At 41.7% G+C, this 72,089-nt stretch overlaps 2 protein-coding genes across 11 annotated transcripts in view; one reads left to right on the top strand and one right to left on the bottom strand.

The window, feature by feature from the left end:
* The window catches only part of pard3ab (par-3 family cell polarity regulator alpha, b), a 334,540-nt gene extending 320,818 nt beyond the window's left edge, over positions 1 to 13,722 (bottom strand). For all 8 annotated transcript variants that reach the window (XM_028593795.1, XM_028593803.1, XM_028593796.1 and 5 more), the window contains exon 1: positions 13,363 to 13,722. In XM_028593795.1, the coding sequence (XP_028449596.1) occupies positions 13,363 to 13,482 (120 nt within the window). In that variant the 5' untranslated portion in view covers positions 13,483 to 13,722. The remainder of the gene's footprint in view (positions 1 to 13,362) is intronic.
* Positions 13,723 to 38,379: 24,657 nt separating this feature from the next.
* On the top strand, positions 38,380 to 69,215 carry crema (cAMP responsive element modulator a). Of its 3 annotated transcripts, none has more exons than XM_028593292.1 (8): positions 38,380 to 38,533; positions 40,467 to 40,568; positions 41,905 to 42,036; positions 54,040 to 54,128; positions 54,251 to 54,396; positions 56,189 to 56,356; positions 66,376 to 66,535; positions 67,446 to 69,215. In XM_028593292.1, the coding sequence occupies exons 2-8, from the start codon at positions 40,473 to 40,475 to the stop codon at positions 67,585 to 67,587; spliced, it is 933 nt and encodes a 310-aa protein (XP_028449093.1). In that variant the 5' UTR covers positions 38,380 to 38,533; positions 40,467 to 40,472; the 3' UTR covers positions 67,588 to 69,215. The 3 variants fall into 3 exon arrangements, with proteins under 3 accessions (XP_028449093.1, XP_028449092.1, XP_028449094.1); XM_028593291.1 differs by lacking the exon at positions 38,380 to 38,533 and adding an exon at positions 38,563 to 38,776; XM_028593293.1 differs by lacking the exons at positions 38,380 to 38,533; positions 40,467 to 40,568; positions 41,905 to 42,036; ... (1 more) ...; positions 54,251 to 54,396; positions 56,189 to 56,356 and adding an exon at positions 63,769 to 64,002.
* Positions 69,216 to 72,089: the final 2,874 nt, after the last annotated feature.

The raw sequence follows: 72,089 nt of genomic DNA, 5'->3' as shown, positions 1-72,089 counted from the left end.
TGTCTGTTTTCTTCAAACTTGTTGTGGGGCAAGCGAAATGTAACTGTCCTACCACTTTTCTCCCTCTATTTCAATATCTCCTCGTTTGAAGGCTCATAGGGTTGGCTCGCCACTCCAGGACCAGACAATTCTCTATAACAGAGCAGGCTGGGCTGAAGACTCCAATGTCTCGTCTCGTAAAATCCCCACCACCGCTGAGGACACCCAGGACGAAGTAAGGACGTAAGGGATAGCCGACAAAAAAAAAAACGAAGAACCGATGAAGATGATGACGATGATGATGATGATGATGACGAAGACCTGGCCAAGAATTTTCTTTTGGCAACTAGCAGCAGGATTGTAACCACTACAGGTATTGGTTTAATTTGACCATCTATCCTCTGCTCCGTATCTCAAATGCTACTTTGGCTGAAACAAAAAAAAAGCATTTCCTCTTCCTGCTCACTTGGACTGATCCACTGAATGGGGGAGGGGTTAACTATAAGGGATTGTTTAAACCCTTTGTTAGATATTAATTATGTCAGTATGGTTGACAAAGAATATTAATCTAATCACATATATATTTTAAAATAACATACTCCCAACACATTAACTTTCAAATAATTTAGTTTTAGTTTAGATCTATTTTATAAGGTTCTGTAACCGGGGTTACATGCGCCATCTGCGTGCGTGTGTGAATGTTTACCCGATGAGCAGGTGGCCACAGTGTATGAATGTGTGTGAATGGTGAATGGCTCCTGTATTATGTAAAGCGCTTTGAGTAGTTGTTAAGACTAGAAAAGCGCTATATAAATACAGTCCATTTACATTATAACTGTATGTTACTACAGCTTTCACAAGTTGGACATTTTAGCTCGGGGCACAAGTTCCGAGCTTGGAAATCCGAGGTCAGTGGGCGTGTTTCCGACTTTGACCTCAGAAAATCCGACTTCAGAGTACAAACCATTAGCCCATTAGTCTAGGCATGGGCCGGTGTGTGTCTGGCGGTATGATAGACTTCAGCAAAAATATCACAGTTTCAGGGTATTGCAATTACAGACAAATGTATTATTTTGTAATAACGTCTGGGTAAAAAAAAAAATACTTTTTTTTTTCCATTGAACACAATGTATTTGATTTTAAACACACTGCACACTGGCAGGGAGGGGGGTTTCTAAATTGCATCCGACACCTTGTTTTGTCCACATGTCTGACAGGCAGCACAAAGATGCGGATGCACCGTTCAAGCAGTCAGGTACTTCTTACATCATCCACTGGATCTGTCACTCAACATGATGTCTGTGTGGAGGCGCCAAGGGCACGAGGGACGTTTACCGGCGTAGGAACAAAAGGTAAACACCAACATGCCAAAGTCTACACATGTAACCCACGTTGACAGGGAAAGAGGAAACGCGCTGCTCAAATCCAGACATGAGGGAGACGGAGTCTTGCATCATCAGCTGGTCAGTCAGAAAGCAGATTGTCCTATTGAGCAACATGTGTGTCTCACATACAGTCATACCTCCAGCTGACAGAATCTGGAAGAAGCCGCTTTGGGATTTTAGTAGAGGAATTAGTGCTTTCATCTACTTTCAAAAGCACTGCGATCTGTTCACTATTTTCACCTTAAAATTACAATGAATAGTCTGTCTTATCTCTTAAAATTACTGCCCTATTACTAGGGCTGCTCAATTATGGAAAAAAATATAATCACGATTATTTTGGTCAATATTGAAATCATGATAATTTAAACATGATTACTCGTTGACGTTTCTGGAAAGATGTTGTAATTATTGAACTTAAAAAACAGTGGAAAAAGTTACATAAATCAACAGTTAAAAAAAAAACTGTGAAATTTGCCTTAATACTTTTCCTATTTGAACTTTATTTTTTCATTCAGAACACGAGAGAAAATAAGAGTTTACTTGCAAAACCTAATGAGCTAAATAATAGTTTTTCTCGATTATTCTGTTTTTGTGATCATTGGGAGACAAAATCATAATCACGATTAAATTTTGATTAATTGCACAGCCCTACCTATTACCCAAGGAATACATTGGGCAATGGGAATCCCTGATTTTCTGATTATTTCACAGCCTCTCTGTGTGAACGGTGAATATTAAATCACTGTGCAGACTGCCTGCTGACATGTGCAGACCAGCCATGTCAAAAACACACCCAGGAGAGAATAAAGACTTGGAGTTGCGGAGGAGGTAATAAATCAAAGTCTTTCTTTCATCCATCATACACTGAGAGAGTAATTCAAACCCAAATAGGCAGATATCAACATATTAAAGAGTAAAAAAAATTTCTATTTTCCTATGTTCTTGTGTCTAAGTGACTGATGGGAACAACAATCTTTGACATTGGTCTAGTATTAAGCGAGATCGCTGCAGTCGGCAGCGGAGAAACAAGCTACAACGTAGGTTATCGGGCAATTGCACATATTCAATTTTACATCCACAAAAGGTGCTCGTTTTGCCACGGACATGCTCAGATTATTATTCTATATGTCTGACAACATTATGGGAAGGATTCCTACACATATTTTTTTGTTAAAGAGAAGATCTGTTCAACATGACACACGCCACACTACGCCATTTCAGCATTAAAACTAGAGCTAAAACTAAAGCCGTCTTTACTCATCAAATTTGATGACACAAAAAAAAAAGGAAAGTAAAGCTGAAATGTCAGTTTTGGCTTGTAAGAAATACACTGCAGGACATTTTAAGGATAGTTCTTTAGTTTTAAATTCTATTGACTACTTACTTACTATTAAAAAGAGCTTTAAAGTGAGCTAATGGGCTGGTGCCTGTGCAGATCAGGTGAGCTACATCCATCCGGTCACCACCCTCCAAACTCAGCCATTTGCCTCCTGAACTCCACCAGGATGGACCATCTTTGAAAATAGACTGTACAACTACTCAAAGCGCTTTAACATAGTACAGGAACCATTCACGGATTCACACTGCCGTACAAGGTGCCACCAGATAAGCAAGCAATTTGGGGTTCAGTGTCTTGCCCAAGGACATTTTGACATGGGACTGCAGGGCCAGGGATCAAACCACCAATCTTCCAATTGGTAGACGACTGCTCCATCACCTGAGCCACAGCCTCCGGGAGCAACCAGGACAGCAGGGAGAAACATCACACTGATGAAGAGTGACGTTCAAGGCCGCCATGCCGCCGCTCTGCCCAAAGGCCAATAACCATCTACAGTATCTGTCAGAAGCACAGCTCTCGCTTGGCCTGTCCTATATTTAGCAGACAAAGCCTCATCAGCCTAAGTACTGAATTCAATTTCAAGGGACATCATTATCTACACTCATAAATCATTTTGGGTTATGCTAATGTGGGCTCTTCATCCTCTGAGCAGCATGTGGTTTTCCGTGTCCAAGCTTAACCTCACGCCCATCTCCAAGTATCACCGTGCTTCAAATATTTGGACTTTGCCGATGTAAGGCCTCTATTCCTTCGAAATGCATTTGGGTTTGCATGGGGAACATGCTTGTTGGCCTGACCTTTGCACTTTGCACTTTGTTTTTTACATCACTATACCACCAGGTTCCTCATGTCGCTGCTGGCAATTAACAGTTGGGTGAGAACAACAGGCTCTGCTAGGGGGGGGGATAAAATCAAATGTTAAGACTCTGGCAGGAAGACTTCCACAGGAAGTTCAGAGGCAGGAGGAAGAAAATAATAAACCAGCATCTAAACAATGAGGCCATAAATCAAGAGCAGAAATACAACATTTAGGCCATTATTGTAAAACAGGGAGAGAGTAACTGTTTGGTAAGAATATGAAGTCCTCAGACTTCAGGCTGGCTAATATATCGATAATATATCAATACCAATATATGAGGCTAGATATCGTATTACATTTTGGATATCGTAATATAAGTGTTGTCTTTTCCTGGTTTAAAAGGCTGCATTACAGTTAAGCAATGTCATTTGCTCAAGTTACCTGACTGTTGTAACTGTTCTATTATTTGCCTTTACCCACTTAGTCATTATATCCACATTATTGATGATTATTTAACTAAAATCTCATTGTGTAAATATTTTGTGAAAGTTCCAATTGTCAAACCAACAAAATCGCCGCAATATTGACATTGAGGTATTTGGTCAAAAGTATCGTGATATTTGATTTCGTCCATACCACCTAGCTCTACTCCGACTCAATCCCATCCCCAGGCTCCATCAGGCTGCACTGAGGGATACTGTATACGGGAGCTATGCTGCTGTTTGTTCAGTGTCCTGACATTCCTCAGAGACAATCCTCTCCCTGTGCTCCACACACAGAGAGTCCTTGACATTTCAGTCTGTCCGCTGGGTGGACAAGCGACACTCAGGCCTGTGAACAAGGCCAGCCTGCCTGCCGAAAACAAGTGCACATTCATTTTTCACTTAGTGGACACTATGGTCTAAAGTAACTCACACTGAATGAGCCAATGGGGGAGGGCTGATGGGGCTCGCACTGATTGGACTCCTCAAACATGGTTTTTGGTCATGTTATGGCCACATACTGGATATTGTAGAATAGGATTAGGGTTCATGTGTCATGACAGTGTCATGTCACTCTTATGTAGATACCTTCAACTAAAGTGTTACCCAATCCTTTTTAAAGTTGCAGCCATGTAATTAAGTAAAGGATTGGAGTTCTGAGTATTCCCAGATGGTCAGCCTGGCAGCACTATGAAGCAAAGTCAAAGTGGTACAGCATGAAAGAGTGAGACACATTTTTCAAATACACTCATGACCAGAAGACTAAGAGTCCACAGAGAACATTGTTCCTTTGAGCAGGCTACTTGGAGACAATGTCTGGGCTTTGTAACCTCCATGTTTGTTATGGGAGAAAGTTGATGACTACTCCGTTATGCTTGGCCAGCTTAGTATAACTATCAGTTGAGCCTATTTAAATGTTGCTGTGGCTCAAACCACAAAACTCCCAAGTGAATTCAACCTGAGCTGACTTGAACAGAGAGGTGAATACAGCGCAGTGTTCTCAACACAAGTAATGACGCTGTTCTGTGAGCAATCACTCAAACTGCTAATAACGTCAATAACATGGTCACGCCAGATGCTTTATGGTGTCACATGTGAACACAGTATATTTAACAGTGGAGGCCTACTTCAACAAGACTCGCATTTAACATCCAAGTTGTGAAGTCTTCTTGGAGTTAAATCATCGTAAACTCACACTTGCGGTTGGCTTCTGCAATGACCGTATACTCTTGAAAACACACGAGCTTTCTCAGCATCCAACCCTGGTTTTCCACACTCTTCTGGGAAGACACACTAAGAATCCCTTTCATAAATAAACCAAGGCTTCCAGCTGAAAGACCTGGTAGACAAAGGTTGACAAAAACCATCAGAGCGGAGCAGATATCATAAAACGTTTTCATAAGCTTCCTGATCCTTCTTCCCTGCACCAGTTTACATTAAGGAGCTTCCGCTGTTTATGGAAGAAAGTCGACAGCTGAACCAAAAGGCGGCAGGGGGGTTGGGGGTGGTGAGTAGACATCTAAAACACCACCCTGTGATGCAAGCACTCATCAAAAAGAACTTCAAGTGCTGGTGATAATTCTCTGAAGCATCCGTCACCCAAAATAGTTACTGTTGTCAGAACGTCTCTGGCCTAGTTTGTTTGTCAGCGGGGGCCCTGCTGGGGGATGCAGCTCCATATGTAGCCAGCTTCGGTGCACATGGTTGGGGTGCCAATGCTCAGCTGACTGGGATCCATGCCAGGGTTCAAGTAATCTGTTTTCATAGCACTCTGTAAACCACTTAAGCGCTCTGTGTCATTAAGTCTTATGATCTGGACTCTCATTAACTATGGTCTGGTTGGGAAGCCGCCCCCATAACCGTTCAGTTTTCAACGGGGCACATTGGAGACAACCTTTACAGTTGTATGAAATGTGCTCTGTGTTTCCCACAGATTAGGAAGCAATTTCTGGCGGTGGGTGGGTGTCGCCCCGTGTCACCGGGGGGTAACAGTATTGTAACAAATCACCCGAACTGGTGTTAGTCAACCCAGATTTCTTTAGTCGCTTAGTTAATTCTTCAGTTAACTTTTACAGATCTGTCGATTAAATACACAAAACAGTTGGATGATGCGGTTTTGCCCTCATTGTCCTCCGTGTGACAAAGAAGCGCTGTGCAGTGGATCCAATTCATGCCGATGTGAACTAGAAACTTTAAAGTGTTAAATTGAGAACGGAATTTGGTGTGGTGGTGACGGCACCCCAGTACTTTGTGTTGCAGCAAACCTGATCCACAAGTGGAACATTCAGTGCGAGGAGGATTACTGCATCTACAGAATACCCCATGGAAGACCTTGTAGCAGGCATTTTATGTAACGATATGAAAAGGTTTCCTGACAAGTTTTCAATAACATTTTAAGTTTGCGGAATATTCTTTAATCTCAAGCAGGGTGCTGAATGATGCTTTGATCCTTCTTTAACACAGGGTTCCTCCATTACTGGAAATAGGTTGGTCAACGGTTGCTCTTACTGTAACAATTGTGAAAAACAGCATGAGCTCAACTTCTTAAATGCAAATTATCTCTCTCTTTCTCTAAATGGCGAAAGAGAACATTTCTATCATCACATCATGATGTCACACTAGTAGGGATGACAGATCACTTCTGTAAATTACTCACAGTGAATCAGTGTTATTTAGTTATTAGTTTTGCACAGAGCGGCAAAGAAGCACTGTGGGAAACATGCCAACATCATTAAATGGCAAAAAAAAAAAAAAAAAGTTTTCATGTCCTGCGGTAAAACAAAGAAAAGAAAAAAGAAATCACCTTCCTGGTGTTCAAAGCCCTTTCTGTAATGTCAATCATTTGATAGAATTCTTATGTTCTCCATGTTCAAGACAATTTGCAAAGATTGTATTTCACACAGGAAGCCTCACATGGCTAACTTTCTTCAGTTCCTTCCCGTGCCTCTTTAAAGGACTCCTTTAGGAAATGAAATGCTGTGCCAGGTCATGTTTTAGGACATTTTTCACAGTAGTTTGGTCAAGGGCAAAGTCAGCGGCCCGGGGATCATCAGTGAAGCTTTTAATCCTGCACTGTGCCCGTTTTGGAAGCAGGAACCCCTGGCTGGTACAGCCTGGTGACATTAGGATCAAACAGATGAACTGTAAAATGATTTGAGCTTTCGACCCAACATGGGGTAGGTCTACTGCACCTACACTAACCGTACAATCGCATTAGGTGTTTCTTTAGCTCCAATCAAATGAGAAATCAGTCCAGAACTAACCTTTGATCTAGGTTCATTTCACGGAGATCACTTGTCCACACCTAACCTTGGACAATACATATCTAAACTAAACAGACATTCCGGAGTTTAAATAAAATATGCATGGTATGAGCATGCCCCATGGATGGAATAATATAACTACTGTTCAGATGGCATTTTAACAATTGCATTGTTAGCAAGTAAACAGGAGAGATAACAAGCATTACTGTATAAGTAGAGAAAACCATGCAAGCTCGAGGTGTAAAAATTGTTGCACATGGTTCACTCTTTACCATGCAGCCGTCAAAATGGGCGCCAATATCGTTTCTTGGCAACTGTGATAAACAGATGCACTTCAAACAAACTACAGATTTGAACAAAGACAAGCAATTGGGTAAGTAGACCAATGAGGTTTGAGTTAAGGCTGACTCAGACAAAACAAACTAAGTTTTAGCTCCAGTAGCAGAACTAATCTCCATCCATATTAACCCATGACCATTCACATACATACACTGGGCACGTAGGTGCCGGTGTAAACAGGAAGCAGAGTGTCTGACATTACTCTGCGGTTGAAAACACAGAAAATACTTTGGAGACAGAACTACAATGGCAAAAAGAGCAGGGATTTATTAGCTTGGAGCAACGACGAGGTGGAAGAGTTTACTGAAAGGTACGTAAGGCTACCTAACAGGTAAGACTGACGGACGTGCGTCGTTGTTTCCAAAGTTCTCCGTTTATATCCGTCCAGACTACAAAGCAACCCCGGAGATTTTAAACCAAAACGGGGGCAGCAGCGTTTCCAAATGTCTCCGTTTTAGGGGATCGGAAACGCCGGATTAGTATGGCTACGAGGCGCAAACAACGCAAAAGATATTAGTTTTTAAACCAAAACGTAGTAGTGTAGATGTAGCCTTAGTAAAGGAGGCCTCTGTCAGCGTGAATGGTCTACACCCTTTGGCCCTGATACTTTGAGTTCAAGTCCCTTTGAATAATCCAATAATGTCGCTCTTTCGAACAAAATGGGGCCAACTTGAAGATTGGGAGGTTTTCCTTTGAAGACGTGGCACATTTCTGGTGGCGAACATGTTAATCTGTAGGACTGTAACAGCAGCAGTTAACTCTCACAGCATGCAGGACTGCTGATCTCCAGGCCCCGTCCTCCATCAAAGGCTCCTGCACACTAATTAATAACAGTCATTTGTGCAATGAATTGAATGATATCTTGAGCACACTGCAGCACATGGGAACATCCCATCAGGACAAGATTACTAACAGGCTGACAGACTGGCGTCAGACCACAACAGTACTGCTCAAATGTAATGGTTTTCTGAGCTCAATCCACATTAAGGTTATCTTTGGATTATTAGTTTTTTTTTACCTAACCTGAATGTACCACCAACTCAAAAATGTAATCATTTCCCTCTGGTTTGCTGTAACACCCTATTAACCAGAGGACATCTTCCAAACATTCTTGTTCTGGGGAGGCATCTCATCATCTTGAAACTTCCAATTTCAACATCACCAAAAGTTAGCATTGATGGCTGGCATGATTACAAGATGTCATATCATTTTATGTAATTCATTAACCAAAAAAATGCCAGAGTATGCAGGTTTCCACTTCTCAAATGTGAGAAGGAAATGCTTTCCTTTCTCTGATGCAATTGTAGATTGAATACGTTTGGTTTTTCCACTGTTGGTCAGTGACAAACAATTTGAAGACAACATCTCAGGCTCAACAATAAAAGCAAACATGAGTTGCAGCGCTGATGAGTTCATCAGAACCCATAATTTGAAGTAAAAATCACAACATAGTCCTATTAAAACTATTGTTGGGCATCGTTTTGATTTTAAAAAGTATGATTCCAATTCCAATGCTTCCTTTCGATTCTGATTCTTTGAAGGGTGGAGTTGAAACAGGTCACTTGCTTATTTCACAGATAGGAGGAACATTTGATTGCGATTCCAAAGGTGATTTACAGTTTTACCGGGCTTTTTCCCAACGTAAAATAAAGCCACACTGTAGAACGCTGCTTACTGCGCTCCATGGCTACAACACAACAAGCGCCTGGAAGTACGGTGGTCGCTACGGAAACCAAAACTTGCACATGTTGGTGCAACCTGTAGCTCACTCAGTAGAGTGTGCGCCCCATGTAGGCCGAGTCCTTGGCAGCTGCCCAGGTTCGAATCTGACTCATGGCCCTTTGCTGCATGTCGTCCCTCCTCTCTCTCCTCTTTCCGGTCTTCAAACAAACAATCTTGTCAATTAAAGGCCATAAAAAAGCCCCAAAAAATAATCAGTGATTTGATGATCGGATTTGAAACCCAATTTTCCAAACGATTCCATTAAAAAATTACGATTCCATTGGAATCGTAATTTTTTAACCGGTTCCAAGCTGGAACCGGTCCTCCATGCCCACTCCTAATTAAAACTATATGTTTTAGAAGAAAACCTAAATACAGACAAACAGCAAATACTGCTCCTATTACCTGCAACAGGTCAAAGTCAAGTTAAATCCGTCTGCCTCAACGGTATGTACACAATAGCCAACTCCTCCGAAGGAAACTCCAGCAGTTTGAAGCTGAGAATGGAAATCTGCAGTGTGCCGTTGTGTGGACACAACAATCCAGACACCTGATATCCCCTTGGAGGCTTCGGAGCGTTAGAAATCTCATGGTTCTTCTGACATGCCTATGCTTATGTGTCACTTGTGGGTTTGGAGCCTTAAACCACCAGACGGTTTTCTAGTCAAGGGTGTCATTTTTAAACGCTTGCCACGCTTAGTCAAACTGGTGAGAATCTACCCTATGATCTGTGGATGGAAAAAGAGCAGTAGAGGATAATCAGACACCATTTGACTTCAAGACATTCACAGACTTTGAAGCTGGCAAAACTGTTCCTTCTAAGTCCAGTAAGATTTCTGTGGAACAGTGTTGTACAAAACAGTGTCTGTACAGTTATACTAGTTTCCTCATCTTTCTAATTCCAGTTAGAAGATGGCTGAAGGCCCTCAGAAGTGGACCGTTTTCTTGTTTTCTGCAGGAAGCATTCCTCTCTAATGACAGGGGAAGTTAACAAGAAGGTTGATACAAACACTAAAACAAACTTAAATTGGGCTAACCAAAGGCGGGCTAACCAAAAAAAAGCTGTGATCTTCAACAACATGTGTGACCAAAAGACTTTCGGAGACACTCGCTAGACATGAGACATGAAAATGCCCAACCTCGGTCAGATGAAATGTAGGCTGGGTGGGACTGGAGCCATGAGCGCACATCTGAGCTGATGAAATGACTAGGGTTTGTTTTTTTTGTATTTTGAGGCAGTATGTTTTGTTGTGGGTGAGAAGTTCATGAGGAGCGGTTTTATTTTTTAGCATTTTGGATCAAAGCTTTGAAGGAGAGAGAATTGAACGTGTGGCCTCGTTTTCACACGACACAGGATCAAGCCACCCTCTGCATTAAACAGCAGCACAATCGCCCTTTCCTAAATTGTTGTAATAGCCTAAAAACAGATAGGACAGTGATCTGAGCTTCTAGCCAGATGCAACACTGACGTCAACTGTTAACAAAAGAGTTAATTTACAAAATCCTATGAAGAACTGGGCAATAAAGAAATATACTGATATCGTGATACAATATCAAATTGTCATGGTCAGCCACTTTCAATTCTTTCAAGGGAAAGTTACTTGACTTCTCTCAGAAAGCTACACAATCTGACACTTTTTTTTCCCTAAATCTGAGGACAAACTAAATTATTGTCCCCTTCGGTCAAGATTAGGCCAATAAAATCCCAGTTTGCGTTAAGTCAAAGAAAAGTTAATATCTTCTCTATACAAGCATGGTGGAGGGAGTAGTTTAGCAGGGTTCACTATCAGCTCTTTACCTGCCTCCGCTACACAGAGATATTCTCCTGCACTCCTCTGTCTGCTCACACTGAATTATTCAAAGCAGAGGAGGATACAGATGACTTCTAGGTCACTATCACTGCAACAAGAAGAGACTGCCTTAAAGTTAGCAACTGGAAGGGCAAAGTGTTCATTATTTAGGAATCTTGACAAGCTGTTTTAACATTGTACCTTAAATGAAGGCTGGACAATAAACCAAAAATAATTAAATTACCATCTAGTCTCACATTGCCAGACCTTCCTCCACAGCACTGCAGAGGAAGGTCTTGCTAGTCCACACAGCATTCCTGGATGGGAGAAAAACGTGCTCTGGTTTATTGGCATTTCTTTAAACCAATCACAATCATCTTGGGCAGCGCTAGGCCCCGGACGGAGCCACGATTCCTCTGCTAAATAGTCTCAGGAAGGAACTTGTTTTGGTGGAACATGTGTACGTTCAAAAGTAGTTTTAGTTGTTCAACAGAAAACTCAGATTGGACAGATAGTCTAGCTAGCTGTCTGGATTTACCCTGCAGAGATCTGAGGAGCAGTTAACCATAGTCCTCAGAAATCCACCGGAGGTTAGAACGCCAACACAAAGGAAGAGGAAGGGGACGGACATCCGGCCGAAAATAAGGACATCTGATGGAATTTGCGGCGGCACCTGAACAATCCCGGAAGTAGAACGTTGTGAATATAGACTAACATCTAACCTGACCTTTTTACAGTAATCAATGAATGAAGTAATTTCCAAACGGACGCCGCTCAAATGCCTCTGGGCACATTGGATAGTCCTTCAACCAATCAGAGCAATGATCTGGGTGACGCTGCGCTTCGGTAGCCGTCATGTTGAATGTAAACAAAAATGCTGCTTTCCGTCGCTGCGCTATCGTCGTCGCGTAAAGCCTGCCTCAGCGGCTGTGATTGGTGTAAAGCCCACCTCATCTCAAATTTGCCGGAAGTTTGTCAGGGTTTACCCAGGCTAGTGAATTCCAAATGTGAATATGAATTACATAAACTGAAGATTATAGTAGAGTGTCGGTCGGCCAAACAATTACACATAGACTACAGAAGAGAGGAACAGAGTTGTACTTTTGAATTAATTCAAGCAAAAGATATAGTGATGTTGATGCCAAAAATGGGGGAGTTCCATTGAATTATGGTGGAAAGAACGATTTCTAGGATCAAGGAAAAGACCATGTTTATAATGCTCCTGTACCCCCAGTCCCATCCTATCTGATCTAGCCAGAGAACATGGCACATAAAGCACCGGGCTGGTTCAAAGGTTATCTGCTGCTACCCTGACATCATGCTACAAGTTATTTTAGGTTGACTTGTATTTCCAAGATGTATGTGTCAGGTCCATGCCTCCAGCAGTCAGCTGGAGCTTGGCACTGCAGTTTCCCTCCCCATCCTACAGGGCCTGGTGCCTGCTCAGGCTGCTGCTTCTCGGGAAATTCTGCATTCAGTCTAAAACTTTAATGCAACAGATCTTATCAGATATGCCTTTGTTTGTTCTTGCTCTTCCCCATTTTGCATTTGCAGCATCATTGTTTAAGCTGACCTTATGTGCCATTACTTGCATACTCTAGCTAACCCTCCTATCTCTATCTGCTATCCTATCTGCCATCATAATGAGCTCATTACAAGTCGAACAAAGGGGAACTTTTGACGGTTTTCGTGATAGACACTTTAACACAGAGTCTAGACTAAGCTGATAGGACTTTCCTGTTGCTAATTGCATTGCTCTGAACCGAAGCCTCAGACCGCAGTCCTACTTTTGCAGCCTGCTGGCAGACTTGCTAGTAGGCTAACGTCTGCTGACAACTTTCAGAGGCATGAACGGAGGTCTTACTACTGGGTTACTAAGTCGTGCTTGGTGCATATATATGCTGTTATGCTTCTAGGCTGCAACTAAACCATAGAGCGCTGTGTTCGGTGCCAGTCAGAACCCCAGAGGAAGTTCTGTGGATTTACACAAGAACCACAATGGCGGTGCGTCTTTCTTTGAAAGCAGCAACACACGGCGCATGCAGAATCCGTGTGTGCCCGTGAGCTTAACGAACCGAGCAACCCGAGCATAGGACCACAGGAACGGGCAGCCCGTCCGCTCTTCTTTGCATTTATTTTTAAGTTAGCGCCATATTGAGAGCGCGTGCAGAGCCCCCCGACGTCACAACATTGTTTCCAGGAAAACAAAAGCCGCAAGAACCCAAAGTGGTAGTAGTGGTAGTAGTAGGCGCCACTGGACGTACCTTAGCGATAGCCTTCTTATATCTCATGACAGCCTGCTGGATCAGTGTGTGGACTTTAATATTTCCATCCCCGCACGGCACCACCACCCGGGTCCTGCCAAAACACACCGTGACTTTCATGGTTTAGTATCCGAGATCTTGCCCAGATTCGGAGTAAAACCGAGAAGAGGAGGAGGAGGAATCCGCGTGAAAATAAAAAAGGAGCATGGGTTTTTTGTTATTTCGGCTCCGCAGCTGTGCCGGTATTCCTTCACAGACGCGAGGACTGGAGGTCTTTCCGCTTCTCCCCGCCGGACGACATTGTTTTCTGTGTGTTTTCAGACCACCTGTTTAGCTCCTCTCTCCCTCCTTCCCTCTCTCGATCCCAATCCCTCTCTCTCTCCCTCTCTCTGCTGAGTGCTCGGTCATATGTTGCGTTCAGGTGCGTTCGGGAAGGTTGATATCTAGATAGGCAAGGCAAGTTTTAGGCAGCTTTATTTTATTTATTTTTTTTACATAAAACATTAAAGAGCAGTTAAAAACTGATAACATACGAGAACAAAAGTTACAGTGCAGTATAAGAAATGAACAATTATTTAAAGAAAGGCAACATCAAAAAGAATGGTCTTCAGCCTTGATTTAAAAGAACTGATAGTTGGAGCGAGCCGACCTGCAGTTTTCTGGGAGTTAGTTCCAGATATGTGGAGCATAAAAACTGAACGCTTATCTCCCTGTGTAGTTCTGACTCTGGGGACAGAAAGCAGACCTGTCCCAGACCACTTGAGAGGTCTCGGGGGGGGGGGTCATACTAGCAGATCAGTAAAAAGTATTTTGAAATCAACTCTTTGAGGCACAGGAAGCCAGTGTAAAGACTTCAGAACTGGAGTTATGTGATCCACTTTCTTGGTCTAAGATATTAACATCCAACATGAATAACAAAGGGTGAAGAATCTTAAATTATTTCAAATATAAGCTCATGGTTTCTGTCAGTATGATGGGGAAACTTAATTTCACAAAAAGTATTATCGCACTAGGGGAGATGATTTTCCTGACAAAATTCAATAAAAAAAGAAGCCTAATATCAACTGCTCTAGTTTGTTCCCAGAAATCTCAAGCAGATTTGGGTGTAAATGAAACAGATATTTTCTAATTTTTGCCAATTCTGTCGATTTTACACCCCTGACAAAATGTTATAACCTTGATGTATAGCCCAGTTAATACAAACATGGAGCGGTGCTTTATCAACAGAGGTGTTGCATTGAGGGGACAGAGAGCATAGTTTATCATTAGGCCTAGATTTTAATATTGGAACCTGTACATGATGATGACAATTTCTTTATTAGGAGTAACCCCTTGAGATGCAGCATCTCGTTTTCGAGGGGGTCCTTAACAATAAATAAATAAACAGTACAATCATAATTAGACACAACAGTTAACAAAAAGAAACAGACACAAAAACAGACACAAAAAAACAAAAAAAACAAATACACAATCAATCAGTACATCATTACAGTAATGGCCATATCTCTAATCTCATATTGAAACATTGTCCCTTGATGCTAAAGAGAGAAGAGCTGCTGCAAGTGTTTAGCTAAGAGTTGAATCACATGGCGACAGAAGATGCAATGAAGTCTGGATAAATGAACAGCTACTTTTGGATTATTAGTTTGTTGATTTGACTTGATTTAGCACATGTAAAAAATAAAACAGTGTTACACAAACAAAAAATGAAGTAAAGAAGACATGCAAAGTATAACCCAGAAAACCCTAAAGTGGCTTGGCATGTTGGGTTCCCTAAAATAATTCAACGAAAGATAACATATAGAAAATAAAAAACAAAGGGACAGAAGAAAGGAAGAACCAAATGAGAGGAGATAACAAAGAATAAAGAAAGAGAGAAAAAGCAATCACAAAAAAACAAGATAGACATTAGGCTGATACAGTGAATCATTTTTCACAGATATTTTGAATGGTACAGTAGACTGGGAGGGAGATAATTCCATATCTTAGAACCTCTGTAATTTCTTCTGAATTGGGATGAAGTGGTTTGTGTCTTTTAGCATATACATTTATGAAGACATCCATTAGGCTACATGACAAATGGATGGTCTGTTGTTATCTAGCTAGTTGCTGCAGCATTAAGTAGCTGTGCCATCAGTTCTGTTGAATGTCTATACTTTACACATTGTTGTGAATAAGTTACTATAAATAGGCTACAAAGATCATAAAAAAGAAAGAAAACTGGTTTTTCATACCCTCACCTTATTTGGCTGTCACATCCAACAATTGTCAATGAAAAGGAATGAAATAAAATGTCTTTCACACAATTTTATGCTTATAGAACAGTCAAACAATCGCATCTGAGAGCTCCAATTTTGGAAGCAGGAGTTTACGAGCGGTCCATGAAGGCATCAGATCACCGAAGGCCACAGCTGCAGTCTGTACCCCGCTATGGTCAGCATGGGTAATGTTTGGCACGCAGGGAAGCAGAGTTGCACTCACAGAAGTGAGTCAGTACATTTCAAATATTGGAAACAATGCAGATTACAGCTACTGCAGCATTTAGATGTGTCCTCACAAGAATAGGAAGTTGAGTAAATTCTCTAAAGTGAAGAATTTATTGGACTGGTTTAATATAGGGTTTGAGTTTAGATTTAAAATTAGATTAGGATTTTTAGGCAGACTTTAACGATTAGGATTGCAAATGGGACTAACCTTTTGGGTTATTCAAGTCTTTATAAATCCAGCTGTTTTGAGCATGTTTCCTTCATAGACCTACATTTCTTTTTGCTAAGCAGTGATATATAGGCTAAATATATATTTATGACTGTTCTTAATGATACATCACCCCTTGTTAAAAGCCACAGGTCTTCTTGTGTACCTGCTCCTTTCCTATTTCAGTGCAGCGTTCCACCCAGGCCAGGTCTGAAACTGAACCAAAACCTCCAAATAAAAAGCAGTTCAAATCCGTCTGGGGAGCTTTTAGGAACAGCTGCCCCCCGGCACATGGACCACATGGATGGACTACACTGCACCGCACGGTCCAGGCTACTGTAAGAACAATCCACCTGAGCCAGTAGATCATATTTCTAAGTTCTGTGTCAGTTTTCATACTGGATTCATTCAATCAAAGACACAAAAAGACAGACACATTTTAGAGTGTGCAGTGAGATATCTGCTCTGGCTCCCGATTGAAGGGTGGGTTGTAGTTAGGGTTGGGCATTTTAACTATTCTGATTCTTCCTTTCGATTCCCGATCTTATTGATTCCAATTCTTTAAATGGTTGAGTTGAAACGGGTCACATGTTTATTTCACAGATAAGAGGAACTTTTTATTTTGATTCGATGGTGATTGACAGTTTTATCGGGCTTTTTCATCGTAAAGATCGCTGTTTGCTGTGCTCTGTGGCTGCAACACAACAAGCGCCTGGCAGTACTGTGGCGCTACGGAAACCATTTGGAACTGATGATTGGATGATTAAAAAACAATTTTTTTCAAAGGATTCCAATCGCTTCCAATAAAAAACAACAACAACATTCCATTGGAATCAGAATGTTTGAAACGATTCCAAGTTGGAACCTGTTCTCGATGCCCAATCCTTGCAGTGTCCATAAGGCCACGTAGGGCTGCAACACGAGGTTTAATGAGAACATGAAACGAGGGGAGAGACACTGAATTTCAATTATGTGGAAAGTGTGTGTGTGGTTTACACGGGCACTGGTTAAATGGGGCCGCCCCACCATTTAATGCCAGCGTGCAGCTGCGGGGCTATTTTAACTCTTAACACAGCTGGAGCACTCACAGGCCACCAACCACAGCCTCAGCAGCTGTCACAACGCATTACACAGTCTCAGCTCTGGAGAATAAGAGCACTATATGAGCACAGAGGAAATGTGCCATCACACTGGTGGGATGAAAACTAATAAATGGTGAAGGGGACGATAGTAGGTGTCATAGCATCACAAGCGGATGTTCTGGCACAGAGTTACTTACAATCCATTGGTAGAATGTGCTTCAGTTTTTGGTTACAAAAACACTGTGACTCTGTGTCATGTCACTCTTATGTAGATACCTTCAAGTAAAGTGTTTTTTTACAATATAAGCAACAGTAGTGACGCTGCATGTCAAAGGTCCTAACTACTGGAGAGGTGGCAGATTAGTGACCAGAGAATAAACTAGTCCTTTAACAAACTGACACTAGAGAAGCACATCACAGAGTTTTTATTCCCTTAAAGACAGACGTATAACTCAAGGTCCTTGGAGACACCATTCAATAAACTTTTCACTCCAAAAACGAAGAAATCCACTTGACTTGACCAAATACAAAATTTGTAATATTAAAAATATATGTTACTCGCTTGGTCGTCTATTTTAGTTTTTAGTTTAATATTAAATGATCATTTAAAAACAAATTCCAAGTAAAATGTTCTGGCTTTTTCCAAAGCTTTCAACTGCATCTCAACTGCATACAATATAATAATTGCAAACTCCATCCACGTCGGTGGACATAGATTTTTTTATTCTCTGTTATTCTCTGGCCAGCTACAGACTGAACTGTGATGTCATCAAATGCTTCAAGAGCAACCAAGTGTTTTATGTTGGTTCTTTATACACAATTACATTATGGCATTATTGACTATTTCAAATACTTGGAATTTTGCCCAGTACCTAAAATATGTTACATTCAGGTCCCCATACCATATTTGTCTTGTCAATCGAAATAATTGAATATGAATTTGTAATTGATCCCAGTGGGGACATTTCTTCACTCTGCTGTTATTACACACTACACACAGGCCTGAAATACACACATGCTCAGGTCCAACACATGCACTAATGGAGAGAGGTCAGAGTGAGTGGGCTGAGACTGCTGGACAGGTGCCCCGAGCAGTTGGGGGGTTCGGTGCCTTGCTCAAGGGCACCTCAGCAGTGCCCAGGAGGTGAACTGGCACCTCTCCATCTACCAGTCCACACTCCGTATGGGGACTTGAACCAGTAACCCTCCGGTTCCCAACCTAACTCCCTATACGTACAACAGTTACAGTGAGAGTTGCTAATATTCGGGACATATAAGAGCACAGTTTATATAAAAAAGGACAAAGCTTTTTCAATCTGTCGGGTTTTCTTTAATCCCATCATCAGGAGCGGGTAGCTCATACATTCCAGGTTTGCCAGCTGATTACAATCACACAAATACAACTGAAATGTGTTATACAGTATCAGTATCCCCATACAGATTAAAAGCATGTGCCACCTTCCAGTAGAATTTTTATATATCATCACAGAGTGTGTAATAAATAACAAACATGTACATATAAATATCTACCTGTCAGATATGAGGCATGTGTCTGTCATATTTGAATCAGTAGTGGCCTCTTGTGGTGCACACTGGACAGTCACTCTTGATTCCAACCTCAGTATTTTCAAACCTCCTCTTCTCTGAAATAGTAGACAATATTTAACCCTTGTGCTTTCCTCGGGTCAAATTTGACCCGTTTTCAAAGTTTTTTATAAAAGAAATATGGGTTTCTTTCAACCAAATTGCCTGAAAATAATTGTTTATATGGTTTCAAAACAGCATCCTGAATGCAATTTGACATAAACCAGTCTGTGATCCTCTCAACATCCTCTGATCATAACTATTAGTCAAATTTTAACTCAAAAATTAGGTATAATGTCATATACATTATGTTTATTGAACATGAACTTTAAAAAAAAAGCATTGAAAACATTGACAAAAATGTTTTAAAAAACGACAAAATCGTCGGAAAAAAGCGGCAAAAAAAGTTGATTTTCAATTTTTACCCGAAAGTTCATGGTCGGTGGGAAGACAACACAAGGGTTAATTCAATCCACCTCTGGGTCAATCCAATCATAAACAGTTCCATTATGTGTGTAACACAAAGCAGCAGTGTATCAGAAAGCATTTTTCAGACAAACCATCATATCGTCACCTTCCTAAAATAATTGCCTAAGTCTTTTTTTCAGGTTTTTAAGAAAACACAAAAACTGAACAGCCTAAGTCACACGCTTGACATAGGCCGTTATACTAAAGGTGTAGAATCACATGACCTGTTCAATTGCAGATGTAGGCAATTTTAGGAGGAGATGACTTTAGGCAAGAAAATATTTTTTGTCAAAAAATGACTTTAGGCCATTATTTTAGAAAAACAATGTCAAACACATCAGAAAACATTTCAGACAGCAGGGAGATACAGGGTAGATGTGTGTGGGTTGTGTGGGATAGTACAGTGCTGGGACGAGGACTTGGCACCTCTGACACAACAAACACATGAACTCTGAGGGACACCAGACCCACAACCCCCGATTACGGCGGACTGCTACAAAAAAAAACATTCCATAAAAATGTACATAATTTACAGCTGTGTGTGAGAACACTATCTCATTACCTCACACATTACAATGTTATGCTGCTTGGTATTTGTGTGAATGCTGATTCAGCAGCATTACTGTTATCCGATTCTTCAGTCTTCAACTTTCTTTGGTCGCCTCTAACTTCTGCATACGTTCAGCTACAAAAAATATTCAAATATCAAAATGTTCAGCTCTTTAAGCACAAGACTTGTGCTCCCCGACGGTTTTGATCTAAAAACCATGAAAACACTGTAGATAACAGTAAAGCAAGAATTAGCGAACATGAGCAAAAACAGGGTTAACCCAAAAGGCAAGAAACCACAACCACTGAATGAAGATACCGAAGAATCGGTACAACAACACATCGCTAGCCGAGGCAACTCGCCGGCTCCAGGAGAAGACGAGGGAACGGATGTTAGCCTGCGAAGCATATTGAGCGAGCTGAAGGACTTCAGACGGGATAACACACAGCATCTTACAGAGATCAAACAAGAGCTAAGTAGAACAAATAATAGACTGGAGGAAGCAGAACAGCGGATTGACGGAATCGAAACAACGCTAATGACGGCCACGGTACTACTGAAAAGGCTATCCCAACGCCAGGCTAACATGGAAGCTAAACTAACTGACCAGGATAGTCGGGCTCGTAGAGAAAACATCCGAATCTATGGCATCGCTGAAGAAGAAGAGGGGGATAACATGATTGACTTTGTGCAAAAACTACTGAGAGAATCGCTGGATCTACCACCAGGTATGGATCTCAGAACCGAAAGAGCACACAGAACACTCGCTCCTAAGCCAACTGGCCCAGAGGCAAAACCCTGGTCCATCATAGTCAAGTTTGCAAGTTACAAAGCCAAAGAGGAAGTGATCCGCAAAGCCTGGCAGAAGAAAGAACTGATCTATAAGTCTGCCCGTTTCTACGTAGACCATGATTACCCGTCCGCGGTCTTCAAGAAACGAATGGAATATGCGGAAGCAAAGAAAATATAGAAGGGAAAACAAATTAAGTTTCAAACGCCATACCCAGCAAGGCTACGTGTTTTCTACAGTGATGGCACACGCATGTACCAGACCGCCACGGAAGCCACAGAAGATATGGCTAAACAAGGATTTCCAATTACCGTCATACCTGCTCAAACCAACCCAGACAGCCGTGAGATCCAACTCCTATCCTCATGGAAAACGGCAGGAGATCATCGCGCCGGACTTGGAGCCTCAAACTCGTCGGATAATTAACGCACCACATCTCCTGGCTGCTCAGAGGTTAATCGGGATGTACTGAAAAGTCTTCTTAGGAGAAACTCAAACTAAATGTGACTACAGATAAATGAAGGTTTAGTTTTCTTTTCATATGAACACGATCCACAGGGCAAATCCGAGTTGTGGAATAGCCTAGTATAGTCACATGGTTAAAGCTTAGGTTAGGTTGATGTTTTGAAATTAGCCCTTTTTTTTTTTTTTTTTTAAATAAATTCTTTGTAACATAGTCGGGTCACAAGTCTTAAGTCGGATAAATTAGTCGTGACTGAAACGATTACACAGCCATCTCAAAGGGCCCTCCTTGCCCAAAGCAAGAGAGACCTAACCCTCTCTGGGTGCTCCAGTACCACCAGGAGCCCCTCAAAGGCACACCTTGAAGGAGCCTCACTTTTGGAAGTAAGAAACTGTAAAGCTTCAATTTCAATTGTTTTGTTAATGTACTCGTTCTGTTTTGTTTACCTCTCCATGTTCAGGAGAGTTATAGGGATATATTTTCTTCTAACTGCGTATTACCACACTGGGAGAATACCTATATGTTCGAAACTAATAAGAATCCATGGCTAGGATAGATAATAAACTAAAAGTGATTTCTTATAACTAAATAATATTAGTCACTGGGAAAATAGAAGGAGTTGAAATAACCTTTTTGAATGTATATGCCCCACCAGGAAGTGACTTCACTTTTTATAGAAACATCTTTGATTTAATGACAGGAGCAAAAGGGATTATCATTTGTGGAGGAGACTGGAATATATGCCTCAACCCAAGGCTAGACTCTTCAAAGGGAACTACCTTAACCCCCATACATAAGAAACTTAAGGTTCTTATGATAGAGCTGGGTGTGATAGATCTCCGGAGAGATCTCAACCCGACCGGTAGAGACTACACTCACTATTCCCACCCACATGCAGTGTATTCCAGAATTGACTATTTCTTTATTTTTAAAAGAGACCGCCACAGAATACATAATTGTGAGATAGGAAATACTGATCTGTCAGATCATGCACCTCTTCTGTTATCACTACAAATAAGTAGCAACCCTAGAAATACATTATGGAGGCTGAACACCAGTATCTTAAATAAACAACAATTCACAACCAAAATGAAAGAGGAAATTGTAAGAACTCTGGGAGAAAATGATAATGGAGAGGTAGGTCCGGATATTCTGTGGGACACATTGAAAGCTGTTCTTAGAGGAGAAATTATTTCTTACTGTGCACGCGAAAAGAAAGAGAGACAACTAAGATTATCGAAACTAAATAAGGAACTAAAAGAGCTTTAGGATAAACATAAAGGAGACTCAAACTCAGCCCTTCCTCCAAGGCTCAAGGAAATTAGAAATTAAATAAATGTTATGTACACACATGAAATACAAAAAAATATGATTTATACAAAACAAAGATACAACGAGAGTGGCCCAAAATTTGCAAAGCTCTTAGCGAGGAAACTGCAAAAGCAACAGGCAGATAGCACAATCTATAAAATTAAAGAGCCAACCTCAAAAGCTACTGTATACAAACAAAAAGAGATACAAATGGCTTTCCAAAACTATTACAAACATCTATACACGCAGCCGCAGCTAAAAGAGGAAAATCAAATTATAAGATTCCTGGAGACCCTTAAGTTACCAGTACTATCAACCGTTCAAAGCAATAAACTAATAGCTGAAATAACTGTGGAGGAGCTCAATAATGCAATTTCCAAGCTAAAGGCAAACAAATCACCTGGCCCAGATGGATTCCCCTCTGAATGGTACAAGGTCGTCCGTTCAGAGCTGACACCTAGCCTACTTAAAACCTTTAACACGGCTCTAAAAGAAGGGAAAACACCACCATCCTGGAGAGAAGCAACCATCTCAGTTATACCCAAAGAGGGAAAAGATAGACTGGACTGCGGCTCATATAGGCCGATCTCGGTACTCAACACAGACTACAAACTATACACTTCAATTCTTGCAAAGAGGGTTGAAAAGATTCTCCCAGAGATCATACACGCGGACCAATCGGGATTTATATTGCAGAGACAAACTCATGACAATATTAGGCGGTCATTACATGTACTGAATCATATCCGAGAAAATAAGCTAGAAGCACTATCAGTGAGCTGGACGTACCTATATAGAGTTCTTGAGAGATTCGGTTTTCATACAAAGTTTGTTAAAGCAATCAGCAGTCTATACAGGAACCCCAGTGCACGAATTAAAATAAACGGATACTTATCAGACAGTAATAATCTAGAGCGAGGTTGAGGCAAGGATGTGGATTATCCCCACTTCTCTTTGCGCTCTACATAGAGCCCCTTGCCCAATGGATTAGACAGACTGACAGCATAAGAGGCATATCTATAAACGGGGACCAGCACAAGGCTGCGTTGTTTGCCGATGATGTTTTGATATACTTAGGGGAACCTACTAATTCACTTCCCGAACTATTCAAGCTCCTGGATACCTTTGGAAAATATGCTGGATACAAACTCAATATTCAGAAAACACAACTCCTCACACTGAACTATGCACCTCCCAGTCAACTTAAGGATAAATTCAACCTGAATTGGGACCAGAATACACTGAAATATTTAGGTATATCGATCCCCAAGGACGTCTCGTCATTGGCAAAGATCAATTATGACCCTCTCCTGTCGAAAATAAAATCAGACATACAGAGATGCAATACCAATCCTTTCTTGAGTCTTGTCCAAAGGGTGGAGTCTGTGAAAATGAACATTCTCCCAAGACTGTTGTTTTTGTTCCAGTCTCTTCCTGTAGAAATATCTACCAGGCAATTCTCAGAGTGGGATAAAATGATTTCCAGATTAATTTGGCAAGGTAAAAAACCTAGAGTTAGATATAAAACCTTACAATTGTCAAAGGAGGAAGGAGGCATGGCAGTACCACACCTGAGAAATTATTTTTTCTCAGCCCAGATTAGACCTCTGTTAAATTTATGTAATCAAACTTATTATGCCAGATGGAAAGATATTGAACTATTTTTAATTAGGAACCCTCCTATACAAACACTATTGGGTAATACAGACTTGAGAAAATTAAATAACGGTATCCACAACCCATGGTTAAAATTCCAACTGAAAACATGGAACACACTGAAAGAGGAATATAACTTACAAGATAAACTGAAAGTACTTAAATGGTGTGCCTACGATCCCGATTTCAAACCTAACCAAATGGATGGTAGATTTAAATCCTTCATAGCCAAAGGTATTACAACATTCTACTCCATAACAGATACAGGAAAACTAAAGGACTTCCAAACCCTTCAAGAAAAGCATGACTTAGAAAAGCAGGACTACTACAGATACCTGCAACTGCGCCATTATTTTGATCAAGCTATCAAAAATCATATAGACAATGATGATCCCATATTTAAAAAAGTGTTACTCGGAGCATACTCGGTACTGAAAAAGGGTATCATGTCTAGACTATACAGAGGTTTTATGACTAAAAACACACACGCCACAGAATACATAAAAAAATAGATGGGAGAATGAAGGTAACTTGACCATTTCAAAGGATGAGTGGTCTAGCTGCTGTGAATTTCAATGGAAATCCAATACATGGAGAGAGTTTGGATGGAAATGTTTAATCTGATTTTTTATCACCCCAAAGCAGAAAATCCATATTTCAAAAGACAATTCTAAATGTTGGAGACTCTGTTGGAAGCAGGATGCCGATCACTGGCATGTGTTCTGGGAGTGTCCAGCAATAGTACAATTCTGGTCCGAGATACACAGAACAATGGAGAATATATTGCAAATGAATATACCCTTCCAGTTTAGTATCCTTATATTAGGAAATACAGATTTTCATCTAAATATGAATGTTCACTTTAACAAGTATTTGTTTGGTATCATGATATCAGCTGGTAGGAAAGCTATTACCAAACATTGGTTACAACCTGACCCCCCCACAACAGAGGAATGGACAGAGATAATCCATAAGATATATCTGATGGAAAGAATCACATTCTCACACCGGCTACAAATGAACAAATTTGTTAAAATATGGACTGATTGGACCTCACTTATACAACAGACACAACCACTGGAAGGGCCATCATATTAATGCCCTTTTTATAAAACAGAGGCGTACCTTGCCAATCTCTACATGCACGTATGTATGTATGGGTTTATGTATATATATATATATATTTATGTGTATCCGGTCTCTGAATATAAAAAAACAGGCCTTTTTGGGTCCGTGTACTTTTTTGTTCATTCGATTTTCATTTCATAAACAGGTATCGAAAAACAAAAAACGATGGTTATTTGATTTTCGTTTTAAAATACAACATTTGAAATTAAAATACAAGGCGTTTTTTCTTTTTCATGGTCGAAATAAGATAGGAGAAAGTTTAAATATGCTTTGATTTTCATTTTCTATTTTATATAACAAAAATAAAATCACTCGAAAACAGAAACGAAATAAGTCTTGTTTTCATATTCAGAGACCGGATGTTGTCATTTCCAAGGCAACAGCGCCAGCCTAGCCTACCAGTGTTGCTTTCAGCCCAGGCTAAAATTACTTTGGAAACCTGTACTCTTGATAATGCTTGGGGGGAATTTTATTTCATAATGTCACATGTATTTATTACCCTCTCTCCCTGCCTCCCTCTGACTCTCTGTCTCTTCCCGCCGCAGACAACTTCGCCCGAATCGAACCAGCTGAGGAAACAGACTTTCAGTTCACGGCTGTAACGGTACCGACCATGAAAAGGAAAACATTCCTTGTATTTCAATTTCAAATGATGTATTTTAAAACGAAAATCAAATAACCATCGTTTTTTGTTTTTCGATACCTGTTTATGAAATGAAAATCGAATGAACGAAAAAGTACACAGACCTTTTTTCATTTCTATTTTCAAGTTTTTTTTTTGTTATATGAAATAGAAAATGAAAATCACAGCATATTTTAAATTTCTCCCATCCCCTTTTGACCATGAAAAGGAAAAAACGCCTTGTATTTCAATTTCAAATGTCGTATTTTAAAACGAAAATCAAATAACCATTTGTTTTTTGTTTTTTTAATACCTGTTTATGAAATGAAAATCGAATGAACGAAAAAGTACACGGACCCAGTCTGTTAAGTACAATTTCACCACTATAATAAAACAGATTTAGAAATGTTATGCTATATTTGCAACTTAAATATGTTATTTTTTTAATTAATACAAAGCAAACTGAGCAGAAAAGAACAAGTGTTTTGTTTGTTTGTTTCTCTTCTTCTAGGTGTGACTGAAGTACCCCTGTTGTAATATAATAGTAAAATCATGTTACATACACTTATCATTTAAATTCACAGGGTGCACAACCAGGCCTGGGAGAGAAAATTACTGATATCCACAAAACCAAATCAGATAAGGTAAGGTATGTATGTATGTATGTATGTATGTATGTATGTATGTATGTATGTATGTATGTATGTATGTATATATATATATATATATATATATATATATATATATATATATATATATATATATATATATATAGTAATGATGTTAAAGAAAGCTATGTATATACTGTAGTAATGATGTTAAAGAAAGCTATGTACACCTAATATCTTATTTGTTGATGTCTATGAATTTGTCTTTAATAGGAGCATACTATACAAAGACAACAGGGGAGAGTTGCTGGATCTTTCTGTTCTCAAAGTGCCAGAGATCTACAAGGACTTCACCCCTCTTTCTGCACCATCACCTGCATAATCAAAGTAATAAAAGAGAGAACAAACTATTGTTTTCTCTGTTGACATAAATAGGTGCCTGTAATGTCTGCCAATATATTCAATCAATTCAATAAATGTTGATAAGTATCACTGATATTTCTTAAATCATTGTAGTTTTTCAGAGCAATAAAATACAGATTATTAAATCCATGTTCATATTTGCAACAAATTAAAACCCTGATCAAGGCAAATTATTTTTTTCATTTTCCATAACATTTATAAAAAAAAAAACAGTACAATTAAATTGACCAGAGCTGACACTTGGTAAATAGCTTTAATTTACCTTGTCAAAACAATGAGTAATCCATAACAAATTGCACAATATTTGACACAAAACCTTAAAAGTGTATGGTTCATACTACGGTGAAAGCAGAACAATTTGCCTATAGGATTTACTGTAGCAGGAACATTGATATTGGCAAACAGATGACCCAGGTTAAGGTGAGTTTGTGAGCAGGGTTATGAATAAAGATAAGATAAACCTAGTGTTCCCAAGAGGGATGATTCAGGTATTGCAACACAAATTAAGAATTCAATTAAATAGGAGGTATATACAACTAGTAGAAGATAAATGAACTATACAAGAGCAATTAAGGTTAAGTTATGAGGTAGTGGTAAGCTAGAGTGTTGTATAATCAATAGCATGGAGTCAAGTCAACAGTGTACACCAGAATAATATATACTGTGGTTAAGTAATGATACTTACTGTTGTCTGTATTAGAGTCAAGTCAACAGTGTACACCAGAATAATATATACTGTGGTTAAGTAATGATACTTACTGTTGTTTGTACTAATATAACAAAACAAAAAATATACTAATATAATATAGTGTGTGATGCAGTATGGAGAACAACCAAGTCCCATATGAACCCAAGAGACGTTTAGTGCGCTGTTGATGTTCACTACAAACAAAACTTGCAGATGGTTGTAGTCTGTAGTCAGCCGTTCAGTAGGTAGATCTGGACCAGATGGTTGTAGTCTGTAGTCAGCCATACAGTAGGTAGATCTGGACCAGATGGTTGTAGTCTGTAGTCAGCCATACAGTAGGTAGATCTGGAGCAGATGGTTGTAGTCTGTAGTCAGCCATACAGTAGGTAGATCTGGACCAGATGGTTGTAGTCTGTAGTCAGCCATACAGTAGGTAGATCTGGAGCAGATGGTTGTAGTCTGTAGTCAGCCATACAGTAGGTAGATCTGGACCAGATGGTTGTAGTCTGTAGTCAGCCATACAGTAGGTAGTTCTGGAGCAGATGGTTGTAGTCTGTAGTCAGCCATACAGTAGGTAGATCTGGAGCAGATGGTTGTAGTCTGTAGTCAGCCATACAGTAGGTAGATCTGGACCAGATGGTTGTAGTCTGTAGTCAGCCATACAGTAGGTAGATCTGGAGCAGCAGGGTGAATTCTAGCTATCATGGGTTGGTGATATGACACACACAGATCAACAGGGGTCGAGCCCCTTAGCCCCACCTGGATGAAAAGAATGTGAAACAAAATACTTGTTTTTTCAGTTCAGTTTGCTTTGTATTCATTAAACAAATAACTGCTATTTAAGGAGCAAATAAGAAAGCATATCAGTTCTAGATTTGTTTTTATTATAGTGGTGAAATTGTACTTAATGTTACAACTTTTTAAACAGACTGATCTGAATTCATCATTTTCAGACTAATGCTATATGAAGGAATGAAGACTAAATTCTGATGCAAAAGCTGACACAAACAATCCAGTTTCTGGTGTTCTTTCAGTTATATTACAGTTTAGGTTCTACTACTGGCTCTAACATGAAATCAGCCAAATCCCAGGAACATGGTTAACCAAACGAGGAAAAAATACAAAGTGAGGTCATCACATATACACATACAGTCCGTCATATGTCGTTCAATCTAGCTATACAATAAAGAAAATCTATTTGTTTATGGACATCAAGCTAGGCTATATGCTAGCGCCATATGTTAGCTAGCTAGCTAGGTGCTTAAGTTATGTTACTCACCCTCGTAGTTGTGGACATAACTTCATATGTCCCACTTCAAAGCTTTCTCCCGTTTCCTGATGGGTGCAGGTGAAAGTGCGTCGACCATTCTGTGCACATTGTTGACATATACTTATAATAAAGCAATGAACGGCGCGGGGGTATATAAACTTGGTTACAGTTATCGGTTACAGTGCAGCCGCCCTCAACAGACGTTCTAACGTAAAGTGAACGGGGCAGGGATCATTTCATTGGTCAACACTACAGCTGGCATTCTATTGGTTGTTGACTTTTGGCAGGGTTATAACACAAAAAAATCCAAGCGCGCAGGAGAGATCCGAGAGCAGAATATTTGCAAGCGAGCAGAATCAGCCTGAGTGCGAGGAGAAGGTTCAAAGCTGAGAGCAGGAAATCTGTCCAAACAACAACATATCTAGTAGAGTCTAAGCAGAAAGTTTGAGCACAAGCTGAGCAAATCTAAGCACGAGCAGTGACTATTTGAGTGTGAGAGCAAGAAATCTGAACGTAATATTAGTGAGAAATGCTCTCAAATTGAAATAATGCGCTCTTGACTAATGGCAGTAATAGAACTCCATATCTATCTATCTATCTATCTATCTATCTATCTATCTATCTTATGTCAATCCTCTAACACTTTATCTGCAGCCTCCTACATTGTCTGAGAAGCTAACATTTACTGCAGACAATTCGATGTTCATCTTTTGCTCTGTTTGGAAGTCATACTGCAAGAAAAACAGATGTCAGATCATTATATTCTCACAGCCATTGCATGAGTAATAACTTTTGCTTTTATGATTTTATGTAGGCAACAGTTACTTTGTATGTATATATTTGTTTTTCTGCATTTATTGTTTATTTTATATTACTGTAATGTTTAATATGTTTGTTTGTTATGTATGCACCTTTCACCAAGGCAAATTCCACATAAGTGTACTTATTGTGGCAATAAAATCTTTTCTGATTCTGATAAATATGGAAAATAAGTTATAGAAGCTTCATCTTGCCTGAAAGACTTTGACATATTAGGCCAGTTATGTTGTGGTTTCTGTATTTTGCCTTGTGTTTTGTGCCGTTTCTGTTGCTTCGTAGTTTTCTGTATGTTTCCTGTTTTTGTTGTTCTCCCTTGTGTTTAGTGTTGTCAAGTTTCTGTGTTTAGTTGATTTCATGTTTCCCGGTTTATGTTCTGCTTCCTGTTTTATTTTGATAGTCTGGTCTTCTGTCTTGTCATGTCTAGCTTTGCTTTCTGTTCCCACCTTTGTTGATTGCCTTGCCCCGCCCTGATGTGCTTCACCTGTTGTCTCACCTGTTTATGATTTGCCTGTCACCTCATGTATTTAGCCTCTGTGTTCCCCTTGTCTCTTGTCAGATCGTCTTGTGTGCTTGCCCATGTCTGGTGTTTGTTCCTTTGTATTTTCTGTTTGCTCCTGCCGTCAGTGTTCGATTTTGTATGTTTCCAGTCCTTGTACTGCCGCCCTTTGTTATATTAAATACCTCAGTTTGACCGCCTCCTGCCTGCCTGCCTCCTCTCTGCATTTGGGTCCGAATTCCTTGCTCCCTCGTCACAGAACGATCTGACCAGCATGGACCCAGCGGAGGGGCTTTTGTTCAAGAAGAAGGTGTTGGAGTTCGGCTGGACTGTACAGTGTCTGCTCTGCTCTGAGCCTGACCGGCACCCCCCTCTCCTGGAGAAGCTCGCCGTTCAGCGGCAGTGGCTGTCAGAGAGACCTTGGGTGAGTCACTTTGTTCCCCAGTTGGAGGAATTCAAGCAGGGGCTGGAGCGTTTTCTACAGGCCACCTCCAGTGACTCACCCGCCACCAGCCCGTCTCCTCCTCAGTCGGCCAACACTGTGGCTGTCGGTGCATGCTTCGTCAGCCAGCCTGCCCATTCACCAGCTTCCCTAGAACTCTCGTCAGACTGCTCAGACGCTACCCGGTCAGCGTATGCCCCCAACCACCAGCAGTCCTATGAAGGAACCCGCCTGGCCGTCTTCACAGGGACCCGTGGAGGCCGTGGACGGAGGAAGGGACGTCTTGGCTCTCGGCGCCTTGTCCCTGATCAGCCTCTCCTTGGACCCGAGCCCAAGCTGCCCAGCGGACCTCAGCCTGACCTAACCTGGGTACCTGACCCCGGGCCGACGTGCGGCTCTCCTGATCCCGGGCCGACGTGCGGCTCTCCTGACCCCGGGCCGACGTGCGGCTCTCCTGACCCCGGGCCGGCGTGCGGCTCTCCTGACCCCGAGCCTGCGTGCGGCTCTCCTGACCCCGAGCCGACGTGCGGCTCTCCTGACCCCGAGCCTGCGTGCGGCTCTCCTGACCCCGAGCCGACGTGCAGCCCTCCTGACCTCGAGCTGACGTGCAGGTCCTCTGTCCCAGGGCTGACGTACAGCTCTTTCCCTGCCTCCCGGCCTGCTAGCGGCCTCTCCCCAGACTCCCGGCCTGCTAGCGGCCTCTTCCCTGCCTCCCAGCTGGCTAGCAGCCCCACAGAATCCCAGCTAGCTAGCAGCCCCCCTGACTCCAGGCCAGCTAGCATCTCCCCTGACTCCAGGCCAGCTAGCGGCCTCTCCCCTGACTCCAGGCCAGCTAGCGGCCTCTCCCCTGACTCCAGGCCAGCTAGCGGCCTCTCCCCTGACTCCAGGCCAGCTAGCGGCCTCTCCCCTGACTCCAGGCCAGCTAGCGGCCTCTCCCCTGAGTCCCGGCCTGCTAGCGGCCTCTCCCCTGAGTCCCGGCCTGCTAGCGGCCTCTCCCCTGAGTCCCGGCCTGCTAGCGGCCTCTCCCCTGAGTCCCGGCCTGCTAGCGGCCTCTCCCCTGAGTCCCGGCCTGCTAGCGGCCTCTCCCCTGACTCCCGGCCTGCTAGCGGCCTCTTTGACTCCCAGCTAGCTAGCCACCTTCTAGATTCCCCGCTAGCTAGCGATCTCTCTGAGCCCCAGCTAGCTAGCAACCCCCTTGGATCCAGGCTAGCTAGCAACCTCGTTGATTACCCGCTAGCTAGCAGGCTCCTTGACTCCAGGCTAGCTAGCAGCCTTCATGAGCCCCAGCTACCTGGCACCCTCCCAGATCCCAGGCAAGCTAGCAATTTCCCCGAATCCAGGCCAGCTAGCAACCCTCTTGACTCCCAGCCAGCTAGCAGCTCCCCCGAGTCCTAGCTAGCTAGCAGTTCCCCCGAGTCCTAGCTAGCTAGCAGTTCCCCCGAGTCCCAGCTAGCCAGCAGCTCCCCCGAGTCCCAGCTAGCCAGCAGCTCCCCCGAGTCCCAGCTAGCCAGCAGCTCCCCCGAGTCCCAGCTAGCCAGCAGCTCCCCCGAGTCCCAGCTAGCCAGCAGCTCCCCCGAGTCCCAGCTAGCTAGCAGCTCCCCCGAGTCCCAGCTAGCTAGCAGCTCCCCCGAGTCCCAGCTGGCCGGCGGTTTCCCCGACTCCCAGCTGGCCGGCGGTTTCCCCGACTCCCAGCTAGCTGGCAGCTCCCCCGACTCCCAGCTAGCCGGCAGCTCCCCTGAGTCCCAGCTAGCTGGTAGTCTCTCTAGCGTCCCCGAGTCCTCTGGTGTCCCCGAGCTCTCTGGTGTCCCTAGTGTCCCCAAGCTGCCCAGTGTCCCAGCACTGCCCAGCACCCCTGTGACTTCGCCGGTCTCCGGCTCCCATGAGACCGCCTCTGGGACTTTGCCGGTCTCTGGGACCACCTCTGGGACTTTGCCGGTCACTAGGACCACCTCTGGGACTTTGCCGGTCTCTGGGACCACCTCTGGGACTTCGCCGACCTCTGGGACTATGCCGGTCTCTGGCGTCCCAGAGACCGCCCCTAAGACTGTGCCCGTCTCTGTCACTGTGCCTGTCTTCGTCCCTGTCTCTGTGCCTGTCCCCATCCCTGTCACTGTGCTCGTCTCCGTCCCTATCACCGTGCCCATCCTTGCCCCCGTCACCGTGCCCATCCTTGTCCCTGTCACCGTGCCTGTCCTTTTCCCTGTCACCGTGCCCATCCTTGTCTCTGTCCCCTTCACTATCAGTGTCCCCATTACTTTCCCTGTGTCTGAGTCTGTCCCGTCTGAGTCTGTCCCGTCTGAGTCCGTCCCTGTTCTGTCCGAGCCTGTCTTGTCTGAGTCCGGGTCTGTCCCTGTTCTGTCCGAGTCTATCTTGTCTGAGTCTGTCCCTGTTCTGCCCGGGTCTGTCTTGTCTGGTTCCGAGTCTGTCTTGTCTGAGTCCGAGTCTGTCCCTGTTCTGTCTGAGTCTGTCCCGTCTGAGTCCGTCCCTGTTCTGTCCGAGCCTGTCTTGTCTGAGTCCGAGTCTGTCCCTGTTCTTCCCGGGTCTGTCTTGTCTGGTTCCGAGTCTGTCTTGTCTGAGTCCGAGTCTGTCCCTGTTCTGTCTGAGTCTGTCCCGTCTGAGTCCGTCCCTGTTCTGTCCGAGCCTGTCTTGTCTGAGTCCGAGTCTGTCCCTGTTCTGTCCGAGTCTGTCTTGTCTGAGTCTGAGTCTGTCCCTGTTCTGCCCGGGTCTGTCTTGTCTGGTTCCGAGTCCGTCCCTGTTCTGTCGGAGTCTGTTCTGTCCGAGTCTGTCCCTGTTCTGTCCTAGTCTGTCTTGTCGAAGTCGGCACAGTTCTGTGTTCTCTGTGCCCCCAGTGTCCTCTGTGTTCCCTGTGCCCCCAGTGTCCTCTGTGTTCCCTGTGCCCCCAGTGTCCTCTGTTCTCTGTGCCCCCAGTGTCCTCTGTGTTCTCTGTGCCCCCAGTGTCCTCTGTGTTCTCTGTGCCCCCAGTGCTCTGTGTTCTCTTTGCCCCCAGTGCTCTGTGCCCCCAGTGCTGTGTGTTCTCTGTGCCCCCAGTGCTCTGTGTTCTCTGTGCCCCCAGTGCTCTGTGCCCCCAGTGCTCTGTGCCCCCAGTGCTCTGTGTTCTCTGTGCCCCCAGTGCTCTGTGTTCTCTGTGCCCCCAGTGCTCTGTGCCCCCAGTGCTCTGTGTTCTCTGTGCCCCCAGTGCTCTGTGTTCCCTGTGCCCCCAGTGCTCTGTGCTCTCTATGCCCCCCAGTGCTCTGTGTTCCCCGTGCCCCCGGGGCTCTCTGTGTTCCCCGTGCCCCCGGGGCTCTCTGTGTTCCCCGTGCCCCCGGGGCTCTCCCTCTGTTCCCTGTGCCCCCGGGCCCCTCTGTTCCCTGTGCCCCGGGCCCCTCTGTTCCCTGTGCCCCCGGGCCCCTCTGTTCCCTGTGCCCCGGGCTCCTCTGTTCCTGGTGCCCCAGTGACTGTTTCCCCCTCCTGTCTTCCCTCGCTGCCCTCCCTGGGCCGTTCTTTGTTTTAGGGTCGTCTGGGATCCGACCCTTGAGGGGGGGGTTCTGTTGTGGTTTCTGTATTTTGCCTTGTGTTTTGTGCCGTTTCTGTTGCTTCGTAGTTTTCTGTATGTTTCCTGTTTTTGTTGTTCTCCCTTGTGTTTAGTGTTGTCAAGTTTCTGTGTTTAGTTGATTTCATGTTTCCCGGTTTATGTTCTGCTTCCTGTTTTATTTTGATAGTCTGGTCTTCTGTCTTGTCATGTCTAGCTTTGCTTTCTGTTCCCACCTTTGTTGATTGCCTTGCCCCGCCCTGATGTGCTTCACCTGTTGTCTCACCTGTTTATGATTTGCCTGTCACCTCATGTATTTAGCCTCTGTGTTCCCCTTGTCTCTTGTCAGATCGTCTTGTGTGCTTGCCCATGTCTGGTGTTTGTTCCTTTTGTATTTTCTGTTTGCTCCTGCCGTCAGTGTTCGATTTTGTATGTTTCCAGTCCTTGTACTGCCGCCCTTTGTTATATTAAATACCTCAGTTTGACCGCCTCCTGCCTGCCTGCCTCCTCTCTGCATTTGGGTCCGAATTCCTTGCTCCCTCGTCACAAGTTAAGCTGCAAAGGCCACAACGGACGCCTCTCTGATGGTATTAACAGCATGTCATTGTGTTACACGTTCATCCCAGGCTAATTTTGTGCTAAAGAGCTGTCTGGCCCAGGTCATATGGCTCCCTGCTGTCAGGCCTTCATGGCCCCCCGAGGGTCCCCCTTCTGCTGCTGGTACCCAGCCATCTGGAGCCTCCATCCTCTAACTGCAGCACAGGCCCAGGAGGGTAAGCAGTGGGCTGAGAGTTTACCCAGGGCCTGTTGTGAAATGGTTGTTTAAAGCAGGGGTCTTCAACATTGTTTAAACCAAGGCCCTCTTAATTAAACGAGAGGCGGAGCAGGGACCCCCTACTACATATATTTTATAAAAGGAAGTTGCATATTAAACTGGGCCTACAATAACATGTGAGGGGCCTAAAGCCTTTACACATAGTTTTTAGTGAATAGAATACTAAGCTGTTAAAATAATACTTGTTGGCACGATTTTATAAATCATGTTTAAATGTTAAACATACATGTGTCAGAGTGAATCCTTAGGATGAATTGTATGTGTGGATGGCTACCTTAGTGACTACCTTACCTATAGGCCAGTTAGCCTATCAATAATGTTTTTGTTTTCACTAATAGGCTCATATATATATCTGCTAATATGTTGAATTCATGTTAAGACAATTTCTTTTTTTAAACATTCAAAAAATTATTAAATATAATATTATTAAATTTGGTGGCCCCCCTGCAGTAACTCTGAGGACGGCCTAGGGGTCCCAGACCCCATGTCGAAGAACTCTGGTTTAAAACACTTGAATAAGCAATTCATGGTGTTTAGTTTAAAACAGTCTAAAGGAAATATTAAATTACAGTGTGGTTAAAACTTACTATTTACAATATTTTACAGTACATGATTTACAGCTAATATGTGAGAAATGTACTCAACCTTATTTAACAGTATTCACTTTTACTACGAACCATCACAGGAAGTGCTTTTATTTTGAAGTAGCCTACATGAAAGTTGTCTGTTGTGTACTCTCATGGCCTGTGTGATGAGACGAACGTGAGATGCTAGTTGCGATTTGTCCTTTGCGTTCCACTTCCGGGATGCAATATTATTCCCTACAATGGCGACGCCAAGACCCGCCCTTCAATAACATTCCCACACTACTATTAGCCAGGCGTCCATGCTTACATGTTCAGGTCCTATCCCCTGACGACTCGAGGTCAATGCCTAACCCCAACCAATCGAGCTGTTATTGAAGGGTGGCTATTTTGCAGCGGCTCTGTGTGGAGTTTAGCACCGCCCATGACGATTCTGATTGGTTTAAAGAAATGCCATTAAACCAGAGCAAGTTTTCCTCCCATTCCCGAATGCTATGTGGACTAGCCAGACCCTCCTTCAGTGCGCTTTGGAGGAAGGTCTGGCAAAGCGAGACTAGATGCGATAGGTCCGTCACTAGTTTGTTCCATTTCCTGTTTGAAATACTGCAGCATATTGAGCAGTAAAATGTTCACAGTAAAAGACAAGTGTTTTTGGTCGTCATTCGAAGCCACTACCCAAAGTGAGAGAGCCGAAAAAGAAGCTAGAAGCTATGGATGCAAGGGTGGGAAGGGGGCCCATAGAGAATGCCTTTCTACAGGGCCCAGAATTTGGTACTACGCCCCTGCAAATGTGACACATGAGTTTTACAGATTGATGGATAGTGAAAATGTTCTGTGGGAAAATTGAAACAACAACAAAAAAAGCAGAAATAGGAATACAAAAACGTGCAATAGGATCAAAAAATGGAAAAAAAATATTCCAATTGAAAGTTATTTTTCAGAACGAACACTGCATAATATACTGTAGGACAAATCACAGGAAAATTAGAATACAAGGGGAAATGGGAAACAAAATGAAATTGTCTTCTAAAAAACATCTATATTGTTGTTTTTTTCTTCATAATGTTTTTGGATTATTTATTTTTTTCAAAAGGCAGAGAATGACACACCTGATGGAACATTTTGCCTTCCAAACTAGGGACAGAGTGGTGGTTCCAATTTGATCCATTTACAGTGTACAACATACATACACATATAGGTAAGTAATGCAACCTCTGCATATTGTACTCGAAAACACCTTATTCACTTATTGCTGAATTAGGTGCTTTTACGTCCCACTGTTAGAGATTAAGGGAGGGACTTGTCCATGCAGAGCAGTGCTCTTTGATAACAGCGGGGTGGGGGCAGGGTTGGAACAGTCCCACCTCTGCTGGCATGCAGGAGGACAGATGGTGCTCCTGGGCTCAGCCAGAGTCCCATCTAAATAAAGGAATTTAGAGAGTACACAACAGACTGTACAGTACAGCCACAGTACTGTACACACCTTTATACATCAGAATGAAATGATAATAATAATAATAATAATAATAATAATACATTTTATTTATGGGCACCTTTCAGCAGACAAATACTTTCAAAACTATCAGATGTTGATATATATATACAGTCTATATATCGGTATGTTGCTGTAGATGTTGTGTAGTTCCTGTATATAATATATATAAATATACTGGTATGTTGCTGTTGTGGTGTCTGTATACATACGTATATACACACATATACATACATACATACACATATATATATATATATATATATATATATATATATATATATATCTATACATACAATATCTGTATGTTGCTGTAGAATAGATGATGCTGTACTCTCTGTATAATATATAATGTATAAGTTTCTGTAGTTGCTGTGTAGTCTCTGTGTATAATATATAATATATATACCTGTATGTCATGTATTATACAGAACAAATGTGTTTAAGGAGTTTTTTCCCAGCACTACATTAGCATAGCATAGTAGCACACGTCTTCAGTATGTTAAATGTTATGCAAAGTAAATAGTTTTATTTGTACAGTTTGAGAATTGTATGGCAAAATGACTTGAAATGTGAAGTAGATAAGGAGTCATGGTAACATATTGTATCAAATATTGGGAGGAATATAACAGAAGCTAGGGGAAGAAGTATCCTATTTACAGGCTGAACAGAGTCTACTACACCCCCATCACAATACAGTGGATGGGGCTGGAGTCAGGAGAAGATGTAGCCTACTGGGTAGCTGGGACATTTTTATTACAGTAATCAACTCGAGATACAGTCATTAACTTTGCATTATTTAATGCTTACTGCTGCTAGAGATGTATACTTATTCTACTTTTACACACATATTATTGTTTCTGTTTAAAAAAAAATGCTTAAAATGTTATATAACCCTGAATGTTAGGATCAATTAATCCTGTTGCATGGCTGCTTTTTAAAGTGTTGTTGCTTATTTCAGCCAGTAGATGGCAACATTACTCTGGTCTGGAAACATGCGACTCACCACAGCAAGTATCCAACATTGATATATTTGCTTTGTCATCTAATTCATATTATTGCAATCTTGAATCTCGTTTGTGTTTCGTTGGAATTGGCATTACTTTGTCCGTGTATTAGCTTTAAAATGTCCTACATTTAGTTTTGTAGACACGTTGTAAGCCTATTTGAAGTGATCGCCTATACCAGTTAATATTCATGTCTATATTTTCTCTTCCTACAATTAACAGAAATATATCTTAAAAATATATATTTTACAGTTGAGTTGAACTTTATTCAGGCCAACTCAGTGGTTTGGTCCAGAGTAAACAGAGTAGAAGCGGTCTTTAAAACAATATATTTCAATATACTAAAAACGTGTGTGCTATGCAGCAGTACAATTCGTACAATTTGCTCATTTAATACTTTATAAAGATACATTTAAAGATTTTGGCCGCCGGCCGTTGACGCCGTGCATAGCGAATGCGGAAGTAGGTGGGACCGAATCATCTCGCTCCACCGGGACACTCTTTGACGTTAAACCGACTCGTCGGTCGACATTTTGGGCACAGCATCATCAGCGCTGACGTGAAACTACGTGTGCGAAGGCCGTCCACCCATACTGTCATTAGTGACGAGTCAGACTACGTAAAACTTCGGTAAGTCATGCAAAGCTGTCACATTTTTTACTCCGCGCCAGTCGGCCAGAGTCGAGGGACAGTGGGCAGACATGTCCGCGGTGCCGGACGTCTCGTTACAACTTTGCTTTGAGAACAGGCCGACCAACATGGAGTAAAAAAAAACGTTCCCACTCGGCTCCGCTGGCAGCGGCTCCTTTCTGCTCAAGTTTTCAGAGCTGCGTCAAGTCACACGGAACAAGATGTCGGATGTTTGAGCGAAAGGTGTCTCTGTCTTCAAAATAAAATATTCCATATACGAAAATACTAATGCTTCAGTTTTTGTTTCAAATTCCTCTTACATATAGACCTTCCTTTCTTTATTTGCTGTATTGCGTTGATAAGAGTATAACGTAAAAAGTAAAAGTAAAAGTGTTGAAATGAAACAGATATATAGCCCACAGCTTCATTTTCACTTTGCATTAGGCCTAACGGTACTTTGTTCAACTTGAAAATTCAAAGTGTACGTTTTGTTGCCTATATTGTCCTCTGCTTTGACAGGACCTACAGTTCTTGAATTGTGCTTTAATTGAATTTGTTTTAATCTCATTGATTTTGCATTATGGGAACACTTTCTAATCAGATGTTTCACTCCTTCACTGGCAGATAGTAGACCACATGAACTTGAGATGTAAGTGTTTGAACGGATGTTTATCAGACAGGCCCATGTTCATTTCTGTGAACATATTTGGAAATATTTGAAGTACAGTCTCCTTGTGACTGTGACACTGGCTGTTGACGTCCGTCAGGTCTTTGTGATCTTCATCCTTCAAACTTACAAGCAACGCACGAGTGGACAGCACAAATGAAAGTATAGGGATGCACAGAATCCAGATTTTTGGGGTTCGGCCAAATACCGAATCCACTGGTTAAGATTTTGCTGAAACCGAATACCGAATCCTCCTCCCATCCTCAGTCCATAAACACAGTAAACACATGAATGAAGTAAACAGGGACTGTCCTTCCTTTGCCGTACCTGAAGTTTCTGCATTCTGGCTGTTGTCTGGAGATTCCTTCATGCACAACTCGTATTCTTTCGGATGTTTCAGACCAAATGTTGTAACAGCGGCCATGTTGTGTATAGTTTAGGGTCCTCGCCACCACCAGACAAATCGGCATCGCAAATTGAACATGTAGCTGGACTTGAATGGCCTTCTTTTGACTGAAAGTACTGCCAAACAACACTTTTTCTGCTCACGAGTTCCATTTCCACTTTCTCACAGCCTGCTGTATTGAACGCTCCACCTACGGAAACACCTTCCTGTAATCAACAGCGACCAGCGTTACGAGCCTATAGTACGCGCGTAGTGCAAGCGTAGGGTTCGGTTCGGTTCGGTTTGGTTTCGGTGGAAAAAAATTCTCATCAGAAACCGAACCCTGTCAAAAAGCCCAATATTCAGCCGAATCTGAAGCCCAATCCTGGATTCGGTGCATCCCTACTGAATTCCAAATGTGTTCATTGTGTTCGGCTGTACCAATGATATATTTTCATGACAAGGTTTTTGTTTACCTACATTGGTTTTATCTTTGTCAATCATGTTTCAGATTCAGACTTTAAAAAGTAACTTTTCAGTTTACAACTTTAAACGCGTGTTTGACTTTGGCCCGTTGGAAACACCATTTAAACCTCCATCGTGACAATGAAACTCAATAAAAACGGACAACAACAACAAATAACATTAGGTGGCAAACAGCTCAGAAAACAGACAGTCCAAGGGGTGCAGGTTATATATTATGTTATCAGAGGGGGCGAGATCCTGTTTAACCTAGTTCCAGGGAAATGCTGTATCTAACTAGTCCTAGGAGAGGAAGTTTGGTATCACATGAAAAGACAATCATTTGTTTGGGATGTCTGATAATGGTACTGGAGAACAAATACAGGAAGTATTAATACTCTGCTTGTCTGTATGCCTAGGTGACTATGGATATGTCAGTCTCGCCTCAGCTGGACAGCAGTTTGAACAACTCGGTGACAGATGGAGAGGGGAACTACAGTGAAGACAGTCCGTCTCCCCAGGTACACACACACACACACACACACACACACACACACACATACACACACACACACACACAGCTAAAGTGTTCATTAATTTAAACGGACAGAGAAGGTACTGCAGGGCATCAATGTCACTTAAACACTTGATGGACAATTGTTACACTTGTTTAGCCAACGTTTAGACATTCCAGTCTATGATGTTTCACTAAGCCTACATTTACATTTTGGTTTAAAAACGAATATCTTTTGCTACATTTGCCTCTCATTCCCCCTGCTCTGGCGTTCCCCACTCTCATTCCCACTGCTCTGGTGTTCCCCCCTCTCATTCCCCCTGCTCTGGTGTTTTCCCCCTCTCATTCCCCCTGCTCTGGCGTTCCCCACTCTCATTCCCACTGCTCTGGTGTTCCCCCCTCTCATTCCCCCTGCTCTGGCGTTCCCCACTCTCATTCCCACTGCTCTGGTGTTTCCCCCTCTCATTCCCCCTGCTCTGGTGTTTTCCCCCTCTCATTCCCCCTGCTCTGGTGTTTCCCCCTCTCATTCCCACTGCTCTGGTGTTTCCCCCTCTCATTCCCCCTGCTCTGGTGTTTTCCCCTCTCATTCCCCCTGCTCTGGTGTTTCCCCCTCTCATTCCCCCTGCTCTGGCGTTTCCGAGCCCCTAAACTGGAGACATTAAGAAACACTTCTGACCTGTTTTGGTTTGGAATCTGCAGGGTTGTGTTTCAGTCTCAACGGCCGCAAACGGAGACCTTTGGCAACACCGACACTGACCCCAACGTTTCTCCTCCTGATTGGGTCATGACGTCTTGTTCTCTCAGACTAAGCTACTAACGTTAACATGGCAACTATCAGAGACAGGTGGAGTCTCCACTCTACCTCCTGTTTATGCCCAGTACACGAGAATTTTGATGAGATATTTTGGTTTGGGCGTGTTAGTTGAAATGGAGATTAGTTCTTCTACTGGAGCTAAAAACACTTGCAGTTTTGGGGGTTAAATTATGGAATGAACCTAATGATCAGTTGAAAATACATACGTCTCTGTTGAGTTTTGCTTTTGGCTCAAAACTCTACTTAAAAACCAAAACGTGACAGCTCGTGGTCAGTGTACCTTGGAAGGTTTAGACATCTAACTATAAATCGGGGAATTTTTGTATGTGCGTGTATGTTTGTCTGTTGTCTTTGAAGTATCTCATGAACTGTTCATCCAATCTACTTCACACTTTTTTTCCCTGGGTACCCAATGAACTCGGGGTTTGTATTTTGGAGCAGTTTGGACAGCATTGGATATTGGATATTATATTAATAAACTGTGAAGTAAACTGGATCTTGCCGTGATTGTCTGGAGTTGTGCCTGCAGGTCTCGGTGGCAGGAGAGTCTCCTGGTGTGACTGTGGTCCAGCTGTGCGATGGTCAGACGGTGCAGGTCCAGGGGGTGATCCAGGCCCCTCAGACCTCTGTCATACAGTCACCACAAGTCCAGACTGTCCAGGTGAGAACATGCTGTGGTCGCCGATGCCATGATTTGTACTCCTATTAAGCTTCAGCTTCTTTTTATTAAACCGAGAACAGCCCGGTCTGTGAGATACTGAAAGTTAGCCCCACATGTTGACTACAGGCTGTGTGCCGCAGAAATATCAGCATCAACAAGATCTGTTTTTAAGTCCTGTGGTGTTCAAATTAATTCTCAGGACACTCAAAACACGTCCAAATCATGTCTCAATTATGTCAGAGCAAGTTTAGTCATTCAATATATAACCAAGTCAAGTCTATCAGAGCAAACCCCAAGTCATTGAAGACAAGTCCAGGAAATTTCTCAAGTCAATTCAAGTTAAATCTGTCAAAAAGTCTCATGTTGAGTCTGAAGTCTTTTGCGTCAAATCTAACTCCTAATTTCCACCGGTTGCGGAATGTCTGCGGACCAGCTCCGCTGCGTGTCTGCTGCGTGCTCCGCCGTCCGTCAATACCCACCAGGTCCGGATTTGTTGCGGAACGGCTGCGGCCATGACTGACAGCTGTAGTCACAAGGACCCACAAGATCTTGCGAATTCAGGTAGAATAGAACCACAAAACCAACAACAGTTAGTTTCCATCCAGAGGAGTAGAGGGGAAACAGCTCTTTGCTGTGTTTTCAAGGTGTAGTGCAGGAAATATGATCCGCCGTGAGCACGCTGGATTTTATTTTGAAAATTAACCGGATGTTTTATTTTGTTTATGTGCTCGACTTCCTGTCCCGCACTGTCTGCCCTGTGCTGAATTGCTGCGGAGCTCTCCGGTGTCTGCGTATCTGCTGCGGAGGGCTGCGGACCGCCGGAGCTGGGACGGAGTCGGAACGCAGCCGTTCTGCAGTGGAAATACACACTCTGGCCCTCATTTATCATTCTTGCGTAGAAACGGGCGTATATATGTTGGCGCTTACGCTCCTCCCACCGCCTGATTTATGAAGCTGTGCGTACCTTTGAAATCCAGGTGTACGCAATACCTGCCCTTGATAAATGCCGCGGCTGAAAACGATCGTCATTAGAATAACACGCCCCAATATATTCTGGGTTTTGAGGCCTCGCCCCTACAATTCACGACATGGCGAGACGTAATCCGGCTGAGAAGCGACACTTTTCAGAGGTGGAGATTGAAACCCTGATATCTCCGGTTCATTTGCATTAAAGTGTGTACTATTTGGCAGCCTGAAAACTGGTATTAAAGGCTGTAGAAAGAATGCGGAATGGAAGGAGATCACTGATGCGGTCAACAGTGTTGCTGTGGTAAATCGGACTCCAGCTGAAGTTTAGCCTATTTAATTTATACATCGACACATTTTTCTATAGTCCTAATAGTAATATACAGGCTTCTATTGCAATCTCTTAGGCCTACATATGTAGGTGTACTTATATTTAAATAAACACACAGTAGCGGAGTTTAAGTCTTTTATTTTACTCGTGTTTTTTTTTCATGAGTCGGAATAACGAGGCAACAGCTGAGGGAGAGCGCTTGTCCTCCGCCCCCCATGCTGGACCACCTCGACCCTGTCTAATGACAGCAGAGGGGCTGGAAAAACAAGCCAAAATAACTTAGTCAATGGCAGAAATAAATCATTCACTTGAAAGAGAAACAAAAACCCGAAGAATAAATAAATATGTTGTGCATCGTCATGTTTCCTGTATTGAATATCATTGCCAAACATAACATTATACCTTTTAAAAGCGAGGAATAATATCCTGTCTCCTTCGTATAGCATTTCCGCACTAACTCAAAACGTGCGTACATGTACACCACCTCCTGAGCTGGCGTAGGATTTGAGCGTGCTGTATGCCAACGTCCATATTGATAAATCTCAAAGTCACCGTGGTTTTGGGTGTACGCTGGAAATTTGGTGTACGCACTTTTGATAAATGAGGGCCACTGACTGGTTTGCCCCACTGGTGCTGTTTGTTTGGGCAGGTGAGAATGCGACAATCGAACTCTGGTGAACACCAAAAGCGGACCAAACAAGCGTACCGAGACTTGCTTGAAGAGGTGGTCTCGGTAAGCTTTCATTCCAACTCTGGAGCGGTTTGTTTGTGGTGAGACCGTGATCTGACCTCGAACCGCACCAGCTAATATATACTCCTCCAGTCTGAGCTGAGGTCTCCTGTGGTCAGGTGTGTTCAGCAACCTGTGATGCAGCAGAGCAGCAAACTGTAGCAGCTTCAATGTTTCTCTCACAGAATTAGACAGCGGTCAAGCTCACCGTCCGTCACTCGCATCTCCGTGGTCAAACCAGCCGCCGCTAAAGTTGGAGACAGACGCCGGCAGAGCAGAGAGAAGTCTCGGTGACCAGAGCAGACGTAGCAACGTCTCTCGTGAAACAATGTCTGATCATTTTAATGAAATGAGCTGGTTTGACCACTAGACCAGAACACAGGACCTTCTTCCTGTATTTACTTTCTTGCTCCTGCCCCCAGACACATCCGACCAATAAGAGGAGTGGACGTTCATGCGTGATTTGTAATGACACATTTTGGTACGCTTGGATTTTTCCAGGTGTGAAACCAAACCAAACCGAGGGCAAATTGCTCCAAGTTTACAAACCCATCAACTGATTAGGACCAAAGCAAACAAACTACAGGTGTGAAAATGCCCTAAGCCAAGCCTCTAGTCTGTTGGAGCAAGTCTCAAGGCATGCCTGAAGTCATTCAAGACTGCTACTAGTCAAATTTAGTAAGTAAATTGAGTAAGTTTCCAAGTCCAAGTTGAGTCTTTATTCTGCCAGAGCAAGTCTTGAGTCCAGTTTTAAGTCATACAAGACAACGCCAAGTCTAGTCTCAAGTCCGTCCAAGTAAGGGTCAAGCAAAAGAACAAGTGAAATGTCAAGTCCTCATTTTGGCAACTTAAAGCTATAGTGTGTAGTTTCTGTCTCCCCCATGAGGAATTTTAAGTAATGACAACAAAACTGTTGGTGCGTCCACATGATATTGCCTTCCGTGATCATGTACCCCCCCTCCTCCTCCACATAGGTGCTAGTAGCCAAGGAGGACACCATGATGAAAAAACCACAATGGACTCTTCAGAAGAGGTCATTATCTTCACTGGAGCTTCTGTGTGGGAAAGTCACCGGACGCCCCAATCTTTTGAACATAGTCCTACTGAGAAATCCAGAGAGAGTTGTGTGGAGCCGATAGTCTTAATTAGCTTTGTAGCAACTCATTTGGCAATGGCTTGAATGTAACCAGGGCTCGTGGCCTCTGGTTGCCCCCTTTGGCAAACACCTGTTCAAATTTCTTTTTAAATATAAAAACAAATCAAGACTTACAAAACTGGAAAATGTTATTTCAAAAGAAGTCAATATTTTATTTGGTTGTCTCCGTAAAGTTTAAACACTACATTCGTGCACAACACATTTCAGCTGTTATGCAACCGCTTTCCATGCACGTGCGTTTTCAGTGAAAAGATAGATACAGGCAAAGCAATTTTCTGTTCACGTTAACGCCGCATGTTAAAATCCGGTGCTATTGTGGCACTGGTGGCTGGTATCTACCGGATGGAATAGCAACGCAGATTTCGGTGCCACCTAAATGTCTGTTGCTCCGAAACTAAAGTAGTAACTGAATTCAACATGGTTAAAATGCTGGTAGCTAAATGGTGTAAAGTGTGACTATATTTCACTGTAGAGGATTCCAACAGCGGGACGCAATATTACAAATCCTACTATGGCCACGCAAAGACCCACCCTTCAATAGCATTTATTGGCTAGGCGTCCATGCTTATGCAAGGTAACGTAACCCCATTTGTTCAGGTCCTATCCCCTGACCAAACGGCTATCCGGACCTTACCCCCAACCAATCGACCTGCTTCGTAGGGAGGGACTTGGCGTGGCCATAGTGGGATTTGTAATTTTGCCAGCGGAACATACAACAGTCTGCCGCTAAAGCTATGAGCCAAAAGACACAAACTAGCACTGGTCACTGCTGTTGTCAGAAAAACAACACAGACGGGACTAAATGGTGCGTTTACTTAAAACTGGTAAACCTCATGGTGTATTCAAAGTTATACAAATACCCTTTTCTCATCTGTTTTTGTTTTTTAACAGCAATTTACTGGTAAAATAAGTAATAATTGTTAAAGTTATTGTTTTTACATTTTAATAATCATTCAAATTCCCCCGTTTTTTTTGTGCTGATCCGAAAATGTATCCGATCAGTGACTCAAAACTGATCTGAACCGTGAGTTTTGTGATCCGTTGCACCCCTATTTGAGAGGGATGGCAAATTATATTCCAAGCCATTATCTCATTGCTTCATTATTAAAATGTGTGGTATAGTTATATAAGAAATGAACTGCTCCAAATATAGGCAGTTTAAAACAACAAAAGTTAGCGTCGAGCCCTGGTAACGGACGTTCATTAATATAAAAAATATAAAAGGCACAAATTTAACAAAATAAAACTGCTGTAAATTAGAGTGTGGATCGGGCCGCATTTTTCTGTCCGAGCCTGGCCCTCGTCCGACAGGCATTAAGATATTTATGTCCGAGCCTGACACAGTTAAAAGCTAATTTTCTTCTCATACCAATGACACGCGTATGTTTGTTTGTGTGGAAAGCTTTTATTAAGCAACTGTAGGAAGGCATTCGGAAATGTCAACAGATGAGGTCATCAGGTCACACGGGGCAACAAGCGCTCGTTAGGGTAAAAATGTTCAATGCCTTATCGCACTGATGTGACCGAGCCCGACCCGAACCCCAACATCATTTCTAAATATCTGTCTGAACCTGGCCCGTTGGGTCCCGTCGTGCTCGGGTCGGGTATCCATCCTCTGCTGTAAACAAACCATGCCATGTGTAGGAAGTACTACGGAGTCCCTGTAGTCTAATGCAGTGCATCTGTTAAGAGGATTGATGTGAGCAGTAGGATCTGAGATTTAAGCCCCGCAGTGTAACCTTCACATTGAGGAGACGGTGTTGTTGCGTCTGGCCACGAGGACAGCTCCACCAGCTGTATACATATCAGACAACACTGACCTGGGGCTGGAGCGGTGTGACGCTGACAAAAAGTCAGAATTGGATTGTTTCCCTCGAACAATTGTCATTCTGAGTGCCTCCATGCTGCACTGTCACTGGACATCCGGTGATACACAGGGATGAGCTTCTTATGAATCATTCAAAAGACCAATATTTAGAACACTGGAGAAAGCAATCAAAGTAGACTAAATTGTTATTAAACTTATTGTTTTCACACTGTCAGAGATACGAAGAAGAGACGGATCCTGACTAAATACAGACTCAGTGACCACCAACTGGGTCAGACAGAGATCCACTTCCTCCTCCACTGGGAAAAACTATCTTCACTAAGAGATTTACACCTTTGAAAAATAGCCAAAAAAATAAAATTTCCCTAGGAGAGGGGACAGCAGCTCCACTGAATATGGATCTTCCTGCCACAGCCTGAGGGACTCACAACCACTTTAGGATCCCAAAATTACAGATTTGTTTAGTATTTTATAGTAATTATAGTAGAATAGTATATATGTGACATCTACATATTTAATATAGGACATGCAGGCCATGAATATCTGTAAACTGCTTGGAGAGAGAGAGAGAGAGAGAGAGTCAGTCTGATTACCTCCGCTGTCTGAAAACTCCTGTTGTCTGAACGATAGTTTAAACATCGACGTCCTATGTGAAGGTATTTCATCATCTGCTGTCTTAGTGTGTAATCCCCTGGGTCTTCTTACTAATAACAACTGTTTTCGTCTTCTCTGAGGTGATTTTCGACCGTTTTCGACGCATTTATTTTGACATTCTGAACTACCGCGGAAATGTCAGAGCGCGTCACGTGACCATTTACATGACGTTTTCAGGAATTGTCATCAGCCAATGAGATTGCGCATTTAGCGCTAAATCCCCCTTTTACTTTCACGATTGGTTGCTGATAAAAAGGAAATGACCATATTTGGAACACAGCATTGTGGAGGAGAGAGAGAGCTTTCCAACGGTATATGAGATGACAGGGAGCAGCGGGATGATTTAGAACGCCAGCTTTTGTTGAATTTAGGAGAAATCTACCGACTCTAACAGACAAAGTATAGTAAAATAAAGACCTAAATGTGTAGTTTTGACTTTTTTTCACCACATGTCTGAAAGAAGACATGTTATTGAACACAAATAGCCAAAAATCTCAAAATTGACCAGTGAAAAAAAAACGATGTTTTTGCCTACCGTGTCTCGCCTTAAACAGTTTTTTTGGAATCTCTACCGGCAGCGATTGGAATAGAAACAGTAATCGAGGCAGAACGTTCATTCTTATACTTTTAATTCGATTATATAAACCAAGGGGTAAGGGCATCCATCTATCTAAATCTGCTTTTAGTTCTTTAGTTATGGGTTCATAATTTATAGTGACATTTTTTGTCATATTCTTTGGTATGTTAACTCCTAAGTATTTAATATTAGTTTTCCACTTAAAATTATATTTATTACGTATGCTCTCCTGTGGTGAGTAATTAAAAGAGAGGGCTTGAGTTTTGTCTAAATTTAATTTATATCCTGAATACCAACCAAACTGCTCAAGGCATGACATAAGTTTAGGTAAACTGGAGTCAGGGCCAGATATTGTCATAAGTATATCATCTGCATAAAGACATATTTTGTGTTCATTTCCTTTAAATTGGAATCCCAATATTTCTGTATCTTCTCTAATTGCTTGGGCAAGTGGCTCTATGAATAGTGCAAAAAGTGTGGGACTTAAAGGGCATCCCTGGCGACATCCCCGTTCCAGTGTAATTGAGTTAGAAATACTACCATTTATTTTAACCTGTGCCGTCGGTAAATTATATAGTGGTTTAAGACATCCTATAACCTTTTCATTGAAGTCAAAACGCTGCAATACCAGGTACAAAAACTCCCATCGCACGGAGTCAAACGCCTTTTCAGCATCAAGGCTAATTACCAGAGATTTAGATTTACTTTTGCTTATGCTATCAATCAAAAATAATGCTCGCCTCACATTATCTTGTGTCTGCCTGTTTTTCACAAATCCCGTTTGGTCGATATCAATTAACTCAGGAATAATATTTTCTAGTCTTTTTGCAGTTATTGTAGCATATAATCTATAGTCTAAATTCAAAACCGAAATAGGTCTATATGTCCGTCCTATCTTTTCCAACTTTTGGTATTACTGATATGAAAGCTTGCTTCCAGGATATTGGTGTCTCTCCCCCCTTAAGAACATGGTTAAAACATTTTAACAGCATAGGTATTAAGAATTCCTTAAATTTTTTGCACCACTCTGCTGGATACCCATCCCCCCCTGGTACTTTATTTGTCTTTAAATTTGATATGGCCCTATCAATTTCAGTTTCTGCGATTTCTTGTGTCACCAGATTGTTTTGTAAAAGTCTTCTGATGGTAAGTCTAGAGATTCCAAAAAATGTTCAACAATGGAAGGGTCCGCTGCTTCTGGTTGAGAATATAATTTTTTATAGTAGATTTCAAACAAGCAAATATATCTTCCGTTTTGTAGCACATTTCATTGGTTTCTGGAATACTAATTTTGAAAACTGACCTTTCCGTTTGCTGCTTACGGAGTTTCCAAGCTAACATTTTTTTAGCTCTAGGTCCATTTTCGTAGTACTTCTGTTTGATATATTTAAGTTTAACCTCTACTTGTTTATCAAGTATCTTATTTATTTGCTGTTTTATTACTTTTATTTCCTCTAAGATTTGAGGTTTATTTAATTCAATATGTTTTTGTTCCACTGTTTTTAGTGAGTTTGATAAATCAGTCAATATCTTCTGTTTTTAACAGCTTTCCTCTTAACACTGCCTTAGCAGCGTCCCATAGAACACTTGATGACATTTCCTCATTATTATTAAATTCAATGTACTCTTTAATTTCTTTTTTAATATACTCTATACATTGGGGATCATTTAAGAGGCTAGTGTTCAATCTCCAAACGGTGTTCCTGAATTGAACATCCAAATAAAGTCTCAAGTAAACTCCTGCATGATCTGAAACATCTCTGGTTCCTATATCACAACCTATAATTCTATGCCTGTCCGATTGGAGCATGAAAAAATAATCAACCCTTGGATAGACTGTATGAGGATGGGAGAAAAATGTAAACTGCCTCACACTTGGGTGGAGTTCCCTCCATATGTCAATCATGCCAGCTTCCTTAAGCATTTTTTTAACATAAAGAGATTCAGAATTTATCTTTTTTGCTGGATTTGAAGAGTCTAGGGTAGGCTGCACCTGTACATTCCAGTCGCCTCCACATATACCGGTAAGTGTGCCTGATACTTCTGAAGTTATTAGATCAAATATTTTTGTAATTAGTAGTTTATCTTTTCTTGGTGGTCTGTAAACATTATGTTATTTCCTTCAAATCAAGGATCCCTTTCACCAGAATATAACGTCCTTCTTTATCAGCTATTTGGCTGGAAACCTGGAAAGTCACCTTATTCGATATCAGTATTGCAACACCTCTTGCATGTCCTTTAGTGTACGATGAATAAAAAGTGTTTCTAAATCCTAACTTTCTTAGTTTTTCATGTTCCGTTCGTACTAGATGAGTCTCCTGCCAAAAAATAATATATTGGTCCTCTCTTTTCATCTTAGCTATAAGTTTACTTCGTTTGATAGGATTTTGCAACCCATGTACGTTAAGTGAAATAATTCTATATTCTTGTTGTGACATTTACCTTCTGATGTACTATCATATTAAAAATCCCAAGTGACCTTAACATTGTAACACAAATAACACCAAACAAAAAAGTGAAAAAATAAAGGAATGTACAGTCAAAAGAAACAGCAACTTCCATAGTCAAAGTTCCTTTTAAAGAAACTTCTATTTGGAAAGGAAAAACTTCGATTAACGAAGGGCCTTCCCCGTGAAAACTGATATCACCAGAGCATGTCTTCTCCATAGCTCCCAAACATAGACGTTGTATTACTTTTTAAAGGTCTATCAAGCTATGACGTGAACCCAACTAATAATAAAACGCCAAAATCAGGGTTCTGTGTATGAACACTGGTATAACTGAAATATTGTATAAAAACATTACCCTTGTCATAATAGAATGTTGATTTCGGACGTCACGTTTTTACTGATAATTTATCCAGAGTGGGAGTCAAACAGCTTCTCCTGTGTCCCGGCGGAAATCCTGGAGTCTTTTCCGTGCCCTCTCTTGATGGTCATCTCAGTTGTGTCGTGGTTTCGCGCCCGCTATTTCCCAAGTATTTTTCCTCAGCTTCTCCATTAAAGCTGATATGGCGGTGTCTTCTTTGATGCTGGCCATGGTCAGTCCTTTCTTTTTTAGGTCCTCCATCGCCTCCGTTGCGCTGTTATATACAATGGGGCCATCTTCAAAAAATACCCGAAGTTTAGCGGGTGGTGGTGTCTGAAAATGGAGACCCTTCTCTTTGAGCAATTTCCTGATGGGGGTGTATGCCTTCCTCTTCTTTTGAGTTTCAGACGGGTAATCCTGATCGAAGTACACCCGTCTCCCTTTCAGGTAAACTTCCTTCTTCTGCCATGCCGAACGAGCTCTTTAATCCTATATTCAAGGAAATACACTACAACCGATCGGGGATTCGCATTTGGCGGTGGTTTAGGGGCCGAGCGCCCTGTGACAGCGCTGTATCCCAAGATCAGTATCGGACAGGGACAGATCTGTCTTGATAAGATTTTCAACAACATGTATGTTGTCATCTCCGGACTCTTCCGGGATCCCGTACAAGCGTATATTGTTTCGTCGTGACCTTGCTTCAAGATCTGTCAGTTTTATTTGCATTTTTTGTTGAATGACGAGGGTTTGGCTTAGCACGTCTCTAGCCTCTGCGTTCCACTCTTCCAACTCCGCGACCCTGTGCTCGGCATCCTCCACTCTATTCACCGTGTCTTTCAAATCTTTGCCAATTTCGTTCAGTTTAAGGTTGATGTCTGTACTCAGGCTTGCCAAGTCTGCTTTCCAGTCTCTGGAGAAAGTCTCCTGAAAGTTGTTTAATTCTGTGTTCACGTCAGAACGGAGTGCCTTAATTTCAGAATATATAGCGCTGATGCAAACTTGCATTGTATCCCGGCCTCGTTCTCGTCAACGTTGTCATCGCCATCATTCTCCTTTGTTTGTCTCTCGTTTTTCTCAGGTCTTTGGGTTGATTTGCCTCTAGCTTTTTGTTGTTTCTCCCCCTCCATAACTGTTCATAAATTACACGGCGTAAAGTTTAAATAAACAGGGGAGTTTAACCGACTTGTCTGGGAGCTCGCGTTCTACACTGCCACTCGCCTCGACGCCATACCGGAAGTCCTACACACTTCTGATTTAGCCAGTGTATTAGAAGTTATGCATCTCTGAACATCCAGACTAAACGGTGTGCAGAAAAATGACAAATGAAGTCATTTTGCTACTTTTATTAACTTGCTTTGAGAGCATAGGCCTAACAAGCATAGGCATAACTTTCACTCACATAATAATCAATAAATAGACATGGACCCATGCCTGTTTAACCTGGCATAAATCAGACTGGTCCTTTGTCTGGCGCAGACATTGTCCTCTAACAGGGCCAAAGCAGCCTTTGTGTTGATAATGCTCAACCATTACGCACCAGTGTGTGAGTCATAGACGCTTACTTAACCCTAAGCCTTACATAACCCTAGCAGATTCCTGTTTGTTATTATTCCAACAATACCCTTTGGGTGGCAAAATGGAAACCTGTTTATTCATGCTGCGGGCAAATTATGCTTGGAGAAAAGAGGGCGTTAACTCACACACTCACAAATAATTACACAGTAGACAGATAAGACTCTCTGTTGAGTCTTGTGATGGGTTGGCTCAAAACAAAATCCTGCTTCCTTTCCTTCTTTGACGACATCCTTCTCTTTCAGTAGTTGGTGTATCAAACACATCCCAGAATACTCCCAGAGGTCTGTGTACGGAAAGCAACGCCCTCTCAGTGATAACATTTAACACCAAATATGTTGCCACATACTCAAGTACTGTACTTAAGTACAAATGTCAAGGTACTTTTTTACTCCACGTCATTCATCTTTTACAGTTGTTAACAGATGAATGATGTTACTGTTTAGTTACTAGTTACTTTACACATTAAGATTGTAGTTTATAAATACAGTCTTGTGTAAAGTACTTGAAAGCAATACTTGAGTAAAAGTACAAGTATCTTACCAAAAAACGTCTTTGGTAGAAGTTAAAGTCTCCTTTTTAGAACATAACTTGAGTAAAAGTCTTAAAGTATGTGATATTTACTGTACTTAAGTATCCAAACTCATTTTCTGATATTAAATGTGCTTAAGTATTAGAAGATAAAGTCAAAAAAAACGTTGATTATGAACTTTATGGCCAAAGGTGTGTAACGTTAACTTCATCACCACTGTCGTTGGGGGGGGTCATCGTCTGTTACCATGGCGGCAGAACCTGCACCAGGTGTTTCCATGACACAGTCATTATGCTTCCTCCTCTTCTTCTTCTTTAGTTTTGGCAACAAACAGGCATCAGGTCGCGATATTACGAATCCCACTATGGCCACGCCAAGACCCGCCCTTCAATAGCGTTCACACACTACTATTGGCCAGGCGTCCATGCTTACATGTACAGGTCCTATCCCCTGACCAATCCCCTAACCCTAACCTTAACCACTCGAGGTGAAATGCCTAACCCCAACCAATTGAGCTGCTTCGTAGGGCGGGTCTTGGCGTGGCCATAGTGGGATTCGTAATTTTGCCATCAGGTCACCATCTGGAATTGAAGCAGCAGTAGCTCGGCAATCTAGGAGCAAGGATTCTCCAAACCTGCTTTTTTCCAGTCCAACAAATTTCTTCTGATTTTATTTTGTAGTAACGAGTAACTAAGATGCTTAGGGGAAATGTAGTGGAGTAAAAGCACATTTTTAGGCCTTTATTTTCACAGGACAGATGAAGACATGAAAGGGGAGAGAGATGACATGCAACATAGGGCCACAGGTCGGAAATAAATCACTTACTGAAATACTGCTTGTACTCTCCAGATTGCCGCTGTAGCAGAGCAGGAGGATGACGAGTCAGTCACAGACACCCAGCAGAGACGGGTGCTTCTCTCCAGGCGTCCATCTTATCGGTGAGAAGACGCTAACATTAAACGAGCGTGATAAACAGCACAGAGTGTGTCAAGTGTAACGCTGATAATGTTGAACTGTCTGTGTGGAATCACTTAATGTGTCTCTCTCTCTTCTCCCACAGAAAAATACTTAATGAGCTTTCATCGGATTCGCCGGCAGTTCCTAAAATTGATGAAGAGAAGACGGAGGAGGAGGTGGCGGTGGTCTCCAGCGCTGCCTCAGCATCAGCACCAACCTCCATCTACCAGACCAGCTCAGGACAATATAGTCAGTACACTAACATGAACAGGGATACTAGTCTTAACACCCTCTCAGTCTACTGCTTTATAAGATAAGATAGGATAAGATAAGTTTAGATGAATTAGATAGACTTTTATTTATCCCAAATTGGGAAATGTCAGCGCTACTGCAGCAAAATATTAGCCTGGTTGACCCCAGACCCTTCTCAGTTGTAACTGAGAGTGGACTTGCAGAGCAAATCTTAAATTTTCCGGAAGTTTGTCAGGGTTTTCCCAGGCTAGCAAAATATCAGACACACAGCACACATACAGAATATACAAGAAAATAATAAATAGGAACAACAAATATTCAACAAATAAAATGAAAAAAAATAAAACATCTATACAAGTTGGGAGAATTTTTTTTACAACTACTACAACTACTACTAGTATATATAAGATGTAAGTAAACCCTATGTTTGTGCAAGTTGCACTTAGTGCAGTATTGTGATGAATAGGAGTCTTATCTAACTCTCAGTGTTGAAGTGTTAAAAAGTTATATTGCCAGTGGTAGAAATGATTTCTTGTAGCGGTCCGTGCGACACCGAAGCTGTCGGAGCCTCTTAGAGAAGGTGCTCCGCTGGTGGACCAGTGTGGGGGGGTCGGGGTTATCCATGATAGATAACAGTCTGTTCAGTGACCTCCTCTCCACCCCAGCTTCAAAAGTCTCTTGTTTGCAGCCAATAACAGAGCCAGCCTTCCTGATCAGTTTAAGATAAGATAAGATAAGATAGACTTCATTATTCTCACAATGGATAATTTCCCTTGTTATAGCAGCTCAAAAAAAATTTACACCCAGCAGAATAAGACAAATACACATTAAATAGACATAGGAACAATATACAAAAAGTATTATAAGAAATAGAAAAAATAGAATAAGAGTAATGATAATAATACTTATGTGCAACCTTTAAACACCTTTTTTTATAAACAAACTGGTAAAAAATAAAAATAAATATATACAGATAAAGTGTTGTATTTATTTACAACATTGGTCCATTGTGTCCATGTTAATATGTCATTTTCTATATATAGAGTAGCAAAGTGGACAGAACTATGGGCTTAACTTCAGAACACAAGACAATATATGTAAACTATCTTTTAACATACTTTTGTGTAAATGAACACTTTTCTGGCGCACTAAACCGTATTTTTCAAGGGCACTTCCTGAGACCCTCCTTGCCGTTTGGAGACATGTAATCATGGTTACCCCTGCCTACCTCAGCTCTGGCGACATTGCCAGATAACGCTTAAATTACTGAAAAAGGTAAACAACTAGACCAGCAGTCGTTTAAATATGTAGAAATGTAAATTAGAGCGTTATTGACATTACAGAGCTCCTTGGTTTCTGTCCTGACTTGTTGTTCTGAACGTTGTCGTTACTTTCGCATTGCATTGTGTCTTCCGCAGTGTCCAGTGTTTGTATTCTGTAATATTTCACCTGAAGAAATTATACAATTCACATACTATTTCTTTCATACTAAGGTTTCTGACATACTAAAAAATCTCACATACTGTTTTAGCCGACTGAATAGCATGTTAGTATGGGAGTTTGGACGCAACCAAATAAGAGTTTACTTGCAAAACGTAATGTGCAAAATAATCATATTTCTCAATTACGTTGTTTTACGTGATCGTTATGGGCTGAAATTGAAATTTGATCAAAATTGAAGTGCTCCAACGATCAGTCATCTTACATTTTCTATTAGAAACATGAATGAACCCTGATGATACCTGATATAACATAACTCCCACGTTGCTACTCTGCTGACTCCTCACAGTTGCGATCACCCAGGGGAGAGCCATCCAGTTGAGCAGCCCTGGAGTGGAAGGCCTCCAGGGGGCCCAGACTCTGACGCAGCCTGGAGCCACAGTCCTACAGTGTGCCGCTCCGCCCGGAGACTCCCCACAGCAGTTCTACATCCAGGGAGGACAGGTGCTTGTCCAAGGTAGGCTTCAACCCATTTATAAATTTATTTTTCTTTATTTTTCTACACTTGTTTTTTTTATTTTTTTAAGATTGGTTTCTTGTGAGCATGAGATATTTTTGCGTGCGCACCATAAAGCATCTTGTGCGCACCAGAAAGTTTCTCGTGCGCACCAGAAAAAAAAAAAAAAAGTCCTGTCATGTCCCCTTAGGAGCTCCATAGTACGGCATAGGCACATCATACATAGTTCAAGACAATCAAGTAACTTACAATTCTTCCAGTGTAGATACACATACAGTACATAATGATACAATATCACTCAGAGAATTGCATCAAGACATGAGTCAAAAAAAGCTTTCCTTGCATCTATTGTTCTCCCTTTCATTTTACCGTAAAGGTGCAATATGTGATACTGACAGCTAGTGTTTAAAATAGTTACTGCACTACAAATTCAAAATACTGGAGAGAGTCGTCTCCCTCGCCCCCTCCTCCCCAGACTCAAAGTTCTCGGAGGTTGCCAGGCTGAGATCGGAGCATCCACAACAGTGTTGCTAGACGCTTGTCTCACATAGCCAGACATTACTCCACAGCCCAGCGGAGTAGCTAACGTTAGATGCTGGCTATATTAAAGGTGCAATATGTAATATTGTGTGTAATACTGGCAGCTAGCGGTTAAAATAGTTACTGCACTACCAATTCAAAATACTGGAGAGTCGTCTCCCCCGCCCCCTCCTGCCCAGACTCGAAGTTCACGGGGGTTGCCAGGCTGAGACCGCAGCATTCACAACAATGTAGCTGGACGCTTTTCTCACATAGCCAGACATTACTCCACAGCACAGCGGAGTAGCTAACGTTAGATGCTAGTCTCACATAGCCAGACATTACTCCACAGCACAGCGGAGTAGCTAACGTTAGATGATAGTCTCACATAGCCAGACATTACTCCACAGCACAGCGGAGTAGCTAACGTTAGATGCTGGCTATATTGACAGTCATAAAAGCCCGTGCTCACGTGGAGCTCTGTAACCAACTAACAGACACACTTTTTCGGCTTAAAATGACAGTATGAACCGCTAAAAACACAACAACCTCACTGTCCTCTCCACACGCCAGTCAGGCACACTTCCTCGGCTTAGAATTACAATACGAAACGCTAAAAATACCACTACCTTGCCGACGGAACACACTTCATTGGCTTAGAATTACGGCAACAATCGCTAAACACACTGCAAACTCATAGTCCTCTCTTTCCGATTTACAGCCCCCCTCTCGTGGTTTAAAATAACTCACCGTTGTCGGCTCCAGCCGCTGAAGAGGCTACACGCTGTAAACAGCCATGGGCTGCCCGGTAACGTTAACAGTTAGCAGGGTTAGCATGGCAGCGTTAGCCAGGACCAGTCGGGATCACTTCACTGGCTATGTCTCAATTGTTTTTGCGAGTAACCAACTCGGTTACTCTAGCTATATAATTCAATGTGAGTACACAAATGTTGAAATGACAAAAAATGCCCATCCCTAGTAGCTGTGATAAATTAGCGTGGAGCTAATGCTTACCTGTTCAGGAGAAAATAAGCCAACTCTGCGTCCTTTTGGGCTCTAAGCTGTCTCCATCTTTCAAATACATCTCCAATATTTACCAGGGGGTTGTTACGTCTCTGGTCACGCAACTGTTAGAAACATGCTGTTGATAGTATTTCAGTTTAACATGTTTCCTTAATATCTGATGAGGCATTGGTGTCATTTTTGGATTTATTACAGTACAAATATTACATATTGGACCTTTAACAGTCATGAAAGCCTGTGCTCACGCGGAGCTCTGTAACCAACTGACAGACACACTTTTTCGACTGAGAATTACGGTAGGAACCGCTACAACAACCACGCTGTCCTCTCCACCCGACGTACAGACACCCTTCCTAGGCTTAGAATTACGATTTAGCTATATAAATCGTACTTCTTTTATCAATTCAATTCAACAAATGCTGAAATGACATAAAATGCCCATCCCTTGTAGCCGTGATAAATTAGCCTGAAGCTAACATTACCTGTTCAGGAGAAAATAAGCCAACTCGGCGTCCTTTTGGGCTCTAAGCTGTCTCCATCTTTCAAATACATCTCCCAATATTTCCCCGGGGTTTGTTACGTCTCTGGTCACGCCACTGTTAGAAACATGCCGTTTTTTTAAGGTCGGGTAAAATCTATCTCCGTTGATCCTGTTGGTTTGTTTGCTGCTTTCATGACTGTACTACCGTTCCAGCTGTAGCACGCTGGGTTTACGTTTTTACATATTGCAATTTTGATACAATTGCGATTAATTGTGCAGCCCTAATGACAAGTATACATTTGTATTGTAATGTCAGCTGTCTTAGTTTGACAGGAAACTTTTGAATGAAACTCTTTTGATGCCTTAAACCTGTTTTATTACAACATGTATTAAATCAGTGAAAAAATGGAGACAGGGCTTTTATGCATGTGCTTATTTGGCACCATCAGCACCATCAGAGTGTTTACTTTCTCATATGTGTTTGGTGATCAGCTGGGAATGGGCTTGTCTGCTCTTGCGCTTTGCTTTGTTGTTGTATAAACCGATCCTTTTAGTGCGTTCCATTTGTACTCGGAACTCTGATTTCAGAAACACGCCCATTTTTATAACATTTTGTTATAAAAACAAATGTGGCTTTACCACACTTAGTAGTATTTAGATTATTTAATTATTATTTACTGTAATAAACATATTTAAACATGTGGATTGCACTTTTTAACACTGTCTTTGAACTTTACTCGACAGTTAAATATGTAAAAATATATACATTGCTGTATTTTCTTTTTAATTTAACTTTTTTTTAACATGAACAACAGTCAGAACATTAACAACAGCCAGAAAATGAGTGTTAATAGTGACATGCTTGCTTTTTTTTGTTAAAACCCCTTAACCCAGCGTAATGCCCCCCATACAAATAAATAAATAAATAAATAAATAAAAAAGGGATACAGGTCTCAAAGAAGATAAATAATGTTTAGACTTTACAATACTAGTAGGTTACAACACAGAGGCAAGATATATATTTAGAAGACTTTTTTTTTCCTTTTATACCGGTGATACATTCTCAGTTAATGAGAGAAAAGGACCCCACATTTTCATAAACACATCAAAGCGTCCTGAGGTTCTAAATATCACACATTCATAGCTGGCAATGCTTGACATAAGGTCCAACCATTCATCATATGAGGAAGGTGTGTCTGACTTCCAGTGTCTAAGAATGACTCTACAACCAGAAACCATAGCTAAACGGCGAGTTATGTGTGTATCCTCCGGTACAACACCCAACATACACAAGGCAGGGTTCTTATATAATGAAAGGCAAAAAATATTATTAACCAATTGTACGATTTTCTCCCACATTTCCTCCACCATGTCACATTCATATAACATATGAGCCATAGTTCCTATATCTTTGTTACATCGCCAGCATAGTGCAGTATCCCTTAGTTGAAGTCTAGCCAATCTGCTGGGAGTCCAGTAGCATCTATTAAGAATTTTATAATTTATCAGCTGGGATTGAGTTTCACGAACGTTAGCATGCCATTTGGATACAAACTGTTTCCAAGCTTCTTCCTTGATCACACACCCTAAATCTCTTTCCCATAGCACCTCTAATATAGGCATAAAAAACTGAGCCCAACCCCTTTTTGTGACCGTTAGCAGCATACATAAGCTGTACATCTGTTGGTGGGTCAGGACCATTTTTTAGAGTTGCATGGAGACAATGTCTTATTTGGAGGTATTTCCAAAAATCTGTGTTTGATAGCCTGTAAGTTTGTTTTAAGTGATTAAATGAGACCACATGTTCACCCTCATATAGGTTATCTAAATACCATATTCCCTTATTAGCCCATTGTATCCAGCAGAAAGCCTTTTTATCTATTCGTAGCTTGGTGTTGTGCCAAACTGAGGCTCTAGTTGTTAGCCATGGGGTTTGTTTTGAATGTAGGTGATACAATTTCCAACTTTCCCTAGTGAATTTAAGAACTAGATTTTGGTCTGGTATTGGTCGGGCAAACTGTGTCAAGAAGGCATCCGATGGAAAGGGGGCAATTAGTTATTTTTCAATAAGCAGGGGCTTCGTTGTATGTCATATTATTTTTAGCCAGCTGCGAGAGCGAGAATGACCAATGATACTAGTCAATTCTGGGAAGAGAGAGCCCGCCTGAACTTTTAGCAGAATACAATTTAGTACGATTAAAGAGGGGTCTCTTCCCTTGCCAGATGAAGGATTCTACATATTCATTGTATTCTTTCAGATGGGATGGTGGCAGCACAAGTGGAAGCATGTATGATAGATAATTAATTTTAGGTGCAATTATCATTTTAACTAAATAAATTCGACCCATAATGGATAATGTAAGTTTACTCCAGTTCTGTAACAAATTTCGGATATCCTGAATAATTGGTTGAAAGTTAATCTGCATCATTTTCTCCAATCCTGGTATGAGTTTAATACCCAGATAAACCATGCCTGATGAGACCCATCTAAATGGCCACTGGTCCCTTGTTATCCCATGGCAATTTTTAGACAACAGCATTACTTCTGACTTAGTCAGCCTGAGATCTGGGAAAAATCGTCAATTAAAGAACACGTTGTAGGTACTGTCATTTGTGGATTACTGGAGACAAGTAATATATCATCAGCATATAGAAGTATCTTATGCTCCTGCTGGCCCGCTATAACACCTTTTAATATTTGGATTATTATGTATTGCAATAGCTAATGGCTCTAAGACCAGTGCAAAAATAGGGTTAGGGTTAGGGGTTAGGGTTAGCTGCTGTGAAAGCTCCCCGAACGTCATTTATCAGTCTGGTTGTTACCCCTCTCCACGGCAGTCTCCTCCACTCCATATCTTTATAACGGTGCTAACCGGAGCTAACCGCTAACTACAGGTAACCGCTATCAGAGCTAATCGTTGCTAACCGAGCCTTCAGTTCTGCGTGCCTGTATTCATTAACTGCATGTATGGACTGGAGCCCGAATAAAACCCTTACAAATTTTAAACTACAACTCAGAGTTGTTTGAATGACAGAAATCTGCTCAAGGTACGGTGTAGCGTTAGCGTGCTAAGTTGATGCTTTCTCTGTGTAGTGCAGACTGATTTGCTCTCGTGGGTCACGTGACCAAATCGCAGCCTTTGCGATTAGGAAATTGCGTTTTAACTAGGGCTGTCAAAATTAACGCGTTAATTTTTGCGTTAATTTTTTAATATTTAACTCGTTAAAAAAAATTAACGAAATTAACGCAGCTGTGTTTGTTTACTTCATGTGGCGGCTGAGAAATGTAATACGTCTACATAACAGCAGGCGGCGCTACTCTGTATTGTTGCCCAAGTAATGAAAACTGGCAGCTGATTGGACGAACGCGTCACATGGGTTTGTTTTCTCCGGATATTGAGAGCCAGACTGTCATGGCGGCCGTTCAGAATACGATCTCATATTGTATTAAAATAGTTCACTGAAACATGTTTCTGAAAACATTTTAAGCGAGAAATAGGCCGTGATGCAGTTGCTGAATCTGTCTTCATCTCAGCTCAACAAAGGTCAGTTTAGAAGATTTTCGTCAGATTTTGAGAGACTCTAGTCACCTCATTCCGCTTGCCATTTTCCGGGGGAGTCCCGACTGCCCTGCCGGCGACTGAACTCTCGGCTCGTTGGAGATGAACTGAACTCTCGGCTTGTTGGAGATGAACTGAACTCTCGGCTCGTTGGAGATGAACTGAACTCTCGGCTCGTTGGAGATGAACTGAACTCTCGGCTCGTTGGAGATGAACTGAACTCTCGGCTCGTTGGAGATGAACTGCTCCTCGCCTGTAAAGTAGACGAGAGCAGGCGACAGCAGCCGGGGACGGTGACAACAATCTGCTCTCAAGTCAGACAGTTTCTAGCCGTTTCAGCAGCCTTCAGCAGGACTAAATAAGCCAAATTGTTGCTGCTGTTGTTCTAAAAGATATTAAACATTCTGAACTTAGCAGAACCTTTCCTTGTTTGTTTTTTTCTTCATATTTGCAAAGTTAAGTGATTTAGCATTTAAATATCCATTATTACAAGCTTCAGTCTCAATTTAAAAAGCGATTAATCGCGATTAATTACAGCAAATTGTGCAATTAATTAGTTAATTTTTTTTAATCGATTGACAGCCCTAGTTTTAACATATTGTGATATTATCGCAAATGCAATTAATCGTTCAGTCCTAGCCCTGAGCTAAAAATCCAACATGGCTGCTCAGTGCATCAACAGTTGTGAAAGCTGTAGTAACATACAGTTAGAAGCACTTCTGTCTTATTTGTGTCTCACTTAATCAGTTGTACATGCAGCGCTGTCCAACTTCTATCTGTGGACATGTTGCTACGCTGTTTGCATGCACAAAGACAGCATAATGCGTTGTTATAAACAGGCATTGCTAACAATGGCTAACCTGGCTAGAGCTACTGAAAACAATGAAAATCCGACTTGTAAATGGAATGCAGTCATCTCAGTTGTAACGTCATTCTCAGCTCAGAAATGGGCGGAAATGTCTGAACACAATGGAAGCTGCTTGACCTGAGAAACCAGGAAGACTAGTATATAGGCAGAAAGGCTTCTAGGTCTTAAATCATTTTAAACAGGTCTTCATTTTCCTACGTCCATGTAACACTCCCTCTAATGCTCATTGAAAGGTTTTAATTTTATTCTGTGCTGTTGTAGTTCTTTCTTACGAAATACCAAATATAATTTGCTGTATTCAGTGTGTAGAGATTATTATTGCTCCATGACGCTTTTTATTCAATTTGAACATATTTATTTACTTTGCAAGTACGTTTGTAACTCTGCATTTTGTTGTACTTTTATGTCGAGATAAAATTTCAAAAAGGTCTTAAAAAGTCTTACATTTGACTTAATAAAACCTGCAGAAACCACGAAAAAGCATTCTTCCAGCAGAGATCCATCAGGCAACCGAGTGTTTAAACAGCAAATATAATCTTTCCCCAGGCTTTGTTAAATAACTGTTTTCCTGTAGGATTCACTTAGATCAGTTGTGGACATGTTGTGATGACTTTCAAATAAATGCAAAAACCTCAATTATCTTTATTCTCTCTGTGATCCCTTCTCCCGTCTTTTAAGACACAAACACACACATAATGCCTCCAATCAGGGCGCTCAACAGTGTGCACGACACCACTCGGGACACAATATCCTCTTGTTTGTTGATCGACTCTCCAGTTGCGTCACCATTGCTAAAAATACAACCCCTGCACTACCACCTCCCCCTTCAGCTCCCCCTCCCTCCCTCCCTCCCTGCCTGCAACAGCTCTGTGTGGTTCTTTACTTCACCATCTTATCCGCGGGGGGGAGGGAGGGGGAGGGACTAATCCAGGGTGTTTTACTGACTTCAGCGGGGCAGGAGTGATGTCATTGTGATGTCAATGCCTGTAATTGTAATCGGGCTGCAAAGTTCACAAGTTGACCACTCGGTTGCATAGAGAGCTGAGAAGGAAAAGGGAGAAGGAGACGGAGAGGTTGTAGTGAAGCGAGAAGGAACCCGAGCAGACGAGTGTTTCTGTGCTGGGGTGTTTTGCTGCCGCGGTGCTGGATTATTGGAAACAAGAGATGGCTGTGACTGGGGATGAGACGGAGTCAGGTAGAGTTTCTCTCATCCATATGTTTACTCATGTAAAAGTCACTTTTCTTTTACTCTTGACATATGTATGCATTTATTTGCATATGCTGTCAGCTATGTTTCCCAATAAGGATTTTTAAGTATTTCTAAGCTTACACCTGCAAATAAGCAGAGTGAAAAGAATATGATAGACCGTGAATATGACAAATATTTTTTTCCAACTGGAGAGACAACACTTTTTTTTGTTTATGAAATTTGAATGACTTTTGAATGACTTTTACTTTGTGCATTGTGAGGTTGAGGAGGAGACATACCACAGATTGGACAGCTGTCCTTCCTATTGGACCACAGGAAAAGCATTAAGACAGGTCAGGGCAGAGCTGTCAAAGAAAAAAGGGAGAAAACAGCTTTCAGAGGTTGACAAGCGCTTGGTTAGTTTGCTCCACTATGTTCCTGTCAGTCTGTATCTCGCTGTAACACACACACACACACAGTCCACTGGCTGTCAGGCAGACAAGCAGGGAGGGGAAGGAGGGAGGGGGGGCATAGGGGGGGTAAGATAGTTGTCGGTTTGACGTCACTCCGGCTTCCTGGAACAGAGGCCAGGCAGGGAAGAGAGAATGTAAAAAGAGTGAGTGAGACGCACACACTGACGTCAGCACACTCTGTTATCACAATGACAGAGAAAGAGAGGGACTGTGTGTGTGTGTGTGTGTGTGTGTGTGTGTGTGTGTGTGTGTGTGTGTGTGTGTGTGTGTGTGGACAGAAGGGAGGGGGTGTAGATAGAAACTTCTCAGGAACAAAGTGAAGAAGAGAAACTGAAAAGGCGAGAGACAGCAGCCACCTCATTGATGACTCAACTCAAACAGCACATAAACCACATCCAGGAAGCAGCTTTTTTCCAGAATCGCTTTTAATAACCTATCAAATACACTGCTGGTTATCAGTAGCACACAGTAGTTCACATTGTGGGTATTAAAAACACATCTGTTCCAAAACACTGGCTGCTCCTGTAGTGTGCCGCAAAGTATTCAGATCCTTTACTGTAGTAAAAGTACTAATACCACACTGTAAAAATACTCTGTTACAAGTAAAAGTCCTGCATTGTAAATGTTACTTAAGGAAAAGTCTGTAAGTATCATCAGGAAAATGTAGTTAAAGTATTAAAAGTAAAAGTACTTTATGCAGAAGAATCCTCCCATTGTAGAAAGTGTAAAGGATCCAACCAGTTGTGTGTTTAATGGTCTCATCATCTCAGCCGTTATATTGGGTAGTTTAAAAAGTACAATATTTCTTTCTGAAATGTAGCGGAGTAGAAGTAGAAAGTGGCATGGAAAGAAAAGACTCAAGTAAAGTACAAGTACCTCAACAGTACTTGAGTAAATGTACTTAGTTAGCCTCAAACAACACTGACTTAAATTTCTCCTGTTCCAGCCACTTGAGGCCACGTTCACACGTACCAAAACCATTTGTGTACATGATTGAATAGTACTCCTGACATACTTTGTGTTTTAAAAGAGAAGTTTGGGCTCTCTGTTGTTTTTTGTGTGGGTTTTATTTTGCTTTTGAGCCAGCATCTAGTGGCCATTAGGGGAACTGCAGCCTAAGTCATGCCCTGACGCAGGGTTTCCCAAACTGACACAAATCAGACCACGGACCCCCATTTCATAAGATTTTGTCAGCCATCTGATAGGATTTTTGCTTTTAGATTTAGTCTTATTACACAAAGTGTATGAAACCCATGACCAAAACAGTCATACATTCATTGTCCTTGTGTTACTTCTGGATGGGCTTATAATTAAAACTTTAGAGAACCAATGATTCCCCTTTTTGCTGGGGACCCCCTGCTCCTTGCATGGTAATGCATGATGTAAAAAGAGGAAATGATGATGATTGACTGATGAGTTGACAAACTCTACCTTGTGCAACCGGGCACTTTTGAAACTGAATTTTTTTTCCAAAACTCCTAATTTCTGCCCCCGTGAGGAGCTTATAAGTGCAAAATAATCACACTTTTTTTTATCAGCTCACGTCAGGCCCCCCCCCTACCCCCCCCCCACCAACAATTCAGATAATTTAAGAACAAATACCAGTGGTGGCTGCAGGAAATTGATCTTTTAAGGCAGGAAGGAGAGTGGATAAGCGCTCTTGGCTGAAGTTACTGTCTAACATCCTCTGTTGAAACACATTCATGTTTACTGTCGTGTTGAAGTGAAAATGTGAAGAAACACACTGAGTGACTGAATAGATATTTAGTCCAATTAGAAAAATCTGAAAAGAAATGTCCTTTAATGGATCACATTGTATTATACTGTAAAAGAGAAGTAATGGCAACAAAAGTCAAAGTTCCAGGACTTGGAGTCCTAATGCTGTTTGTCCATCTCCCCCCTGCAGCTGCCACAGGAGACATCCCGGCCTACCAGCTGCGTTCGCCCAACTCAGGCCTGGCTCACAGCATCGTGATGGCTGCGTCCCCGGGCACCATGCAGAACCCTCAGCCCCAGCACACCGAAGACATCACCCGCAAGAGGGAGGTCCGACTGATGAAAAACAGGTAGGAACTGGGGCCAAGAGATGCATTACAAGCAAGAGTATTTAGAGTGCCAACGGCGATTTCACTAAGGGCCACACTGGAAATGACGATCACAAAAAGGGCCAGACATGTTGAGTTTATTAATAGGCTTTTATTTAACAAAAAAGTCAATAAAATTTGTGTTATTGCATGTCTCATATTGGGAAGTCTGAGTCTCAAAGTCTCAAATCTGTCAAATTCTGCATGGCAGTGTCGCATAATTACAGTATGAAAAACAGTTTCCTGATTTTTCATTTATTTTTTTTGTTGGTGTGGTGCACAACTAGTCAGGCCAAAATTAGCTGTGAACCTAAATTGAAATGCTGGCCGGATAAAAATTTGCAAGGGGCCGGATTTGGCCCCCGGGCCTTGAGTTTGACACATGTGCCTTATAGTCTTATTTTCTATCCTGCAGTCACTCTGTAATATTCATCCACATGGTGAATCTCATTTTGGGATTAAAAATGGCTGTCCTACTGCTAAATATGGTTTCAACAACAAGTTGCCATTTACAACCATGTTTGAAGGAGTTCCGAATGCATGCACTGAAATGTAAAGACATAACCAGGGCTCCATGCAGTGGAACACTCCGGACAGACTTTTTTTGGTTGCCAAAGCGACAACTCACAAGTAGTGCAAAGGGCAAAGCTGCAGCGTAGTGCCTTTGTAGATATGCAAATGTTTCCAAACCCCGTGATTGTTCATGATTGATAGGGAAATGTCACAGCAGGTGAGCCAATGGTTGCCAGGGAAAATATGGACATACACGTGGAAGCAGTTTAACAATAAAAGCTGAACTCGACCGCATTAAAAACATCCCATGGATTGTGCATAGCTTGCATTTTGTCGCCTAAATCACTCAAATCTCTTTTGTCCCTCTCTTCCTCCCCAGGGAGGCAGCCCGCGAGTGTCGCAGGAAAAAGAAAGAGTACGTCAAATGTCTGGAGAACCGCGTGGCTGTGCTGGAAAACCAAAACAAGACCCTGATTGAAGAGCTGAAAGCACTGAAGGACATTTACTGCCACAAAGCCTAGCAGCGGCGGCCGTTTGTGGTCACGAGCCGAAGACAACCGTTTACAAACTGCTCCAGCAAATCCAAGAAAAAAAAAACTAAAAAGACTCTGCTTTGACCGTCTTTGTGTCTGCTCACTCAGGCCTGGTTTACGCTGAGTTCACAAGTGTCCGGGGGAATTGGAACAGCTTGAGCTTGCCAGTTTCGCTCTTGTTCTCACCTTCCGTTCTGCGTGCACACTGTGCTTGCTGTTGCTTTTGTGCACGGGGCGAAGCCAGCCAATGACAGCCAGCTGAAGAAGAGGAACAGGAAGAAAGGAAAAACAGGTGCTTCCTGAAAATGTATCGCTCGAGCACAAATTACAGATTCCGAAAAAAAATAAATGAAAAGGCCTCGTTTGGTCAGCCAGGTCTCCCTCCCAGCCAGTCTGTCTGAGGTCAGACGCTGATCCAACACCAGCTGCAACCAGGCAACTCAACCCAATGTACTCGGTAATGTCATCAGCATCGTTTAAGCTTCTGTTTTTGGGTCGTTTTCATGCATTCCTTCATGTGAAAAACACGGAATATCTTCAGGCGTTTCTGTCATTGTAGGGATTACCTGGATTTCATCAACTTTTTTTCAGTTTGTATGGAAGTTCTCGATTTGGTCAAAAAGGTTGTTTTTTTCAAAAAGAAAAATTCAAGCTTGAATTCAAGATGAAATTCCTCTTATGTTTGGCAGTTTATGCACAGAACTGCGACATATATGTCAAGCCAATGCTATCTGAGTCAGAACTTGGTTAGCAAGTTATTTTTCATCACTAAAGTGAGATGATTGTTGTATTTGAAATGCACAGAAAGTACCATGTGGATATTATGAGGATGTATATTCTATTACATGTATTTGAAGAATTTCACTCCACAGGTTTATATTATCTTCTACAAAGAAAATGTTTAACCTTTTAACGTGTTGTGAAACATGTTTAAAAAAAATTAAAATGAAATTGTCTATTCTATAACGAAAACCCAACTTTTGTAAAGCAACAATCTTAAGATGACTCATAACTGACAGAATAAGTGCTGCGCTTCAACGTCACGCAAGTCTTGTTGTTGGAATGATGGAGATCATTGAAAACTGTATTTACATGATTATGGCTAGATATTAAAATGCTCTGTTTCAAGGGTGATGCCAATTTTTTGATTTTTTTTTGAATGATAACAAATCATCTTGTGTTAATGTTTCTGGTGATTGTGATCTCCTGTCTCTGTAGTTGTGGAGTATATTTTATTGAAAGGATAGAAAGAGCACCAACAGATCTCTTATGATCTATATTTAAGTATCAGTTACGGTATTGGAACTAGTGTTCAGCTCCGAGACAACCGAATGGCTGGCAGTCAGCCAACCAGATGAGCCGTCATGGTTTGTATTCACAGAGGACTAGCCGTCCTGTTGGAGTCTATCAAAAAAAAATAAAAAACAGGTAATAATACAAGTCAGCTTTTCTTTGATATCAACTGAGTTGAATTTCTCTGCATGTATTTTTTATTTTTTTTTTGCTGTATCAAATGGCTCTATATTTTCCCAGGTGGTCTCCTCCTAGTGTACTTTCTTGTGTGAATTGTAAAACCCAAACTATTTTTGTTTGTCTAATAAAACATTCAAACGTTACATGGATTGTGACTTATTGCTCACACAACTTACTCCTCGCTAGGATTCAAGACAACCTTTAATGTAGGTCCAGTTAGATAGATAGATAGATAGATAGATAGATAGATAGAGGCAGATATATAGATAGATAGAGTAGGCAGATAGATACATAGATAGATAGAGTAGGCAGATAGATAGATAGATAGATAGACAGATAGATGGATGGACTTAATTACCAAATTGGGAAATTACTGTGTTACAGCAGCAAGTTACATAAGGACATACTCTCATACTCACTAACACGCACATAGAGAAAATATACTAGAAGTAATTCTACGTGCAGTTTAGTTTCACAAATTATTATCCAAAAACTGAGTGTCCCAAATGATGAGGGTCTTATTTGAGACAGGTTAGGGTTAGGGTTAAGGTTAGGGGTCGGTGTAGGTTAGCACAGGTGGCTTAGCAGGTTCACAATTAATTAACGACATTGTATGGGGAATTTGTGACACTAAACTGCACGTATTCCGAAAATAAGATAAAATAAAATAAGATAGCAAGCCAGAACAACTACTGAAAAAATATATATATATATTTAGAGGAATAAAAATAATGTACATGTGTAGAATAAATGTACCTACCTACCTACCTACATACATAGTATATACATATAAAGATGCACAAAACCAATGTGCTGCCTCTGTCCGGTACTTCAATGTTCTGTGTCAAAGGAAATGAAAATGAGGAAAGAGGAAGTTCCATGTTGAAAGGTTCAGTTTTGATTCCCTTTTTTAAAATTTTTTTTTATAAATCAAGCAATTTATTTGGAAAGGACAGAATGTTCTACTATGTTGAAGCCTCACTTAGAGACTCAGAGACTTCTCTAATACCTCAAATATTGTAATTATTCTACAACTGTAGTGGAAATGAGTCTTTGACTACTCCTTCACAGACAAACAACATTAAGACATGGGGGGGAGGTGTGGGGGGTGTTGTAGTAACACCCCCATCCCCCGTGTAAATTACGCCTATGCATAAAATTATTGCAACTGTCTGTGCAGAATCATATAATATGTGGATATATTTGTCAGTGTATTCTTTCCATCTCTTTCTCTCTCAGTCAGTGCTTCTAATGTCAAAGCTCCTGTGAAACAAATGGTGAACACACCCGGAGAAACAGCCACAGCCCCCGTATCCATACCATAGACTGTTAATATTAATAATATACAGTCTATGATCCACACACTACGCACACTGGCAAGAGTTAAACAGGTGCTTTAGTGATTTGGTGCTCGTTGTTTTCTCTTGTTTTTGTCATAAATTCAGTTTTCTGCTGCGATAGCCGGAGCTCTTTCACCACAGATGAGCTCATGGACATCAGGGAAGCAGCACCAGCGGACTTACAAAAAATCCCACTTTTCTCTTATGCAACAGTTACTTTTTTTTTGGATTTTCTGTATTCATTGTTTATTTCATATGAATGTTTAATATGTTTTGTGTGTGTGTGTGTGTGTAACTTGTGGTTGTGTGCAGCCCTGTGTGGCCTGAGGCAGCGGAGCAGTACCGTGTGTCTGCTGGACACTCAGCAAGCACAGCCACGTCTGGTGGAAGCATGCTGAAGAGTAGTGAGTAACTTCTTGGAGCTCCCTGTCCCTTCATTTAGACAGATGATACCTCCATCACATCCTGTAATCCAGCAGTGAAAGAAGTATTCAGATCCTTTACTCAAGTAAAAGTACTAATACCACACTATAAAAAATACTCCTGGCCTAGTCCTGCATTGAAAATTGTACTTAAGTAAAACTATGTAAGTCAAAAAAATTTACTTAAAGTATTAAAAGTAAAAGTACTCGATGCAGAACTCTCCTCCCATTGTAGAAAGAGTAATAAAGGATCCAACCAGCTGTGTGTTTAATGGTCTCATCATCTCAGCTGGACTTGTAGTCGTTATATTGTTGGCTAGTTTACTTTAGAATCAAACATCAGATTTATAAACTACATGTGTTCTGTGTGCAGAAATCTTAATGTGTAAAGTAACTAGTAACTAAAGCTGTAACAGATGAATGTAGTGGAGTAACTAAAGTAACTAGTAACTAAAGCTGGAACAGATGAATGTAGCAGAGTAACTAAAGTAACTAGTAACTAAAGTAACTAGTAACTAAAGCTTTAACAGATGAATGTAGCGGAGTTACTAAAGTAACTAGTAACTAAAGCTGGAACAGATGAATGTAGTGGAGTAACTAAAGTAACTAGTAACTAAAGCTGGAACAGATGAATGTAGCGGAGTAACTAAAGTAACTAGTAACTAAAGCTGGAACAGATGAATGTAGCGGAGTAACTAAAGTAACTAGTAACTAAAGCTGTAACAGATGAATGTAGTGGAGTAACTAAAGTAACTAGTAACTAAAGCTGGAACAGATGAATGTAGCAGAGTAACTAAAGTAACTAGTAACTAAAGCTGGAACAGATGAATGTAGCGGAGTAACTAAAGTAACTAGTAACTAAAGCTTTAACAGATGAATGTAGCGGAGTAACTAAAGTAACTAGTAACTAAAGCTGGAACAGATGAATGTAGTGGAGTAACTAAAGTAACTAGTAACTAAAGCTGGAACAGATGAATGTAGCTGAGTAACTAAAGTAACTAGTAACTAAAGCTGGAACAGATGAATGTAGCGGAGTAACTAAAGTAACTAGTAACTAAAGCTTTAACAGATGAATGTAGCGGAGTAACTAAAGTAACTAGTAACTAAAGCTGGAACAGATGAATGTAGCGGAGTAACTAAAGTAACTAGTAACTAAAGCTGGAACAGATGAATGTAGCGGAGTAACTAAAGTAACTAGTAACTAAAGCTTTAACAGATGAATGTAGCGGAGTAACTAAAGTAACTAGTAACTAAA

This window comes from Perca flavescens, chromosome 12 (assembly GCF_004354835.1).
Source record: "Perca flavescens isolate YP-PL-M2 chromosome 12, PFLA_1.0, whole genome shotgun sequence".
In the NCBI taxonomy this organism is placed as follows: domain Eukaryota; kingdom Metazoa; phylum Chordata; class Actinopteri; order Perciformes; family Percidae; genus Perca; species Perca flavescens.
Note: the sequence above shows the minus strand (reverse complement) of the source record. Positions and strands in the feature narration are given on the sequence as shown.

Excerpts from the sequence above, each read along its gene's own strand:
- crema (XM_028593291.1), top strand. Across the intron at positions 54,397-56,188 it reads GACCAGCTCAGGACAATATA|TTGCGATCACCCAGGGGAGA; the intron begins GTCAGTACACTA and ends GACTCCTCACAG. Across the intron at positions 66,536-67,445 it reads GTCCGACTGATGAAAAACAG|GGAGGCAGCCCGCGAGTGTC; the intron begins GTAGGAACTGGG and ends CTTCCTCCCCAG.